Here is a 72,089-nt window from a genome sequence, read left to right on the forward strand (position 1 = left end):
AACAAAACAAAACAAACAGAAAGAGAGGGTTTCTTGTTTACGAGCGTTCTTGGCCTTGCACTTGCTGAACTGAGCAGCACTAAACTCTGTTCAAGAACTGATGGTTTCCAGATGGTATCATTGACTTGCATGAATGTCCTGGCCTTATGTTAGGGCTGAAGAATTTATCTTTTTGGCTATTGAGAAAGTACAGAGCAGAGTATAAGAGAACCCATGTCTGCTTTGAAGGACAGCTGGCCAAGATAACATTGAATTACAGTTGTTGTTAAAACCTTCTTGACTGATCAACTGGCTTTATGAAGAGTGGATTAAAGCCTGACTTAAGGCTGAGGCATCGAGGGGGATGGGCAGACATAATATGAAGATCTTTATTCCACTTTAGCCATCTGTCCGATAGTTTTCAGCTGTAATAGTCAGTGCCTGAGGCTGGGGATGTTGCTCAGTTGAAAGGATGCTCCTCCAATATGGGCAAAGCTCTGGGTTCAGTGGTGGAGCGTGCCTGAAATAGCAGCACTCAATAGAATCAAGGTCGGGGTTGGGGATTTAGCTCAGTGGTAGAGCGCTTGCCTAGAAAGTGCAAGGCCCTGGGTTCGGTCCTCAGCTCCGAGAAAAAAAAAAAAGAGAGAGAGAGAGAGAGAGAGAGAGAGAGAGAGAGAGAGAGAGAGAGAGAAAGAATCAAGGTCACTGTCAGCTCCACAGGGAGTTCCACATCAGTCAGGGATACATGAGACACTGAAAGACAGACAGACAGATGGAAGGAAAGAAAGAAAGAAAGAAAGAAAGAAAGAAAGAAAGAAAGAAAGAAAGAAAGAAAGAAAGAGAAAGAAAGAAAGGAAGGAAGGAAGAGAGAGAAAGAAAAGGAGTCAGTGCTTATTGCAAAAGTACCTCCAAGGTTTGTGCAAAGTACCCTAGGCAGCTGTTATGATAGCGCATCATAGACATGTCTACAGTGTGGGACACTAACTGGCCCTGGTTGCCTCAGGGACGAGAAAATCCTCAAGACCGCCACATGATGCTAAGCAACTTCACTCCACAATTTAAAACTATCGGTTGAATGAAGACGTGGACAGCCTATAACTGGGCAGAAGAGAGGTAAGTGGAGTTTCGGTTCCTGGGCTTGGAGTTTGAGGAGGACCACAAGAGGGGTCGGAACAAAGAGGAGAGGGGAGAAGGTGCCATGAGAGGAGAGGTACCATGAGTATGTGGCCAGGAGAAACAGCAAGTATTTGGGGCACGCCACAGGGGAGGTAACCAGGTTAGCAGACAGAAAAGTAGGTTAGGGGCTACCCCCTAGTAATTGTCAAAACCAAATAAAATAACCATAGTCTGGGTCTCATTTATTTTTTTTAAGCTAGTTGGGGATAAGCTTACATCGGTTTTACGACTTAAATTGGACACACCTGTGAGGAATTACCTTGATCAGATGGAGACGGAGACGGAAGAACCACCCTAAATGTAGGCAACGTCACCTCGCTGGACTGAGTTCTGAACTCAGCGCTTGTGTGAGCTCTCACGGCTGTCTCCATCTTGCCTTTGTGTAGAATGCAACTTAGCTACCTTAAACTCCTGTTGGGAAGGCTTCTCTGCCATGGCAGATGTATTCTGGAACTTTTAGCCAAAAGAAACTTTTTCTCCCTTGAGCTGCTTTTGACTTTTAAAATCGCAGCATTGAGGCAAATAACTAGTGCAGGTCTTATATTAGAAGGAAGGCAGAGGCGGGCAGATATCCGTGCCTCCAAGGCCAGCCCTCTCTACATAGTGAGTTTCAGACCAGCTAGGGATACTTGGGGGACCATGTCCACATGCGTGAAAAATGGGACCAAAAAAGAAAGAGCTAGAACATTCAAATGTCAGTAATTTGTAATGCCTTTAACTTTTTTCTCTTATAACATTCATATAAGTTTCCTTCTCCCACAGTAGTTTCCAATATGAGCTAGTCTGTTTTTATTTTCTTTCGCACTTAGAAGTCATCTGGGTGGTAAGAGGTGTCTGAATAATTGTTCCCAAACTCCAACCCTCGTTAGCACTGCCAATTTAAAACAAGTCTAATTATTATTTACAAAAAAAATCTCAGCTATTGTTGGATCTGAAGATTTCCTACACTCCCTTGTGTGTGTGTGTGTGTGTGTGTGTGTGTGTGTGTGTATTACATATCCCTGAATATGGGTGTATGTGTGTGTACCATGGAGCATGTGTGGGTCAGAGGACAACTTTGGTGTCAGTTCTCACCTCTACCTTGTATGAGACAGTCTATTTTTACTCTGCATTACAGGCTAGCTGGCCCTCAAGCATCCAAATTTACTACGTATTTTTCCCATATCATTTTAAGAGTGCTGGGATTACAGATACTCAAGAGAGAAGGACAACTTCAGCATAGGCTCTGGAGATTTGAACTCAGGTCCCTATGATTGCATGGAAACATTTACCCATTAAGCCATTTTCCTTCTTTTTTTGGAGAGAGAGAGAGAGAGAGAGAGAGAGAGAGAGAGAGAGAGAGAGAGAGAGAATGTATGGGTGCCCATGTGTAGCTGTGCATTGAGTATGAAGGCCAAAATGCTACATCCAGCATGCCAGCATGCCTTGGTCCTAGAAAACAGATTAGGGACATCAAGAGAATGAAGAAAGGATAAACACAAATATAGAAAAGCTGGGGTCAGGTGGCCTTGTGCACTCTGACAGAGTGGCACCCACTTCTATTACACACAATCCAGAACCTCGGTGTGTTTGCACAGGAACCAAAGGTTAGCTAGTCTTTTAGGTTTTTTTTTTTTTTTTTTTTTTTTAGTTTTTTCCGGAGCTGGGGATCGAACCCAGGGCCTTGCGCCTGCTAGGCAAGCGCTCTACCGCTGAGCTAAATCCCCAACCCTAGCTAGTCTTATATCAGGCACAGAGGCTTTGCCAAGTACTTTTGGGTCCAAGGCCTTGGTCCTTGACACGACCATGTCAACGTCACCAAACACACATTTCAGCATTTCATTTGTTCTTTACATGTTTGCTCAAGACTTCCTTGGCTTTCCATACCAAAAGACATTTTTGGGTTTGCTGTCCACCTTGGTTTGGAGAAAAGGTCGCTCATTGGCCCAGAGATCCCCAGATAGGCTAGGCTGGTTGGCAGCGATTCCCAAGGATTCTGTCTCTGTCTTCCCTGCTTTGGGATTATATCCTGGCTTTCATGCGTGCTGGTTCTATGGGATGAAACTCAGATCCTGATACTAATGCAAGCACTTTACAATCTGGGCTGTCACTCCCGTCTATACTCACTCTCTTCTGACCAGATTTTCTATATTATAATATTTAAAAATTCTCTCGGGCATGTACTTGGGAGGCAGAGACAGGTGAATCTCTCTGAGTTGGAGGCCAGCCTGGTTCTAGGACAGTCAGGGCTACAGGGAAAACCAGTCTTGAAATACAAACAATGGTAGCAACAAGGTTCTTACACATTTCAAGACAGGATGGTGAATTTGACTGGTCTATAGACGCTCAGTCTGTAGCAGACATATAGTTGCCAGTTAATAATTCCTTACAGTGCAATAATGGCTTTTTACTCTGAAGAGAGAAGTGCCTTTGGGCTGGGGCAATTCTCGGTGTGTAAAAGTACTTGCCTGACAAAGATAAGGACTTGAGTTCATGTCCCCAGAATGTAGGATGCAGTACCTATGATGCACATACCTATAATCTCATGTTCCTTTGGTGAAATGGGGGGGGCAGAGATAGCTAACCTGATGTATACAGTTAGAATGAGAGGGTGGGGGAGAGAAACAAAGGCATACACACACACACACACACACACACACACACACACACACACACACAGACAGAGAGAGAGAGAGAGAGAGAATATCTCAAAATAAGGTAGAAAACAAGGACTAATACCCACAATTGTCTTCTGACTGCTACATGTAAGCCATGGCTAATGCACGCCTACACACACACACACACACACACACACACACACACACACATATTTCACAAGCACAATGCATATACACATAAAAAGGAAATGCCTTTTTCAGATCTTTCACTAGGTTTCATGCTATTGTGTTATCAGTTCCTATGTACACAGCATGTCAATATCTATTTGTTCTTTACAAACAACTCAGTCTGACGCCCGGGAAGGTATTATTATCTCTGCATAGACAAGGTCAACCACGAAACAGTAGTCGGACTGGACTGGTAGGTCACTGAACATTCCACACAGCTCTACTGTTTTGGTCACACACAGCAGGACAGCATAGGACTTTTATAAAAACCCATTCTGCAGTTTTATCAATCACATTCTCAAATCCCCTTTAGGACAAGGTAACGTATAAATACAAAAAGGGAAACACTTCTATGAAAAAGGAAAATGCTTTTAAAATTATTTTGATATATAGACATAGAATATATATATATATATATATATATATATATATATATATATATATATTTGAGACAAGGTCTCTCTTCAAACTCCCAACTGTCCTGGGACTCACTCTGTAGACCAGGCTGGCCTCAAACTCACACTGCCTTGGCATCTGGATCTGGAATTAAAGGCATGCACCACTATGCCCAGCATGTTTGATAATTCTTATTATCACCTCCTAAGAGAAGATATTTTTGTTTCTGAGATAAACTGCATATCTAGGCACATATCCTGAGGCATTTAGAAAGTATGGGTAAACAGTTCTACAGTGAGGGTCTGTTAGAACTGTAGCCTCAGCTCCTTTCATATTAATGCTAGTCACGCTGTATCAAACAGGTTCATCATACGTCTTACAAGAATCTTAATTGCTTATCTATAGATAAGGACATCTGGAAAATGATAAACCTTGCCATTTTGAACAAATATGTTTTAAAAGATTTTTTCCTTTTCAATTTTTAAAATTATATTACATTTCTTTGTGTATTTGTGTGTGTGTGTGTGTGTGTGTGTGTGTGTGTGTCTGACCTCATAAAGAGGTCAGAGGACAGCTTACAGGAGTGGGTCTCTTCTTCCACTATGTGGGGCCTGGGGATCAAACTCAGGTTGTCTGGCCTGGCAGCAGGTGCCTTCACTTGCTGACCACCTCACTGGTCCTGTTTCCCTCCCTTGTTGATCAGTCATTAGTAGCATTGACTTCATCTTCTTATCTGTACATTATGACTATAATCTTATACGTAAGAGTTTAAGAAGGGTCTCAGTGTTCTCACTGCCTATTCTAATCTTAAAGGGCATTTCTGCATAGCTAACAAATAAATACCAGGCTCGAGTATCTGGAGAATTAGACTCTTCCGGGACTGTAGTAAACTGAGGATGAACTTGGGCAATTTGCTTTGGGCTGACTCCTTTTCCTTTTCCTTGCTTTCCAGCCCTCTCTCTTTTCTTAAAGACAGGTCTTACATAACCCAGCAGGCCTCAAGCTTCAGTGGCCAAGAATTCCTGCTTCCACTTTCCAAGTGCAGGGGCTATGGGTGTGTGCTACTTTGATAAGGTTTGGTCCTAATCCTCTTCCTCCTTTTCCTTTTCCTCCTCTTCTTTCCACAGACTCCCCTCAATCTCAGCTCAGACTGACCTCAAACTGATAAGCGATGTTCCTGCTTCAGACTCCTGGGTACAATGAGTTTAGGCATAATCCACCACTATAGCTATATTTTCTTATCTCTAAACTAGAGAGCATATTAATTCCAGACAATCTCACCAAGTGTGATGGTTAGTTTTAACTGTCACCATGGCACAAAACAAAATACACACATATAAATGTATATATACACACATGCAAATATTACATACATATATATGTATATATGATAGAACACACACATATATAACACAGGCACAAACATATATTAGTGTGAGCATGTCTGCTAGGGATTGTCTTGATTACCTTAATTGATGGGAGAAGACCCACTCTAAATGTGGGCAGCACCTTCTTGTAATGGCTCAGATAAAAGGAAGAAAGAAGGCTTTGCTATTTTGCCTCCTTAACCTTCACTGTCAATGGAGAGTTTATCTCTCTTGTTACTGTGTAAGGGTCCATGATTCACCGAAGATTGACACCCCGGACTCAAATAGTATGTGAATGCAAAGAGTGTTTTATTTTGCAGAAGTCCAGCATGCTGAGGTCTCCCTTTACCAAGATGGAGAGACAGACATCCAAGTGAACTTGCAGGCCTGATTTAAAGCCATTAGGGAATTCCTGGGTAGGTGACCTCTATGTCAATCTGTTGGGTCCATTTCTACGGACATTCCATTACTGGGGTGTGGGGACTGGAAACTTGTTGCTGTGGAAGTCTGGAAACTGCTGCTGACCCATTGCCCTTGCCTCAGGCCAGGTGGCAGGGGGCCGGTTTCTGAGGTCTGGACTAGCCTGGAATTGTCCAGGTCTTGGAAACATAGATTTAGGCCTAGTCTCTTTAACTGCCAATTTGAAGCTGGTCATGAAGTCAGCCTAGCCTTCTTAGGTGCTGCTACTGATTCCTCAGCAGCTCTCCAGAAATTCCTCAGGTCATCAGGGGCAGATTGGGCTGAGGCTCCTACCTCTGAGGACTGAACCACCAGGTTTTTGGCATTTGCTGTGAGACAACCACTGTCTGACCTCTCCAAGTGTACCACATAAGCCAAGGCTGTAAACATCTTTTAACATAAGTTCATTCTATCTGTTCCTTTTTTTCTAGAGAAACCTGATACACCAAAGATCAACTTTAGATATAGCATGCATCATTTTAAAGCGTATTACCAAATGTGTTGACACCAGGGAATTGGGTGTTTAGATACTATTGTGAGGATAAATAGCAAATTATCCTCTGGGTGAAAAAAAAAAAAATCCCAACAGCAACTAAATAACAAGGCCCACGATTAAAAACGGGTACATCCTGTGATGTAGTTCAAGCCACTAGGACCTCAGACAAGTCCAACTAAACCAAGCCACTTCAAGTAGTGTTAGTAACCATTTTTGGTGAGCTAAATGGTTCTATAGAAAACTTAAGAGCAAAAGCAAGTATTTTTTGAAATTTTACTTTTATTAGTTGTGCATGCAAGCGTGTGTTCAGAGCACAATTTTCGGGAGTCTTCCATCTTGGGTCCCTGAGTGCTTTAATATGGCACTATTTATCATTTTGAAAGCACAAAGAGTATATAATGGGTTAGTGGCAGAGCGTTTTATCAGTTGGATACCCAGCTCCAAAACACACATAGCATTCAGAGAAACCCTTTAAAATGGATTATGGTAAAGTAGAAACAAAAAGCTTAAAACTTCGAAATGAAACCTCCACATAAAAACTTGCGTTCGGGCCAAAGGGTGGGAGGAAAAATCGCCTTAAGCTGTCTCAGAATTCACATTAATTTCCAAGCAAGTCCCTAGCGGCCAGGGAGCAGCAGCGGCTCGGGCGCTGAAGCTAGTGAGGGTCTCCACACCAGCCGTGGCTAGGCAACCGCCCCGCGCCTTCTCACGGTGCTTGCCCCGCCTCCTCAGGCACTTCCGACGCCGTGCGCCTGGAACTTCTTCCTCTCATTGGTTCATGCCTCGCCGAGGATGGGCGGGGGAAATGCGTAAGTCATTGTGGTCACTTCCGGCCCGGGAGCGCGCGGGTTGATTTGTCCTTCCTCAGCCGCGGGCGCTCAGAGCTCGGAAATGGCGGGTAAGTTCCCGGGAAAAGTTTAGCAAGGGGAGGAGGCGGGTGGTTCTGGGGAAGAACGTTGAGGCGGCGGTGACAGTGGCCGCCTGGAACTTTCGAGCTCTAGCCGAGGTTCCAGAAGGCCGCTCCTTTCCGCGAAGCACTGAGGGTCGGAGGCTGGCTCCCGGTGGGCCGCGCTCAGCGCCTTCGCCCCCAGTCCACACGCTCGGCGCCTCCCATGGGCCCCCGGGCCTTGAGCTCGAGGCAGAGCGTGCAATTTCGACTTGTGGAGCGAGGTCTGTCTCTGGGCCTTTCCCCACCTCGTTCCCCTTTGCTCACTGTCGCCCTAATGTAGCCTATAAGGTCCAGTTCCCGCCAGCTGATTCTCTCCAGGGCCCTGCCCACCTTCCTCACAGCCAACTTCTGAGCGAGCGCAGTGCTGCCCTGCCCTGGTTCAGGGCACATCTCTGGTTCTCATACCCTTCAGGATTTCTGAGATCATTTTTAGAAGTCCTTTAAAAAACGTTTCTACACTGCCAAACTTCTCATTTAGAATGGAACTTCTGTACTGCATGTAGTAGAATTCTCTTGCTCTGCAATTATTCATTTCTAGCTTTTAATATTTAAAAGCATTTAAATTGCTACTACTCTGGGCCTGTATTGAGGCTGTTTAATGTACTTTCTTTTTTTTACCTGTCCTATGAAGTGTCTTATGAATGACAGTTTTCTGTCATTTCCCCTCAGTTCCTTTACATTAATATTGCTACATCTTAAACACTCTACTTTTATAGATAGACTGGATTAACAAATTATGTAGTTTGAATTTGCTCGTCGTTGTACTAGGTTGGAGCTGTCAAGTAGGATATTGAAGCACGCAGGTACCATAAAAGAGTTACTGTATGATGAGAATTACATCAAACTTCATATCTGAGCCCTACCACTTCCAAGTTTGGTGCCCTTCAATTAACCATCTTCTTCAGCCTGAGTTGTTGAATGAGAACTGGGGTTGATACAGTGTATTCAAGTCATTTTTTTTTAAAGATTTATTTACTTATTATATATAAGTACACTGTAGCTGTCTTCAGACACACCAGAAGAGGGCATCAGATCTCATTACAGATGGCTGGGAGCCACCATGTGTAATGGGAATTGAACTCAGGACCTCTGGAAGAGCAATCAGTGCTCTTAACCACTGAGCCATCTCTCTAGCCCTACAAGTCATTTCTATAACAGGGAGATTAGTCCTATCTCAGCCTCCTGAATGGTGGAATTACAGGCCTGTCTTAAAAGTGGTTTTGTTTTCTGTGTTTTGAGGCATTTGTGTGTAGTTCGTTTATTGAAAGATTCATGGAGAGTGATCTGTACTGTTTTGGCGTATTTCCATCTTATCCTTATCTCACTTCTAATAAAAATCCTGCTTGTAGGTATTTAAATTACTTTGAACCAACCTTTCAAAACCTCTTGTAGGGTTTGGTGCAATGGAGAAATTTCTAGTGGAATATAAGAGTGCGGTGGAGAAGAAACTGGCTGAGTACAAGTGTAACACCAACACAGCAATCGAGCTGAAACTGGGTGCGTACATCATTTCAGAGGGATTTTTATGTGCAGCCCTGTAAACATAGCTTTTAAAATACAAAGCACAGGTTGGTGTTAGGACAGTTATGTAACAGGTACTTTCTGGATTGGTTGAACGTGGAGATTTTAGGCAGTTTTAAGTATATGCTGTGGAAGGGGTAGGTGAAAGATGGCAGTTAACACATGGGAAAGATACTGTGGCAGAAAGTCAAGTATGTGTGATCTCAGCTTAATACTTTTTGTTTCCAAATATCATAGACAATAACAGGTGTTGGTTAGGTTGTGGAAAGAAATTCGTGTATTGCTGGTATGTATCTAAAATTATATAACTTTAGTTTGGGAAATTTTTTTAATGTACTTTTTCATAATGTTCATAAGTGCTCTGTCTTCAGCCACGCCAGAAGAGGGCATCAGATTCCATTACAGATGGTTGTGAGCCACCATGTGGTTGCTGGGAATTGAACTCAAGACCTCTGGAAGAGCAGCCAGAACTCTTAACCTCTCAACCATCTCTCCAGCCCCAGTTATGGTAGATCATTAAAACAAACAAATAAACAAGCATACATTAGCTGCATGAGCCAGTAGTGTTTTTAGGTGTCTGTTAAGAGAAGTGAAGGTGTTGGTCATGTAGAAATTCATGAATGCTCAAAAGCATCATTGCCCAGGCTAAATGTAAGAACAAAGTAGGTATGGATTTTTTAACTTTTATTTATTTATTTTTGTTGTTCTAAACAGGGTTTCTCGGTGTAGTTCTGGCTCCTGACTGTCCTGGAACTTGCTCTGTAGACCAGTCTGGCCTTGAACTCACAGAGATATGCCTACCTCTGCCTCCTGATTAAAGGCTTGTGCCACTACTGCTTGAATTTGAATTTTGTTTTTATGCACAATAGAAATGTTTCAAAATTAGTTTGTGGCAAAGCTAAGTTTACTAAAACTGTGCTTAAGTAGAAAAAGATAAATATGTTTGTAACTTGTTTTCCATACCTTAGTTTTCTCCTCTTTAAAATGTAGTTGAGAGTACTCAACCTTAGTTATGAAGTTCAGTGCAAATACTTGACATGTAGAAAATGCTTAGCAATTGCTAGCTGCTGTTATTGAAAGTAACTTTGCCTTAGTTTTAACTGTCACTTTGATACAGCCTAGAGTCTGCTAAGAAAGGACTCTAAATTCAAGGATTTGCCCAGATCAGATTGGCCTGTGAGCATGTCTGTGGGGGATTGTCTTGAATGTTGTAAGAGGACCCAGCCCATTGTGTACTGTGGGCAGATGATCCTAGGCCATATAAGGAAGCTAGCTAAGGATGAGCTTGTGGTAGCTGTTAAGTAACATCTTACACAGATTCTGTTGTACTTTCTTTTAGAGTCTCTGGTTAGAGAGAAAATGCAGACCTGTCTTTGAGTTACTGCCCTGACTTCTCTTAGTGATGGATCTGAAATCATAAGCCATTTAAATCCTTTCCCCTACAAAGTTGCTTTTAGTCAGTGTTTTATCACAGCACCAGAAATGAAACTAGAACCAATATAACAAATACAATAAAAGTGACAGAGAAGGTAATAGTTTACTGAACCCTCATTACACAGAGACTCCTAAATTGTATTTTTTGTGCATTATTTTTCTAAAATTAGCATTCTGTTGTATAGTGTGCTTTCTCTGAAGCTTGCAAATGTCCATGTATGATGCATACATATATGTTTGTGGGTGTGCAAATTGTGCACACATGCAGAAGCCAGTGAAGAACATCCACTTTCTTCCTATATCACTCTCCACTGTATTTCCTTGACACAGGGTCTCTAACTGAACTACAAGCTGGCAATTTCTGCTAGGATGGTAGGGCAATAAACTCTGGGGATCCATATATTTCTACTTATAGTGGTCTATACTTGTACCTAACACTTGGGACATGGAGGCAGGAGGATCAGGAGTTGAAAGCCAGCCTGAGCTGCGTAGAGAGGTCAAGGCAGATGAAGGGAATGGAATGTACTATTCTTTAGTACACTGACCCTGCCTCCCACAAAAGTACCCATACTGTCACCATTTTTTGTTGTTGTTATAACCTGGTTTTTCTGCTTAACATAATTTGACATTCGTTACTTTCTTTTTTCTTTTTTCTCTTGTAGCTGAGTAGTGCTGCAACTATAAGTGTCCACTAACATAACTGGCTTTTTTAAAAATCATGTTAATATTATCTATGCATTATCTGTTCCCCTACATGTGTGAAAAGCATATTGTATAAATCTACTATCACTACATTTTTTTTTCGAGATAGGATTATGCTATGAAACTGGCTTAGGCTCAAGTGATCCCTCTGCCTCAGCTTCCTAGATAGTTAAGACTATAGTTGTGTGTTAGTGTACAAAAGAATTTGGTCATACCATTTTTATGTGTATTGGTAGGTCTCCAGAACTTTTTTATCTTGTAGAACTCAAACTCTGTGTAGTAGTTTGAATAGGTATGGCCTATGGACTCACCTGTTTGAATGGTTGACCCATAGGGAGTGGCACTGTTAGGAGGTGTGGTCTTGTTAGAGTAGGTGTGGCCTTGGAGAAGTGTGTCACTGTCTCCTGTGCTTAAGCTATGCCCAGTGTGGCTGATCAAGATGTAGAGCTCTCGGGGTTGGGGATTTAGCTCAGTGGTAGAGCGCTTGCCTAGGAAGCGCAAGGCCCTGGGTTCAGTCCCCAGCTCCGAAAAAAAAGAACAAAAAAAAAAAAAAAAAAAAAAGATGTAGAGCTCTCAGTTCCATCTCTGGCACCATGTCTGCCTGAACACTGCCATGTTTCCTGCCATGATGATAATGGATAGTTAGAAGCCTATGGGGGCCAGGCTGTAATTGATCCCCGTAGGTCCATCCTGAGTGGCACTATGAGGAGGTGTGGTTTTGCTAGAGGAAGTGTGTCACTGTGGGGATGAACTTTGACTATGTGCAGTGTGGAATACAATCTATCTCCTTCTGTGTTTCCTGCCATGATTCTAATGAACTAAACTGTAACTATAAGCCAGCCCTAATTAAAGGTTTTCCTTTATAAGAGTTGCTGTGGTCATAGTGTCTTCTTCATAGCAATAAAACCCAAACTAAGATACTGTGCCTATTAGATACCCATTTTCCCCAGACTCTAGCCACTACTATTTTATTTTCTGTTTCTAGAATTTGTCTGGGATATACCATAGAAGTGAAATCATATAGTACTTGCTTTATGTGACTATTTTTTTTTTTTTTTTTGGTTCTTTTTTTCGGAGCTGGGGACCGAACCCAGGGCCTTGCGCTTCCTAGGTAAGCGCTCTACCACTGAGCTAAATCCCCAGCCCCGACTATTTTTTTAATTTAACATGCTACCAAGTTTTGTTCACACTGTAGAGTATGACATAATTTCTTTTAAACATGAATTTATAGCATTCATCTTTATGTGTGTCCATCCATTCTTTGTGTGTCTAGTCATCTGTTGATAGACTTTGGGCTGCTTCCACCTTTTAGCTATTGTGAATGAATACAGCTATGTGGTTATCTCTGCAAAAATCTAGCTTTGGATTTTGGTTATTAACAGAGAGGTTGGATTGTTGGTTCATTGTGGTTTAGGGAATGTGTGAAGGGTTAGTGGTTATTGAACTTTAGGCTTTATGCATCCTCACCAATGTTCTATTGCTGAGCTACCCCAAACTTCTGATCCTTTTGTCTCCATCTTCATTGTGGTGGAATTATAGGTGATCGATTGCCATCCCACCTCAGTTATATGGTGCTGCAGGTCAAACATGCAACTTCTTGCATGCTAGGCAAACGTCCTACCAACTGAGTTACATGTCCAGGCATATTTATTTGTAATTTTTAAAGGAACTGTCAAACTGTTTTCTATAGCTACTACACCCATTTTACATTCCTACAAATAAGGCACAAAATTTCAATTTCTCTATATCCTTGTCAGCATTTTTTCAAATGCTTTTTGCTATTTTTATATTTGTAGTAGTAGGATTGAGGGGATGTTTATGTGTGTGTGGCATATGCATATGTACTGATACACATATCACTTTCTACTTTTTCTTTGAGACTGGGTCTCTCCCTATGGAGCTCTATTTTTCTGCTAGACTGGCTGCCAGTCTAGTGATCTTCCTGTGAAGAGATCTGTTCTCCACAGCTCTGAGGTTATGAGTGCACCACACCTGGTTTGTGTTAAGGGGTCTGGAATCTGAGTGCTAGTCTTCATAGTCTTGGAATTAACATTTTTCCAACAGGCCCTCGATTCTTTTAGTGAATAATATTTTGAGGCCAAGATTTGGGTTCTAGATAAGCTCATTCTATTAGTGTTGCTCTGACATTAGCAACAGTATGTGGTCATAGCCAGCAGAACTTTGTTGCATTCCCTTCAATCCTTAGCCTCTGAAAGCTGATTGCCATTGTAGACTGCTATACTCAAATTAGCTTTTCCTATTTTAGAACTTTAAAAATTTCATCCTTGGGTGGGAATTGAACCTAGGGTCTTCATAAGCTAACCATATGCTTTATCACTAAAATATTGTCCAATCCTATTCCTAGAACTTTATTTGGACAGAAGCGAGGTCAGATATGGTGGTACACTTTGAAGGCAGAGGGCTACATAGTGGGACTCTGACTCAAAAATAAATAAATAGAGGTTGTTATAACTTTCTGTCATTCACTATGATTATAGATTTGTTTGTTTCTTCATTTTCTTTTTTTTTTTAATTTCTGTGTTTTATGGTAAGACTGGTTTACCTACATATATGTGCATTGTATTTGCCTGGTGCCCTTGGAGGTCAGGAGAGAGAGTCAGATTGCCTGAAATAGATGGTTGTGAGCTACCATGTGGGTGCTGGGAACTGAACCTAGGTCCTCTACATGAGCAGCAAATACTCTTAGCTCCTGAGCCATCTCTCCAGCCCCAAGTTAATTTCTTAAAAATTGCATTTATTACTGAGCTAAATGTAGTCTAGTCGTTAGATTAAGACTTGAATCTTTTTTAAAAATCGACTTTTAAAATTTATTTTGTTTTTAAATGGGTTTTGTTCGTCCTAGACTGGCCTCAGACTTGATATGTAATAGCTCAGGATGTCCTTGATCTTTTTCTATCTCTTGAGTGTTGGCATTATAGGCATGTGATGTCATGTCCAGTTTTTGTGGTACTAGGAATCAAACCTAGGGCCTCGTGCATCTTAGGCAAGCAGTCTGCCAACTGAGCTACATCCCCATCCATGAATTTATAACTCTTTGTTCTAAAGTATTTCACCTCTCTTTCTGGTAATAAAAACATCTCATCATCTCTGTCCTCTCATTAACTTCTTATCTTGCTTTATATTTGATATCTGTTTCATTAAATATTAATCTTATTATAAGATAATTTTAAAAGACTTTATTTTTATTTCTGTGTATCTGTGTGTCTGTATCTGTGCACATGGAGGCTAGAAGAGGTTGTGGGATTCCCTGGAGCTGGATTTACAAGCAATTGTAAGCACCCTGATGTGGGTGCTGGGAGGCAGACTGCTCAAGAGCAGCAAGTACTTTTAACTACTGGGCCATCTGGGTGGGCAACATGTTCAGTTTTTGATGCCAAGAATACCAGACAAGGAAAAGTTACTGGGGAGAAAGGGGTATTTATAGATTTGATATCTTTGAGAATATAAGAGGAGAAAGTACTCCATTTGTCAGTTGACTAGCCTTAGGAAGTGTCTTAGTTACTACTCTTATGCCGTGAAGAAATTCTGTGACCAAGGCAATTTATACAAGAAAACATTTAATTGGGGAGTTGCTTACACTTTCATAGGGTAAGTCCACAATAATCATGTTGGGGACCATGGCAGCAGGTGGGCGAGCATGGCACTGGAGCAGAAGCTGAGAGCTTACATTTAGTCTACAAGAGTCAAAAAGACTGGGTCTGGCATGAGCTTTTGAAACCCCAGAGCCCACCCCAGTGACATAACCTACTCCAACAAGGTCATATCACATCCTTCCTAAACAGTCTTTGAACTGGGAATCAAACATTCAAATAAGTGAGCCTATGGGGACCATTCTCATTCAAACCACCACATTCTACTCCCTGACCCCCATAGGCTTGTAGCCATATCATAATGCAAAATGCATTCAGTCTATCATAGTCCTTTACCGGCAACACTTTAAAAAGTGCCAAAGTTCAAAGTATCTGCTGAGATTCAAGGCAATGTCTTAATTATAGCCCCTTTTAAAAAAAATCAAATTACATATCCCAACACACTGTGTGGTTCTATATGCATTACAAAAGGGGGTGGGTACAGTGAGGAGATACTAGACCAAAGCAAAACTGAAACCCAGCAGAGCACACTCCAAACCCCAATAACACATCTGATGTCAAAGGTCACTCTTTCCAGCTTTGTTGACGCAATAAATTTCTGTACTGGCTCCACACCCTGCTTGCAAGTCTCCTCGGTAGATATTCCATGTCTCTGGCATCTCCAATATCAAGAGTTTCCAACACAATCCAAGTTAAACTTTTGTAACTTTACACACTGACCTCTCTGAACCTCCATGAAGGGACTCCCCTCCTATATGCCTGGCTCAAGCAGCTTTATTTGACTTCGGAGAAAACCCCTTTCCACCACAGAAGCCAGAATACCGCACTAAAGTAATCTAGTCTGTTCCCTGCTCAGACTGGATCCTGGCTCCTCCTCTTGAATTACATTTGCATAAACTTTGACTTGTTGATGCTTTCCCTGTTGAATAACAAATTGGAAGTTTAGCTAAGTGAGGTCTCGCCCCAGGACACCACTCCCTTTTTTTTTTTTTTTAATAATACTTAGTATTTTATTATCAGTAACAAACAGATGCTTTAAGTCTATCTACAGCTGTTAATGGGCAAGAAGACACCCTTGACCCTAACAAGGAAAACTCAAACTAAGCTTTTATATACAAGCAAATTTAGAGCTCTTTTAAAGTATCCAAAGCTATTCATTAGTTTAATTGAGTAATTAAACTAATCTTAAGTTAACATATCTGAACAATGAACTAAAATATTCAAAAGTTTTTCTAGTACAAAAAATTAAATGCTTTAGTTATAAAAGAGCTCTATCAATATACACAAACTATATACTTCAGACAGTCACAAAAGTGTGAGCAGAAGACACCACTCCCTTTAATCGTTTTCTCCTAAACTCTCTTTGAGCACAGAATTTGGTTCCAACATTGAATTTCCTGGTACTCTTTTTCTCCTCAAACTGTACTTTTTGTTTTTTGTTTTGGCCCTGTTTTTTCTTTATCATTGTAGATCTACATGATCACTAATCCATGTAACATAGCAAATACTAGGGTCTCTTAATCTCTGCCAACATCATTAATCCAAAACTCTTTATTTTAGCTTCCAGCATATTCTAAGGACAGGGACAAAATGTAGCTACATTTCTTTGTCAATATTATAAGAATGGTCTCTAGCTAAGTTGCTAAGGTTGGTCCTAAGACCTTGTAAGCTAAGTCTTCATAGTCTACATTGCTCTCAGTACTACTGTTTTCCACACTTCTACCAGGATGGTCCATTTTGCCCTGCTTACCACATTGAACAGCTTTCCCGGTTCAGAGTCTGAATCTACGTTCTTCCAACAAGCAGCATGGTTAGGACTGTCACAGCAATATCCCAGTCTCGGTTACCAATTTCTGTCTTTGTTTCTTTTCTATTGCTGTGAAGAGATACCACGACCACTGTTAGATTATTAGAGACAGTAGAAAGATGCTAAGTCTGGGACTATTTTACTCATAATGAAGCGATGCTTTGTTACCCTAGTGTGTGGATGGCCAAGATGTCTAAAGAGGAAGACACTCCTTATAGGAGTGGAAATGACTTCTCTAACCTGTAAGGGAAGCTGGGAAATATAGTCTTCCAGCAAGAAATTATCATTCCTAATTCTTGAGAGGACATTAAGTTTTTTTTCTGCTGAGGAGTGTTTTGTCAGGAAGGGATAGTTCTAGATCTATTAAAGAAGAGATACTCTGGTCATGTACCAGGGGTCTTACAAGGTGAGTGCCTTCCAGTGTTCATGAAGAGACTTGGAAAGTAATTATTAGAGGGCTGTAAGCAGATGATTTAGTTACAGAGCTGAACTGAGAGGTTTCCTTAGAAAGTTGAGGGGTACGAAGGAACAGAGGTGGGATAAAGTGGGCAGAGTTGATCTAGGGTGACAGTGACTTGTCCCATTGGCTAGGACTGTTGCACCAAAATGAGGTAGCTGAAGTAGCAGGGAGCTATAGAGCATCAAAGGAAGGGAACAGGAGAAAGCAGAGGAATAATATAAAAAATTGTAGCTAGCCTGGGGTAAAAGGGATGAAGGTCCCTTTTAACAAAGTCTCTCCACAACATTTAAAAGATCTTTTTGCAGATGTATCAGGAGCAAATGGAGCTGTTGTGTACAAGCTATTGAGAGAGCATGTGTAGAACATTTTGTTTGGGTATAGAGTGAAGTTCAGTAAGTAAAATATTTAAAAAACAGGGTAAAGCATAAGCATGGAATAAGGAGGAAGGAATGATCACAGGAATGAGCCAGATTGGGAGGGAACCAAAAGCCCATGCATAGGATATGCTGGCTAGTTCTATGTCAGCGTGATGCACTAACTAGAGTCAGAATAGTCTCCAGAATGTTTGGCTGTAAGACATTTTCTTCCTCAGTGATTGATGGGGGAGCCCAACGTGGGTGGTTTCATTCCTGGGCTGGTAGTCATGGGTGCTATAAGAAAGCAGGCAGAACAAGTTGGGGGGAGCAAGCCATTAAGCAGCACTCCTCCATGGCTTTTGCATCAGCTCTTGCTTCTAGGATCCTGCCCTATTTGAGTTCTGCCTTGACTTCCTTCAATGGTGGACAGTGCTGTAGAAGTATAAGCTGGATAAACCCTTTTCTCCCCATTAGAATTTGTTAGCTTGGAAGTGATATATCCACAGAAGAAAGCACAAATCCCATTCCAGTAGTCAGATATAGTCCTTTTCAATTTTGGAGTACTGCAGCAATCAAGGAATTGAGCTGATCCTTAAAGATGTTAAGCTAATGAATGGTTTTTGTTCTAAGTCCCAAAACAGTGTCCAGAGAAAAGGCAAGAAAAGGGATGTGTTGGATGGCCCATGACTCATTGGTCCCCTTAGAGGTCCCCTGAACCGCTTAGGGGGTTGGGACATCTCTCTCAGTAACTGCCTCAAGGCTGACAGGGTGGTGAGGGAGGGGAGCAACAACTAGCAGCAGAAGAGGATCCATCCAAGGGGCCATGATAAAAGTTAACAGTTGGTAAATATCCAGAACAGAAGTCAGGAGGAATGAGTATAATTTTGTGGGGAATATTAGGAGGCACAAAGTTACATAAGGAAAACTTTTACATCAAGATTAAAATGAGTTAAATGCAATAGTAGAACTGACTGAACCACAAACTAGAGTTCGGTGGAAGGATAAGATAACTGGAATTAGCTCGTTGTTTACATCAGACTCCTGCATAAGGAGCAGGCACCTGGAAGCTTGTAAAAGAAATCAGTTAAAGTCAATATCCAAGGAGTGACTCTAAACAGAAAATGTCCAGGTGATATTGCTTGCTTTTACATAAACAACTGCTCTTTGTATGTTTCAAATATTAACAATACCAGCTATTAATGAACAAAAATATTATCTTGAGTAAAACAAAATTTTTGGTTAGAAACAATTTGATATGGTAATTTTTTAAATTAAGATTATTAACTTAAATGACCATATCTACTGTTTGAAAACATGACAATACTTATTTTTGTTAACATCAAATTGTTGTGTCTATATTCCAAGAGACAGTGTAACTGTTTTATTTTCAAAAAATTTTTTAATTTTAAATTTAAAAAGTGTATTTCCAGGGGCAATGTCTGCTTTGTTGAAAATAAATGATTAACTTTATAGAGTATTCTAAAATTAACCCTTTTAACAGAACCTTTAAAAAAAGAACTCTACATTTTCATTCTATACCTTCAACCAACAGATGAAAGAGGAAAGCTGTCATATCAAATCTGTAGTAAATCATAAACTGAATTAATGAAGGCTAAGACAACTCTTGCTCCTTCTGCCGATTGTTAGATCTCTAGGTCACCCATGTACTGACAGCAGTAAGGGTATTTCTTAATGTTCTGTTTTAAAATAGATTGGTTGTTTAGAGACATAATTTATAAAGTGAGATAACCAAATTCAATTAAGCTTTAACAAATGCTGGCTCTTGGAATTTCTTAGAAAATGTCTGCAAGCATCACTGCTAAAACGTGGATACTTCTTGTAGGCTTTAAGGTGATAGATAGTTCAGGCCCTCACTCGCCCTGGCGCTCTCTATCTGCATAGAGGCTAGATTATAGTCTTAGAACATCACAAGTGAGCCCAGGTTGGAGAGTCTCCTTCTTTCTTACCATCCTACAGAATGTAAAGGCCTGGGATGTCACTTAACGGAATTGTTGGTGAGTCTACAAATACAAAACCAACTGATAAAGATACTGCTTGGATATTCTAAATAACTTTTCAAAGCTATGAGTTTGACAGGATATCTAGCATCCTCCACTACTGAGGGAACATGGGTGGTTAGGGCATGGATCTTGGAATTAGCTTTTGCTAAGAGGAAGGATTCAATGCCAAGGTAGAGGGCATGACCAACTAAACTAGCATGCAGGTCCCATCCCAGTCAGGTGGTAGGCTTACATGTACAAGGTTTTTCTGGTCACAGCATCTTCCTATGTCAGTTCCAGAGACATTGAGGTCAGAGTGATTTGCCTCTTTGTTTGAGACATTTAGGATGTGGGTGTCCACTCTAAGATCCTCCATTAGGCAGTAATCCATTCCCTATCATTTTTACATAAAGAGGAGGGTTTTGGTTTTGATTTTTTTGTTTGTTTGTTTGTTTGGCCTATATAACTGTAGTTGGTCAGGCCTACATAGCTGGAGACAGAAGCAGCGGATTTCTTGTAGGTCTTATTTCCTATTTGTCCTTGTCCTGTAAGGAGTCTAGCCCACAACTTAACTCTGGTGGGATAGTGCTTTATCCAGGGGAACCACTTGAGCTTTGGGGTGTCTTGCTATGCAAGTATATTGTAAATGTAACCCATTTTACTCAGTCATTTAATCTTTTATAGTATACCTGATGCTGAATATTATTTTATTAAATAAACTTTTAAATTAAAACTTGTTTTGACTTACCTGTTTCAGGCTTAACTTTGACAACATATACAGAATACTGTGTGATGATAGATAACAGAAGACTTTTAAGATGGGACAAAAGTTGGTCTCTCTTTCCAAGCTTGTCTTTGTAAATAAATTACATTTGTATGTACCATGTAAAGATCCTTTGGTATCAAAATAAACTTTAAACTATAAGTACAGTCCACAGAGAGACTGAGAACCTCATTTTCCTAATCCTTTTATAAGTACTTTTATGAAATGCCAGTTTTTTTATGACTGATTTTTAAAACAAACCATCTTGGATGCCTGGTGATAATAAAAGGGAGGGAGCTGCAAGGCTTCGCAGAGAGCTTAGTGGGTCTGGTTGGTACTGCCTGGTTGATTTATACCACAAGGCCATTTTAACGAAGATGGTGGTGAAGTCATGTTTTTTTTTAACCTTCGAGAAGGTAGTAGCTGAGTCATGTGGATGCCAAGGTGGCAGCAAGGCACGTAGTTGTTATTTACTCCAATGTGGTTATCGGCCACATGGTGTACAAAGGTGAGGGTGTCCGTGCCGTACCCTTTTCCCAAGGAATCCAAGTTGCATACATGATATGTTACAGCAAATGAAGATTATAAAATCCCACTCAGTGAACTTATACATTTTAAAATACTAAAAATGTTTTTACAAAAGCTTTAAAGAAAATGAATAAAACCATCAAAAGGTGCTGGAGAATAAAGAGAGTTAAACACCTTGCCAATTGTAACCTCTATAGGAAATAGTTTACTTTTTAGTTGTTCTCAAGCACAATGTATTTTCTTGGTCTGTTTTGTTTTCTCCTTTTCCTTATCACAGAGTGAGGTACCTTTCTGACTCCAGAAAACTTTTAAACATGCTTGGGTCTGGGACAGATGGGCCCAAATCCAAATCTAGAACCCATTTTCTGAGAATAGTACAGTGTGAAACAACTTTTTAATGTTATACATACCCAAAAGACATTTAAAGCACTGTAGGCTGAACCCAGTGATGTGCATATCCATAATGAGTGTATGTGTACCTGCAGGTGGGAGCAGACAACCTGAAACGCTCTTACCTCTTAGCTGTCAAAGATACAAGCAGGGGCTTCTAGGTTTGGAGAGGCAGAAACTTAGTAGATCGATCAAAAGCATAAAGTAAAAGAGGTCTAAGGAAATGCAGGTTTTGGGGGCAGATACAGTGTCAGGCATTCTGACTCTGGGAGTGGTTGTAAACTAGTCTTGAGGAATAAAGTAAACTGTGAGTTCTATGGGGGAGGGGCCTTGGACCAAGCTACCGTTCCAATCTTATGTAGTTACCCAAATCAGCCATTTGTCAAGTGTATATTGAAGCCAGATTTGAATTGAAAGGGTTAAATTCTAATTGGAGCCCCTTTAAATTAGCCCTCAAATAGGCAAATAAGTTTCTTTGGGCACAGAAAATTTGGAACCCGTGGATGGACTCAGGACCAAGGTGTAGGCTGGATTCATAGTTGTTCACAACATCCTTCAAGTCTGGAAATGAGCAAATGTGCCTGGAAAGTAAGGTGATGTTCCCAGCCTATACATTTCAAGGATTAAGCCACTGCAGGGCCAGTGCGGGGTTGTTGGCTCTTGGCTGATTGAGCTGATTGAATGGTAGGCCAGTGGAGAATTCAGAATTCTTAAAGCCAAACTTTCTTCATGTGGTGAAGCCTTTGACCAAAAGTGCTAGTGAATTAAGCTTCAGTGACGCCCTAGTACCTAACTAGGGTGCCTCCATGTTAGGTTCATAATTGCCTTGACCTAGCATTTTACCATGTTGTGTGTTGTATATGTTGGTTGAATGTAGTGTTGAACCCTCACGTAGGTCAGAATGTCTAGGTGAGAGAGTGAAGATAAAAGGCTGCTCGGGAGAAAAGGGTGGTCCTACCTGGCCTGCTATTAGCCTGGGAGTGTATGAGAACCAGGGAGGTTTGTCTGGAGGCTTGAGACACTAGTAGGCTCAGTTTTACTATCCTGGGTCTTTTGCAACATAGGTTAGATTATTAAAGGGCAGCTGTAAAGAGGTTTGGTTTGATCTTAGGCAGTTCTATATTTATTCATTGTAGGGGTTACTTTGTCAGTGTGTTTGTTTGTCCAAAGCGCCTACAAAGTAAAGCCATTATAGTGGCAGAAATGACTACTGTAGTCCACAAGGGAAGCTGAGAAATGTAGTCTTTCAGCAGGAAGCTATCAAATAAGGGAACTTATAAAAGAATGCATGTAATTGAGGCTTGCTTATAGTTTCAGACCATTAGTCCATGATCATCATGGTGGTAGCAGGCAGGCAGGGATGGTACTAGAGCAGTAACTGAGAGCTTTATATCTTACATAAAAGGTGGAGGCAGAGAGGGAAATTGCCTGATATAGGTTTCTTCAACTTCAAAGCTTACCCTCAGTGATATACTTCCTTTAACAAGGCTTCCTAATTCTTCCTAAAACAGTCCACCAAATAGGGAACCAAGAATTCAAATACATGATCCCATGTGGCCATTTTCATTCAAACCACCATAGTCATTAAGCTTTAAAAGTTGATTAAATTCACATTTTTTAAGGATTTTTTTTTATTTTATGTATATGAGTGCTCTATCTGCATGTACACCTGTATGCCAGAAGAGAGCCTCAGATCCCATTATAGATGGTTTTGAGACACCATGTGGTGGTTGGGAATTGAACTCAGGACCTCTGGAAGAGCAGCCAGTGCTCTTAACCGCTGACCTCTCTCCAGGTCCCTAAATTAACATTTTGTTAATTCCTTAATTTTAGTCTTTTGAGATAAGGACACACGGTAGACTGTCCTGGACCTCAGTATATACCCAAGTCTATCCTTGAACACCTAATCTTCTGCCACCATTCCCAGCTTAATTATATCTTCTATGTATTTTCTCTAAAAGTTACAGAAATATTACTTAAAAGGAAGATTTGTTGTTAAGACCTATGGTATTATAGCACTCAGGTACCATTAAAATAATTGAGTTATACAGGTTTCATGAAAAGAAAAGTTTTAGTGATTTTAATTAGCTTTGTTTTGTTTTGTTTTTTTGTTTGTTTTTTGTGTGGGTTTTTTTTTTTTTTTTTTTTTTTGGTTGAGAGTGGGTAAGAGAAGGTGTTGGGTTTCTTTCCTGCTCCTTTAAACTTTGAGATTGGCCATGCAGTGTAGCCCGGCTGACCTATAGCTCACCCTTGCTCAGCCTGTCCATGAATTTGCACTACTTCTGCCTTAGTCTCTTCTGTGCTGGGATTGTGGATGTACTTGCCACACTAGATTTATTTCACCATCTTTTGACTCTGTCTATTGGAGTAATATATTCTGCAGAATTTTTACAAAGGGCAGAACAAAGAGTGAAAGTAAAAGTTACCCATAGTTCATCACTAAATAACTCCTTTTGTATAATAATTTAGGCATTTTGCATCTACTTTTTCCTCTTGTATAATTGAGTCCATAGTGTCATAGGGAGCTCATTTGGATTTGCTTGTCATGCTGCCACAACTGCATTTAAAGATTTAAAAATATTAATGTTCCTGTTGTCCAGGAGAGTTTGCACATATGTATGCATTATTGTGACACTCAACCTCAAACTTCATACTGTCTAAGCTGTATCACCAGCCCATTTCAGATTAACAGTGGGCAGTATTTGCCTAGGCTTCTTTTTATTTTTTTCTTTCAATTTTTAGAGTAAAAAAATGTCAAACATCTAAAAACTGAAAATATAAAATACAGCACAACTTTAATAATTAACATTTGCTGTATTTGCTTTAGTATTTTTGGTGAACTATTTGAAAGTAGCTTTCTGTACATAGATATCTTCTCATAAACTTGTCTTCATATGTACACATGAACATAATGCCATTATCATAGCTAATATGTGATTTTTTGGTTCTATCCTTAAGTTTCTTTACTAATAAAAGTGGTGGGAGGGGGATGAAGAGATGCTTAGCTGTTAAAAGCTGGGCTCATAACCAAAACGTCAAAAATGTTTCTTAAAGTGGGATCTAGTCAAGGTTGCTTTATTTATTTGTATTTATTTTTCTTTGTGTGATGCTGAGGACCTAATTAAGACCTTGCTCTTGGTAGGGAACACTCCAGCCCTGAACTAGTCCCATGTTTTCCATTGGGTTGTAATTTCTTAATGTCCTTTAATTTAAAACTGTCAATCTTTCCTATATCAGTTTCTTTAGATCATTAATTTGAGAGAATAATGTTAGTATATAAAATTATGCAGATCTATGTTCTGAACTTGTCTTTACCTGTGTTTTCTTGAATTTTCTCTATTCTTTGTGTTTCCTATAAGTTGTAAAATTTTAAAAGTTGATTAGGTTTAGGAAAAGGTAAGAAGGCTTCATGAATCATCAATGATTTTATACTGCATTGAATCACTCAGTGAACACAGACTATTAGTTTTCACCACAGTGTGTGATGATAAGTTTTTTCCCTTGAAAAGGTGACTGCCACCATAGAGAAAGTTACCTCTTCTGTAAAGTGGTATTCTGGGTGATATTTTGCATGCATTAAATGACTTCATTGACCATGACAGCTATGGAAAATTTTCATCTGTATTTATGCTTTCATTCTTTAGTGGTGTAAGGACTTTTTCAAAAACTACATTTTGCTGGGCAGTAGTGGCACGTGCCTTTAATCCCAGCACTCCGGAGGCAGAGTCAGGTAGATCTCTAAGTTCAAGGCCAACCTGGTCTACAGAGTGGGTTTCAGGATGGTCATGTCATGGTTATACAGAGAAATCCTGTGGTTTCTCCCCTGTGAAGTCCCCTCCCCCCCAAAAAATTATTACATTCTTTTTTCAGTTAATTCTTTTTGGAAGCAGTAGAAAATGGCACTTGTGGAAAAGAGGACATCTTGTGGGAGTTGGCTTTCTTTTTCCACCAAGTGGTTTTCTAGGATTGAACTCAGGCTATCTGGGTGAATCAAGTGCCTTTACCCATTGAGGCATGTCATCAGTCTAAGCTCTAGGACTTTTCATAATTTTTTATAACAAATTATATCAGGAAAGTATCCAGTAAATCAGTATCTATACTATACAAATCTATACGGTATCTATACAAGTGAAGCAACACAAACAATCATTTCCATCTTAAATTGGTTGAGATAGGAGTTGGGGGCATTCTCAAGATTGTAGGAAATGGGAGCTTAATGTAGATGCTGGTGTTGCAAGACATCTAAGCAGTGTTCATTAGAAACAATTTTGTTAGGCCGTGGTGGTGACACCTTTAATCCTAGCACTCAGGAGACAGAGGCAGGCATATCTCTGGGAGTTTGAGGCCAGCATGGTCAATGGAGACAGTTCCAGGACAGCCAGGGCTACACACAGAAACTTTGTCTTGAAAAACGAAAAAGAAAGTAAGATTAGTGCTGGTACTTTACTAACAAATAGTTCCACTCTTATATATTTATCATAAAAGTAGAGTAAGACATTAGTGAGTATCATTCCAACATTTTATTTGCTTGCTTGTTTTGCAGTGTAGGGATTAAGCTCAGGGTCTCTTTCGTGCTGGCACTGAGCTGTATCCCCAGGCCTAGGAAGCATTGTTTTTTTTTTTTTTTTTTGTTTTTGTTTTTGTTTTTGTTTTTTGTTTTTTTTTTTTTTTTTTTTTTTTTAGGAGCTGGGACCAAACCCAGGGCCTTGCGCTTGCTAGGCAAGCGCTCTACCACTGAGCTAAATCCCCAGCCCCCGGAAGCATTGTTTTTTATTTTATTTTTTGAAGCAGATTTTCTTTGTGTAAAGCTCTGCCCATCTTGGAACTTGCTTAATGTAGACAAAGCTGGCCTCGAACTCAAAGAAATCCACCTGCCTCTGTGTCATGAGTGCTGAGATGAAAGGTGTGTGGCACTACACCTGGCTACTTTTAATTTTTAAAAATTTATTTTGTTTTATGTATATGAATAGTTTGCCCGTGCATATGTATGTGTATCACACGAGTGCCTGGTTCCTGAAGAAGGCATAGGATCCGCTGGAGCTGGAGTTAACAGACTGAGATGCTTTGTTGTGGGTGGGAACTGAACCCAGGCTCTCTAGAACAGCCAATATCCTTAAAATGTAGAGCCATCTCTACAGCCCCCAAGCAGCATTATTTTTAAGAGAGGGAAAACAACAGTAAAAAATTAAATGTCATCTCAAAGTCAAAGGCTGTCAAGATGGCTTAAGTAAGCCTAGTCTGAGTTCAGTCATCACAAGTCAGATAAAGAGCAGGAGAGAACCAGCTGCATAGTTGTCCTCTGACCACCACTACCAACACACGCATAAGCAAGCGTGCGTGGGGACCCATCCCCCCCCACCCAAATGGCATGTTAGGGACATTGTCAAACTTATTAGAATGTTTTGTACAGTATTGGTTTTGTTTTCTAGATGCTGTAGGTTTTCTTATCTCAAACTATCCTTTTTTGGGGATTGTTTTCCTCTTTCATTGTGCATGAAATATAGAAAAGTAAAAACTAAATCACATGCCTTTGTCATACTGAGTTTCTCAAATTTAGAATAAGTAGGCTTTTGATACTGAGCTTTAGTGTAAGGAAGAGAAACCTTTTAAGTAAGGGAAATAAGTGTTGGCAGTGTCCTACAATAGTGAAATTCTTGAAGTAGAAATGCCTGTCACCTTTAATGTCTATCTATTTTATTCTTTTGAACAGTTCGTTTTCCTGAAGATCTTGAGAATGACATTAGAACTTTCTTTCCTGAATATACCCATCAACTCTTTGGGGATGAGTAAGTAACACATTTGCTAAATTAATATGGCAAAAAAAAAAAGGAAGAAGAGAAGAAACTTTTTTTCTCTTAGGATTTAGAATCAGATTTTATTTTCTTTAACTTATTTTTTATGTTTATCTTAAAATGTATATTAGGATAATAATTTATACATTGAGCACCTCTCTGTATAGACCTACATTTTACTACTACAAACATGTATATTTTAATTTTGACTGCAGTATTAACCATTCTATTTCTACTTTGTGCATTGGTAGACTTGAACAATTGCCTAAGGATATATGTGTCTAGAATTCAGATTCACACAATCTAGACTTAATAGTCATAATTATTTTTAGTTTTGCCTACCTCTTGTCATACTACTTGCAATATAACATAACCCCTGAAAGGTAGAACATTCCAGTCAATGATTTAAAAAGCAATCAAGAAACTGCGTGTGCACACATACGTGTGCAGGTAAGTGTATAGAAAGCAGAGGAGGATGTTGGTGTCCTGCTCCGACACCTAGGCCAGCGGCAGTAAGCTTCAGCTACGCTCCTTTCTCCATTCCCCACAGCACTGGCGTTATATGCGTAGATAACTGGCTTTTTATGTGGGTGCTGCAATTTAAACTCAACTCATTAAGCTTGTGCAGCAAGTACTCTGACCTATTAAGCCATCTTCCCAGACTCTAGAAACAACCTTAAATATGTCCTGGAATATAGTTTAACTTCACAGGTAATTGTATGATTTTAAGTTTGCTTTTATTTAAATAGTTAATACTTTTTGATGACTTGGCAAACATTTATTTTGGCTGTTTTTTGTTTTTGCTTTTTCATCTCAGTGAAACTGCTTTTGGTTACAAGGGCCTGAAGATCTTGTTGTACTATATTGCTGGTAGCCTGTCAACTATGTTCCGTGTTGAATATGCATCTAAAGTTGATGAGAACTTTGATTGTGTGGAGGTAAGAACAAAAAGTACATATATTTTAACTTTTCTACTTGAGTGTAAGAGAGGGTTTACTTGTTAAGGTTCTAAAAAGGAGACTGAAATGTAGCTTCAGGATGAGTCTTTCGGGTATAGGAAGTGTTTTGCCTGTCTTTTCTCTAATCCTGTGATCATGATCCTGAGTCTGTTTATCTCCTGAGGGAATCTTCTCTATAAAAACCTTCACTTTGATGATCAGAACTTTACATACTGACTTGCTTTTATTGTAGACATAGAAGTTAACAATTTTCTGTAGGCTTTATTTTAACTTGTGGTTTTTATCCTATTGATTGTATTATATGTTTTTCTCTTTCCCTTAACTGTCAGTTAAGTATCATCATGAGGAACTTCTTTTAAAAACAACCTATAAAACAATTAGAAGCATAGTATATTGATATGTTTAATTAAATTATGTGCAATGTATATACAGGATGAGAGAAGCCTGCAATAGTTTTAGTTTTAGAAATTTTTTGATTGGCATATAATAGTTTTATATATTTATGGAGTTCATTCAGTACATGCATATTATGGTAATGGTCAATGCAGAATAACATGGTATATCTTTCACTTCAAATATTTATCAAGAAATAGTCTCAGGTTGGCCGTGTGGATTAGCAGGTAGAGCACTAGTTGCTCTTCCAGAACACCAGGGTTGCATTCTTAGCGATTATCTTACTGTCTGTAACTCTGTAGGAGATGACTCCCTTTTCTAATCTCTGAGCACCAGGCACACACATGGTATACAAACATAAATGCAGACAGAACAACCATACACAGAAAATAGTAAAACAATTTTAACAGAAGAAAGTATCATATTTAGTATTAGAAATATTGGGGTTGGGGATTTAGCTCAGTGGTAGAGCGCTTGCCTAGGAAGCGCAAGGTCCTGGGTTCGGTCCCCAGCTCCGGAAAAAAAAAAAAAAAAAAAGAACCAGAAATATTTTGAGTACTACTTGTTCTTTGTTTTTGTTTTTGTTTTTTTTTGTACTTCTGTCACATTTAAAATTGCCAAGCTTGATAGAGTAGTGATATGCAATTATACTTAACATTTGCTTTATCTCATAGTTTATATCTCTTAATTTCCTTTTAATTTTGCTGATAGAAAGCTAATTGTAAATAATGCTATAGTTGTATAAGTGAATATTTGCAACTAAATTCCATCTAAACCAGCATTGACTAAATTATTAAAATAGAGGTTTTCAGTAGATTTTTCTATTTAGATATGGTTAAATTTCCCCAGATTTCCAAATATTTAATACTAAGTATTCTGATATCAGATATGGCCGTTTTCCTTTGTACAGTACAAAATTCGCTGTCATTTGAGGTGTCTGTGCTTGTGAATCTGTGTGAATGATTTAATGTTGTAGCTGATAGTGCTAAATTGATTTCTTCCAAAGGAACTATTGACTTAGTTATTGATAAATCTCTCAAATACTGTGTGTAGTGAAAATAGCTATTTGCACTAACTTTTAACTGTTCCATTTCTGAAAACCAGGGTTTTCCATTAAAAGGACTATGTTAAGTTTAAGAATAATCAATCAATCTTGTACAGTGTTTTTGTGAGGTTACTACTTGCTTCACGGTGAAAGGTCATTTGCTTAGTGTTAAGGAAGGATCTCCTTCTCCCTTGTACCTTTTTTGTTTGTTTTATTTTATTTTTGGCTTGTTTGCTTTTGCTTTTTAAGAATAGTGATTCATGTGGGCACAGGATGCTGGTCTCTTCTGTTCTAGTTTACAGTGATAAATTGATAAATGCTCATTCCCAAGGACTTCCTGTGCACACATGTCCCTACCTCCGCTGCTGCCGCCTATGAATTATGTGTATATGGCATGTGAAGGTGGGTATTCAGAGAGGCCAGAGGAGTCTTTGGATCTCCTGGAGCTGGAGTTACAGGTAGCTGCGAACTACCCAATGTGGGTGCTGGGAACTGAACTCAGGTCCTCTGCTTTTAACATTGGAGCTGTTTCTTAAGCCTTGCCTCCTATGCTCTTGATGCTAAAAATACAGTAAATAAAACATTCTTTGTTCTCATAGAATTTACCATAAACAATTTATAAATCCAGAGGGTATTAGAAATATTTTGCTGGGATAGTTGAAGAGAATGGCAAGTCTACATTTTACAGAACCTTGGGATTTCTGTGCCAGGGTAAGATATTGGTAAAAGGCAAGAAGAGTTAGTAGCCTTTGTAGATTTTAAGCAGGTAGTGAATTAATACAATATAATTCTTATTTTAAAAAGCTAATTCTGGGCTGGCATGTGAGCATGTTTGTAATCCCAGCATCCTGGAAGTGAGAAGTGGTAGGAAGATCAGGATTTTAAGTTTTCTTCCCCAAAGAGAAAACAAAAAATAAAAACAATAACAAAACAAGCACACACACACACACACACACACACACACACACACACACACACACCAATCTTGCTGTAGAAGCCATAGTATGTCACAGTGTGTCACATAAAATTCCCTTTTGCCCAAATACCTTTACTTGCAAATGTTCATTGCAGTGAATCATTGGTCTGGTTTGAGGCCTCTGGCTTTTGCTACACTATCAATACTGGAACCTCACTGGGACTCGTTGGATATCCTGTTGTTGCCCTGTGACATGAGATCCTTGTAGCTTTGGATCTGCAGGACCTGTCCCTTCATGTGCTCCAGCAGTTCACAAATGGGGTAGATACTGGGGTGGGCCAACTCAAAGCCCAGAATCTGGATCTTAGGTGGTGGCTGAGTTAGCCAGCCTGCCAGCTCTCCTGAGCCAGCACCATCAGGATTTGCTCTCTTGCTTTGCCCAGGCAAAGGGCAGGACTAGCTTTCCTGGCAAGGGGCTAGCACTGTCTGTCTCTCTAGGTTGAAGTAGATTTGATGGTTGAGAGAGAGAAGCTAGGGGGAAAAATAATACATTGCCTAAAAAATAGTGATACTGCCAGGTATAACTGCATCTCAAGGCCTTCTGGGTCTGTATACGTCCAGGCTAGCCAGAGTTACATGGAATGTGACCCTGTCTCCAAAAAAACCTAAAAACAAAAAACACCCAAAACACCAAGTGTGTGTGTGTGTGTGTGTGTGTGTGTGTGTGTGTGTGTGTGTGTGTGTGTGTGTTGCCAAAGCCCATGTGTGAAAGCCAGAGAAAAACTTGGTAAGGGTTGGTTCTTTCCATCTATGGTATGGGTCCTGGGATTTGAACTCCACTTGTCCTGCTTGGTGTCTGGCACCCTTACCTACTGAGCCATCTCACTGCTCCCGTTACATTAATATATTTTTTTAATACCTCTGCCTTCTCTTGGGGTAATTTCATTACTTTTTCATGAAGAAGTATATAAATTAAGTTTGTTCATTTCCCTAGTTATATTTCTGGGAGAGATTTGATTGAGATGCATAGACAAGTTGTGTTATCTATGAAATTTCAATTAGTTTATTCTTGTTTCCTAATTTCCTAATGAAGATTAAATTTCACAGATGAAACCTTAATTTTTTTCCTGGAATCTTTAACTTCTTTATAGGAAAATAACCTGTACTCTGGCACTGATTATTGAGTCTAGGGCCATACATACACTGGACAAGCCCTCTTCCACTGAGCTATAGCCCTACTTGTTTATTTTTATTTTTGTAACTGTGTCTTATTAAGTGGCTCAGGAGTACCTTGAACTCATTATATAACCCGGGCTGGTCTTGATGGTGGGATTCTTACCTGCCATCTGAGTAACTAGGGTTATAGGCCTCTACTACTAGGCCTAGCTATTGGAAAGTCTTTTGTACTTTATAGACTAATTATTGTATACCTTTGTGTATATAAATACACACATGCATGTGTGTGCATGTAGGTCATGATGTGAGGTCAGGGGATAATCGGGTGTTATTCCTCAGGCTTTGGCAACCTTTGTTGTTTTCTTTTAATTTTTGAGGCAGTGTCTTAACTGGCTTGGAACTTACCAAGTAGGCTAGGTTGGCTGGCCAGCAAGCCCTGGAGATCTGTATGTCTGCCTTTACAACACTGTGCTTTTAAATACATGCCACTAAGCCTGACTTTTATATGAGTGTGAAGGATTGAACTTGAGTCCAAGTCCTTGCAAGGCAAAGCACTTCACCACCAGATCTACCTACCTAGTCTAATGCACCAATGTTCTTTAAACCCATCATCATCCAAGCTGTAAAACTGTAGCTTCATCTTGCTCATTTGAGTAGTAAAACACTAAGGCAGTGTCAGAAACATAAATGAGCATAAATAGACCAGTGAAAGGGTCACATGCTAAGACTTCACACTTAAAGCTGGATTTCACAATATGAGAGTGAGTAAATCAAAAAGAAACAAAACTCCTTTTACTTTTTATAGCTTATCCTAGTTATTCTTAGAATTATAATAATGTTAAATCTTGTGACATTTAAGCCAAGTAAAAAAATTGCACATTCCACTTACTTAACATTCCTTTAATTGCAATCTCAAAAATAACTTACCAGTGGCAAACTCAGACACTGCTGCTTAAGATAAGGTACTAGAAAGGTTATTGTAAATAATGTATACATTAAAAGCAAATTAAATATTTGTAACATTAGTTTTTCTCAGGCATTTTGCTTTGTACAGTGATGAAGGAAAACAAAAAAAGCTCTATAGGAACATTTTCTTATGTAACAGACAAAGCACAAAACATTGGAAGTAAATGGACATAATGAGAAAGCATATCCTTATTGGTCAGGAGGGCTGACTGCTCCTGTACAGGAACCAAGTTCCATTTCCAGGCAGACATAGCAGTTCACTATCACCAGCAACTCCATTTCCAAGGCATCTGACTCCTTCTTCTGGCCTTCTTGGGCTCCAGGTATGCAAATGGTACCCAGACATTCACACAAGCCAAAATTGCTTACATGAGAGCAGCTAGCACTATTGACCACCACTAAGTCATTTATCCAGCCCCATGAAATATCTTTAGGACTTTCTCACCATGGCTTAAATTTCTAAATGAAATCTAATATTCTATCCTTTGAATAGAATTTACATAAAATAAAATTTTAAAAAGTAAGTAATTAAAATAATAAAAAACTCAAATGGGTGTCACTTGTAATTCCATTACTTGGTGGAAACAGGAAGATTGGAATGGGAGTTGAGGGCCAGCCTCAGTTATATAGTAAACTTGAAGCCAGCCTTGGCTACATGAAACAGAAGAAACATTTTAAACCCAGTAATCTTATCTCTGTGTGCACAAGACATGCACTTAGACAAAACATTCATACACATAAAATAATAAGTATTTAAGAAGATTGAATCCAGTATATATTTTAGAAGCTCTCCAAGACTGAGTTGTAAAATATTTTGGCTTTTGTTTTGCTTGGGGGCACTAATAGAAAAATGAAATAATTTTTTTTTCTTTAAGGAACAGAATTTCAAGTTATAGGTTTAAAAGGCTTTTTTTGTTGTTTTGGTTTTTTGTTTGTTTTTCAAGACAGGGTTTCTCTGCATAGTTTTGGCTTTCCTGGAGCTAATTCTGTAGACCAGATTGGCTTCAAACTCACAGAGATTTGCTTGCCTCTGCTTCCCAAATGATGGACATGTGCCACCACAGCATGGCTTAAGTTCATATTTTTATATAGGTGAATGTTTTGCCTATATGTTTATATGTACATGTGTAGCATATATGCCCATTTAGGTTAGAAGGCTGCCTTCTTTCAGATTCTCTGAACTGGAGTTACAAATGGTTGTGAGCTACCATGTGGTTACTGGGAATTGAATGCAGGTCCTCTGGAAGAGCAGCCAGTGTTCTTAACCACTCAGCCATTTTTCCAGCCCATTAAAGAGCTTTAAAAATTGTTTTTAGTTTAATATGAATAAAAATGTATACAAATTCTCTGCTTTTAAATTTAGCTCCTTTCCATCATAAGAGTTCTTAAAATAATTCATAGATTTGCTCAAAGCAAAAGATTTTATTTGAAGGTGTTTATTACAGTAATTATCTTTGAAGATTGAAAGTTTGTTTAAGCTCAGATTTGAGAATAGTTTGCCTTTCAACAGAATTATGATTTGAAACATAGCAGTTCCAGAGACCTTTGAAGTCGATTTCTAGTTGCAAGATGGGTAAAGTGACTCATCACACTTCTTTATGCCTTGCTTAGGAGATGTAACAGAAGGAAAGTTAAAGGTTAAAATAATGATGTTGATATTGCCCTGGAGTTTATTTTTTTTAATTGTAGGGTTTGGTCTGGTTTAAAAAAACCAGAATTAGAATTGCCATTTTACCTATCATGCTTTTTTTTTTAAATTACTACATAACAAGTTTATTGCAATTATCTACTTCCTCATGCAGCTGTTGAAAATTGGATGGTCTCTTCATATTTACAGTTTTAGGGGAAAATATTTATCAAATACTATGTATTTTTTTGGGGGGGGGTTCTTTTTTTCGGAGCTGGGGACTGAACCCAGGGCCTTGCGCTTCCTAGGTAAGCGCTCTACCACTGAGCTAAATCCCCAGCCCCAATACTATGTATTTTTAAAATAAAGTAGATTTATTAAATTTAGTTTATTTGCAATTTGCACATTAGAAAAAAAACTGTTAGGCTGGATGTTGAAAAGCATTATTTTAAGTAATAGGTTATTTTTATGACCATAAACGATTCATATATGAATGTTGGTATCAAAGCATTGGAAATAAAACTCATTGGTGATAGGCTCCATCCTTATCTCCATCCTAAATGTAACTGAATGATAATAAAGTACTATTCATCTGCAGGTGCATTGCTCCTACTTAGTTAAAAGACGGTTGAAAGGACAGGAATTAGTAGCATGTTGTATTAGCCTTTTGTAGTGTATTTTGTCCTAAGCATCTTAATTTCCCTGTTTTGAATGCTAAGTAGCAAGGGTCTTGGTTTAGAACTAATACCCATCATGCATGTAAACGGTATGAAAGAGCTGCTTAGTAAGTTAACACAAAGTGTTCTTGTGTCAGTCCTTGTGGAAATAGATACAATACAAACATTACAGCTGAACTCACGGCAAACTCCATTAAGTAAAAACCTGGCCTCATTGTTCAGAAAAAAGTTTGAATAGAATGCAAGCTCATTTTGTTGAATGTAATGTCAGGCTTTTAGGGGCTGTATTGAAGGATACGGTTTTGTTAAGTTGAGACCAATTCATTAAGTTTTATTGCCTGGTGAGAAGGAGTAATACTTTATTGTAAGACCTCATCAAATATTCATGGTTAAAGAGAAGTAGTAAATGTATTCAATCAAGTGGTCTTTGGGGTTTTGAAAAGGATTATGAAGTCTGCTCAGCTGATAGTTTTCATTCATTGAGGTTGTTTAACAAGGGTGATTTTAATCTGTGAGTTTAATTTGTTGTCCAGTCTTTTCTCTTTTATACAATCACAAATCCAAGTCTATGAAAGTTGTTACATTGTGGAGATGAGTGGATAATATAACCATTCTTATGATTTCTGTATTTCCTAGTGAAGATAAAAAATTCCCACCTAAGTGTAGCGTATGAGGGTGTTATCTGTCTGCTTTGCTATTCATTTGGTCAGACTATCTAGCCTCACCACTTACTTACTGCTGGTTACCTTCTCATGTCTTGAATAAAAAGGTTTCTTTGACACATATGAAATAACAAGCAGCCTTTTGTTTTTGGCATGTTAAGATTGTCATGAAGGACAGTAGGTAATAATCATTTTCTATATGCTAGAAATCTCAGTGGAACAGCTATTACTGTACCTGCCTCCTGTAATTTGTTTTTATGTTGATGCTCATCTCAAATTGTGCAAGAGTAGTTTGTTTCTGTAAAAGATACCCTTTCCCATTTCACTGCATTGTTTACTTATATAGTTTAATTGTAAAGTTTTGTGTTATACCAGTTTTGTCTATTAAAAATTCTTGTTTTGTTTTGAAACATGGGATCTCTGCCTATCTGGCCTGGAACTTGTTATGTAGATCAGGCTACCTCAAATTCACAGAGATCCACTAGCCTCTGCTTTCTGAGTGCTAGGATTAATCACTACATCTAACCAATTTTATCCACTTTAAAGAATAATTTAAAGAAATAAATTATTTTCAGCTAAAAACTAAATTTGTTGATTTTTGTTCTTTGTTTTCTATTCTTCAGGCAGATGACGTTGAAGGCAAAATCAGACAAATCATTCCACCTGGGTTTTGCACAAACACAAATGATTTTCTTTCCTTGCTGGAAAAGGAAGCTGATTTCAAGCCATTTGGAACCCTCCTCCATACATACTCAGTTCCTAGTCCAACAGGAGGAGAAAACTTTACTTTTCAGATATACAAGGTAAAAAGAAATATTTCCTTTTTCCTGGAACCTATATGGGATTATATAGTCAGTAAATGTAGTGTGAGATAAAAAAGGTTTTATTGACACTAAAACCAGATCTGTTTTGACTGTTTGTATACATATTTAATCTGAGGCTTCTAACCATTTTCCCACAGGATAGTTTTGTGTTCTGCAGACTTTCACTTACCTCTGTGATGAGTTTCACCTGACTTTTCCTGGCTTTTTCCCTAGGCTGACATGACATGTAGAGGCTTTCGAGAATATCATGAAAGGCTTCAGACCTTTTTGATGTGGTTTATTGAAACTGCTAGCTTTATTGACGTGGATGATGAAAGATGGCACTACTTTCTAGTGTAAGTACAGTTCTAAAGCAACAGTGGACCTTATTACCTCCACAAAGCCAGCATTTTAATTGTGGCAGCCCAATTATTGGGGCAGTATAATGATATTTTTCCCAGGAAAGAAAAACTATTGTTTATGGGGCTTGAGTTTGCCTTCATTATGCTTTGGGGGACTTGAGAATAGAACCGAATTAAATGCTGTTGTCCGTTAAGGCCCTGAATGTAGGCTTAAACAGTAAAATGAGCTTTGCCTGTGTTTTCTTTTACTTGCCACCTATTCATCTTTATAATAGGCAAGTGCACTGAAGTGATGTAAAGAGGTCTGATTTATCCAAGTTGCTGCACACCAATTAAGTGAATTGTACATTCAGAACATAGCAGGTGTACCCATTGGGCCCTCACAGAGTAGCTTGCTGACACTGAAAATTCAGTCAGAGAATGGAAAAGAAAATGGACACTGCATGGGAGCGCGACTGTAATTGACCTGCTTGGCTTTCTGTTTTATCTGCAGATTTGAGAAGTATAATAAGGATGGAGCTACGCTCTTTGCGACCGTAGGCTACATGACAGTCTATAATTACTATGTGTACCCAGACAAAACCCGGCCACGTGTAAGGTAATTGGCAGTATAACACGTGCCTTGTCTTTTATTTCAGAAGGAACTGCTGAAGTTTCCAATACTTGTTATAGTAATGTTGATTTGCTTTTTTTTTTTTAAGAAATCATTCATTGGCTATGTACTGACTTATTGTTCTCTTTGAAACTGTGAGGCAGAAAAAACTTAACTTTCTATATATTAGTAATTTTTTTGGTTATTTTCAAGTTTGATTTTTAAAGAGCATCAACATTCATACTACAATAATTTGACAATTTCCAACTGGACATGATAAGATGTTTTAACTTAGAATAATTTTTTTTTTTTTAAACTACAGTCAGATGCTGATACTGACTCCATTTCAAGGTCAGGGCCATGGTGCTCAACTTCTTGAAACAGTTCATAGATACTACATTGCATCTTCTTCAGTTCTTGATATTACAGGTAAGTAAAATTTTATGTTACTAGAAGAGCCTTTCTCAAATATCTTAGTTTTATTTCTGTCTTGAGTGTCAGCATTCTTCTGGGGGGCTTTAGAGGTCTGTTTAGATTACATTTTAGATCTGAGCTTTTATGGAGATCAAGCTGCATCCCTAACTAGTGTGAGCAACTTAAAAATAATGAACTAAATATATTTGGGATATCCTGATCAGTTATAGATGCATTTGCAGGTGTACTACAACTTACTAGTTTAGCTTCTTTGTCAGACATCTGCATAATTTAGAAGATACCTGTGACATTAATTTTAAACCATAGTTGGAGGGGAATAATTCCTTAATAGAAGATACTTTTCAAAGATTTATTATTGTTCTAATTACATGATAATACTTACGTCTCTATATGGGTATACATATGAGTTTAGTCACCCACAGAAGCCAGAAGAAGGACTCTGGTTGCCTGAGTTGGAGTCAGTGGGATGCCTGACTTGGGTCCTGGGAACTGAACTCAGACCCTCTGCAAGAACAGTGTGCATACTTAACCTGCTGACTCATCTCTCCAGCCCAGAAGACGTATTCTCTAAAGTATGTTTTATATTTTTATAGGCAGGCCATCTCAGTAGTAGATGAGATGAAATGTAGTCTGTGGAACCATCCTCCCAGTATGAATTAGCTGTAGAAGTAGTAGTATGCTTAAAAGAAGGAAAATTAATCTAGAAGTAGAGGATATTGGAGTGTGGTCATTCATGCCTAGCTGAGGCAGGAGGATTTCTGTGATTTTTTTTTTTTCAGGCCAGTATGGTATTACATGGTCAATTCTGGAGAAGCCTGGGCTGTAGAGTGAGACTATCTTTAAAACCAAAATAAGTATCCTGCAGAGAGGTGTTGGTGAATACCCTTAATCCTAGTACTCAGGAGGTAGAAGCAAGTGAGTCTCTGAATTTCAGGCAAGCCTGTACTACAGAGTGAGTTCAAGGACAGCCAGGGCTACATAGAGAAACCCTGTCTGGAAAAACTAAATAAATAACAAAAAGGGGGGGAAAACCTCATTAGATGATATTGTAGGTGTTTTCTTAGTATGTGACTAAACTGCCATAAATAAATAAATAAAATAAATAACAGTACCTGAAGGACATTAATATCATTTTCTTACCCCAAGTAACGTTAAATTTGTGGTTAATAAAGTTGCTAAACCTGAAAGTCACTGCCAGGTGTATTGGCACACATCCTCCAGAGCCCGAGGCAGGAGAATTGAGAGTTTCAGGTCAACCTGGACTGCATAGAGAGACTGTCTCAAGACAAAAACAAAGGGAACAAAACCTGAAAGTCACGTTTTCTTCATGATTACTGTATAGGGTAGAACATCCTCAATCTGAAAATCTAAATCTAAAATTCAGGACTGTTTTTGTTTGTGACCAGAAAGGCTAGAATAGAAAAGGGCATTGGATTGCCTGAGCTGGAGTTAGAGGTAGTTGTAAGCACTTGATGTGAGTGCTGGGACTGAACTCCTTGTTTAGAAGAGTAGCAAGCTCCCTTAACCAATTAGCCATTTCTCAGTGCCCTCCTCCCCCAAGCTTTTTATTTGGTTTTTAATTTCAAAATTCAGGATTTTTCGAGTGCCAACATGATACTCAAAATTTCAGATTTCTCAAGCATTTTAGATTTAAATTAAGGATTCCAAGTGATAAGTATATAAAAATACTCCAAAACAACATTAATGAAATAAGCCTTGGAACTTTGAAACACTGTTGGTCCTATCCATTTCAGCTACAGCTGCTCACCCTGTCCAAGATATTCACATCTAAGTTAGAAATTAACATTTATTTTACAAAGGCTTGAATGTGGAGCTGGGGATGTGTAGAGCTCAGTGGTATAATACACTTGCCTAGGATGCATGAGGCCTGGGTGATTTGGTCCCTGATGCCTCAAAATAAGTAAATAAGTAAAAGATTTTGAATATATATTAGGATTATTTGAGCTGATTGGTATGCTACCCTGATTGGCCTCCAGCTTATCATGTAAATATGTGAGCCTTGAGCTTGAGAACCTCCTACGTCAGCCTCAAGTGCTGAAATTAAAAACACCTGTACCGTCACAACTGGTTTAGACATAGTTTTCTTTCTAAAATTAATATTTAACATGCACTAAAATGTTAACCTGTTTTAAAAAATGATTTTTCAGAATTTTATCAAAATTGTTTAAAGAATCGACCACAAAACATTACTGACAATGGGACCGACAAACATAAAATACACTGAGCAGATTTTCTTTTTCATATAGTATGTTGATTTTGCTTGCTCAAGAAGAAAAAAAAGCTGTCAGAATAGTGTGAATGGTCTTCTGTAGCGGGGAGGTAGCAGCACACACCTTTAATCCCAACACTCTGGAGTCAGAGCCAGGGGGATCTCTGTGTTCGAGGCCAGCCTGGTCTATAGAGTGAGCTCCAGGACAGCCAGGCCACACAGAGAAATCCTGTCTTGAAAAGGACCCCCGTTCTCACCCCCGCCCAAAAAAGGGAAGGAATGCATTTTCCCCCACTGTGGTCTAGAGATTTTTGCTTTACATGAAAAATAAATGCTTTAATAAACTAGGGGGAAAGCATGTTGGGGGTTTGGGCTTTGTGTTGGGCTGAGAATGAAACCCAGGGCCTTGGGCATGCTAGGCAAACATTCTACCACTGAGCTGTTTTAGAGAGGGGAATTCTACATTTATAGTATTGAATTATCTTTTTCTTTGACTCACTGATGTAAAAAGAGGTTGAAACGTCAGAGGTGAGGAGTTGCTCACTCATGTTCTATTAGCAGTTATGAGTAGACAGAAGCTTTCACTACTTTCTGTGACCTGTCCTCTTACCAAGACAGCACAGTAAGCTGTATCACTGCTTTGAGCTGAGCCAAAGTTGCCAGCCTCTGTTCACTGACGGCTTGGGCTTGGTGCTACACGAGGGGACACGTAAGTAGTCTTTGTCTGCTCTAGTGGGTAATGTGCCAGCAGGGTTGTTTCTCTGAAGGCTCTTAACTACTTCTTTCTGTCTATTCTAGCCAATAAAGTCCTTGATACTTAGCACCAATTAGCAGATAAAGAATTTTCTTTCTTAAATCTCAGTGAAGAGTCATTAATAATAGTACCCTTTATTCATTGCTATGATTCATTAGAAACTGAAGTCTTGAAAGAGAAAAGCTAAACATGCTAAAAGGACGTCTGAATTTGACAACTGAGGATCGACTTTTATTTTCAGCATTTACGTTTCTTGGCATTGCAAAATGCTAAAAATGCTTCGTTAGCTGCTCTCATTAATATATTTCTCTTAGCTTTCATACCCAGTCTTTAAAAGCATTTTAAAAAAGAAAAATCTTACTGAATTTTGTACTCTAGTCATTTGGTTGTCTGTTTCTCTATTATTTTATATGTATTAACCTAATGGCTTTTCTGCAGGCTTTGGGTCTTCCTTTGAAATCCTGGCTGTTAAAATTGAGGTGGCCTGTGCTTCCTTGACATACAGGCAGAAATAATTATAATTAATACTTAATCATTGGTAGCTTAGGCTCTGTCTTCAGTGGGTGCGTGTTTGGTATTAAACTTCCATCCACTTTTTTTTTTTTTTAGCTTAAGATCCATTGGCAGACAGTGCCTTATTATATGTACTTTTCCTTTTGAGCCTGTCAGATTCTAGACATATAATATTTGGATACGTCTCAGAACATAGGTAGAATCAAAAATTTATTTTATTGAACAATAGAAATTGATTCTGGCTAGAGTATATGTATCAGCACTACTAATTAATCTACCAATAGTATATTAACAGCTAATATGTTTGTTTTGAGATATGTTATATAAATTTTTTAAGTGTTAACGTGGATTTTTATATACTTAGGTGGTTTAAATTGTCTCATTTTCTTTCTTAAAATATTTTTAGTAAGGTATCTCATTATACAGAGACTTTTAAACGTTATAGAACACTTAGTGCTATAAACTGATCCTACATATATCTATAGATTTATATTCAAGCAAATTTTATCTTCAAATATGTTTTGTGTGACTGTGGTCTGTGTATGTATGGTGTATGCACATGTATGTACAGAGGCATGTGCTTTCAGAGGCCAGAGGAGGGTGCTGAATGTCCTGTTTTCATCATTCCCCATCTCATTCTTTTGAGACAATCTCTTACCAAACCTCAGAAGCTAAACTGACCGTTAGCAAGCCCCACTGATCATTTTGCCTTTGCCTTCCAAAGCACTGGAGTTATAGGATCATGTGGCCATCACCCAGGATTTTATGTGAACAATATGACCTGAGCTCAGATTTTCATTCAGCAAGTTCTTTCCCTCCAATCCCCAAACCCCTGTTTTCAAGACAAGGCTTCAAACTTGTAGCCCAGGATAACCTTAGATTCCTGATGCCCTTGCTTCTTCCTCACAAATGGTATGATCGTGGGCATGTACTACCAACTGAGCTACAACCCCAGCCTATTGTATTGCTTTTTTGTATAATTAATAACAAATTATTGGATATCATCATTTTAGGAACATTTTCAAGTTGATATTTGTAGCTATAGAGCTTAAAGGTTGTGACCCCTATTATTAAGCTGCAAACAAATCATCAATTTGTACTCATTTATTTGAAACTAATTGGAAAAATTTTGGCATTTTAATTGATTTTTGCCCTGATATTTTTCCTAAACTTTCCTGAATAATATACATAATTTAAATTTTTATTCACACTAAATATATTTTAGACTGAATAGTTGGAATGCACAGTTTTAGGATTTTTTTTTTTTAAACCAGTTTAGGATTGACTTGGAAAGCTGACATTGGCTAAACTTGTTTAATAGGGTGTCTTTTAATTTTTTGGAATCAGGATCTACCTCTGCCGTAGATGGCCTGGAACTTACTATATAGCCCAGGTAGGATTTAAACTTATGATCTTCCCAACTCTGCCTTTTCCGCTCAGATTATGGGCTTTTATTACCATACCCAGTTTTGCTTTAGTTTTTTGTTTGTTTGTTTCTACTTTTTTTTTTTTTTTTTTGGTTCTTTTTTTCGGAGCTGGGGACCAAACCCAGGGCCTTGCGCTTCCTAGGCAAGCGCTCTACCACTGAGCTAAATCCCCAACCCCTGTTTGTTTGTTTCTAAAGTGTTTTAGAAGAGCTAGAGAGATCACTTGGTGGTTAAGAGCAATGGGTGCTTTTTCAGAGGATCCAGGTTCAATTTTTAGCACTCATGTGGCAGCTCACAACTGTAACTCCAGTTTCAGCAGATCCTGAATGTCCTGTTCTGGCCTCTGAGGGCACCAGGCATGAACATGGTACACAGGCATGTGTCCAGGCTAAAAAGTACCCATACACATAAATTAAAGACAATTTTTTAAAGAACTGGGACAGCCAGCATGGTGGTGTATACCTTTAATTCTAACATTCAGGAAGCAGAGGCAGGCTGATCTCTGAGTTTGAGGCCTGCCTGGTTTAGAAAGTGAATTTCAGGACAGTCAGGACTACACAGAGACACTCTCTTGAAAACCTTTAAAAAAAAAAAAAAAAAAAAAGGAAGAAATCTTGGGCTATAGCCCAATAATGGATCTCTTGCCTTGGATGCTTGAGTTTCTCAACACTCTGTATGTATAGTAATATACTTGAGATGCTTGCTATTTAGTTTATAATTAAAACAACTTTATTGAGATATAATTTCCCTAAGTCCACTAGCATAAGTATACATTTCAAAGATGTCTAGTAAGTCTGAAGCCATTGTCATAGTCTTGTGTTAAAATATTGCCAGCATTTCTAGACTGCATGTTTCTTGTGGTCAGTCTCTATACTCAGTCTCCATTGAAGTCTTAGATATGTTTATGATTTTATTGTTTTGCTTTTTTGTTTGAATAGTTTAAAAATACTCTCTCAGCTGAAGGCAAAGGCTAGTTTTGTTTTCTTATTTTGGTCTGTTTTCCTTTTCTTTTTGAGATAGACTCTCATTGAAGAAGCCCTAGCTGACCTAGAAATTATGTAGAGCAAGATTGCCTCAACTTTGAGGTGATCCTCTGCCTCTGCTTCCTGAAAGCTGGTGTATGCTGCACACTCTGGTTAAGTTCATCTTTTTACATTTGATACACAGTTGTTACTTACTGTTTGGTGACAAGTGTCTTCCCTGTTGAGTTGCTGTGGTTTCTTTGTTGTTATCTGGTTGATCATAAATATGATAGCTTATTAAATACTGTGTAGATCTCTGTGTCTGTCCTTAATGGTAGTACCATATCATCTTGGTTGTTATATCTGAGTGAGTTGTCGACACGGACAGGAGCTTATCCCAGCACAGTCACACTCTTACATGGAGCATACTGTCAAACTCTGCTATGTGCTCACCTAGACATGCGTTATATACCAAAGGTCCATAATTCTACCACAAAAATTGAAACTTAAATATTTCTATCTCTACCTCCTCTTCCTAGCTTCTTCTATCCCCCTAAATGATTTTCCTGCCAGCAAGAAGTGCAGCAGTGGTACCCACTTCAGAGTTGTTCTGTCCTGGCTGAGCCAGATGTGTACCTTTCCTGTTGTACCAAGTAGTTCCCATTGCTGATGAACCTTTCACACCTTTACAGTTTTGCTTGCAGTTGTCCATATTCTTACTCTTGTCTGAAGCTAGAATTCTTCAGGAGAAGGCAAGGTCTCCTGCAGCCCAATTCAACCATCTTTATTCCTCCCCTTAGCCTGTTTATCAAACTGGATCTGTACATTGCTTTCCTTGGAGCTTGTGTACCACCTGACATTGTGGTCTCTTTCTTTTCTCATTTTTCTTCTTTTTCTTTATTTAGGTGTAGAGTTCTAGTGACATTGGCACCTTGATCTTTATATTGAGTTTAGAAATAAGAAGTAAAAGTCCTCCAACTTTGTTGTTTCTCAAAATTGTTTGCTTTACATAATGAACACCACAGTTTCTTCATTCTTATCATCAGACTAATACATGGATGGGATTTCAGTTATTGCTTTTTAAAGCCAGAGTCAAATAATATTTACCTATTACCTACATGAGTGTGATGTTAATAACTAAGAGGCACAGGCATGAGTAGGGTGTTCTGTACCTGTGGATGAATGAATGTATATTTCATTTACCCCACCTTAGACTTTTATAAACTACTGGCCTAAGTGCTGTTAATTTCCTGAGATGTTTTGACAGCATGACTATCAGTACTTAATTTCTTTTTATTGCCAAGTAATAGTCTGTTATTCAAATATATTTTATCAGTTGGGGAAGGGATGTTGGGTTGTTTCCAATTTTTGTCTCTTAGGAATGATAGGAGTATTTGTGTCTTTTTTATTGCCATTTGTAGACAGTGTCACTATGTAATCCTAGCTGACTTGGAACATATTGTGTGAACAAGGCTGGTCTCACTTAAAAAGACCCACCTGCCTCTCACCCCATAGTACTGGGATTAAAGGTGTGCCACCATGCCTGGCACATGTACATGCCTTTATATGGACTTCTGTTTTACATCTCTAAGGATGGAAGATTTGAAAAACATTATATCTTCGTCAAACCTTTTAAAAAAATCACTGACTTGTGTTCCAAAGTGACTGCAGTGTTTTACAGTACCATCAATAGTGTACCAGAGTCTGTTTCTGTATTTTATCAGATTTGGTATTATCCTTAATTCCGTTCATCCTGGTAGATTTGAAATGGTAGCTCATTGTTGTGATTTGCATTCCTTTGGCTAATGATGTGTGTCTTTCATGTGTTTATTGCCTGTTTATGGATCTTCTTGAAAAGTAACTAGTTTGGTCCTGTGCCCATTTTTATAGAAGAGTTGTGTCGCTGTTATGTTTCACTAAAACGCAGCTTACCTATTTTCACCTGCGCTTTTGTTCCTGTGTCTGAGAAATCATTACCTAAGCAAAAGTCATGAAAGTTTATGCACATCTTGCTTCTAAGCAGTTTTATTGGTCTGAGGGAATGAGATCCAGTTTTACTTTTCTTGCTTATAGAGATCCCATTTTCCAGCTCTTATTTGATGAAGACTTCCTTCCTGTATTGAATTGTCTTGACAGATATGTCAGAAAATGACCATAATATATAGGTTTATTTTGGATTCTCCATTTTGTCAAGCTGTTTATCTGCCCTTATGCTAGTGCTATACTGTTGAATTGTTGTAGCTTTGAGGTAATGACATCAGAAAGTCTAAGGAGGGGCTGGAGAGATGGCTCAGCAGTAGAGAGCATTGAGATTGTCTCTTCTTTCAGAGGACCCAGGTTCGATTCCCATCACCCACGAGGTGGCTCACAATTGTCTGTAACTCTGGTTCCAGGGCGCCTAATGCCCTCTTCTGGCCTATTTGGGCACAGGTGCACATGGTACATAGACATGCATGGAGGCAAATACACAGTTTTTTTTTTTTTTTTTTTTTTATCATTTGTGAGTGTATACATGGACATGTGCTGAGGTCACAGGATAACTGTGGGGCTGGTTGTCACCACCTTTAAGAGGAATCTGGGAATTGAACTCAGGTTGCCAGGCTTGTGTAATAAGTGACATTATCTGCAGTCCCACCTCTTCAGCTGGAATTGATTATCTTACCTTTTCAACTCATTAGGAAGTGGGGACACAGAAGAGGGAGGATAACTTCTCCATGATCATAGATCTATGAGTGACACAACTCTGTTCAGTATTATTTTTGACCCATCTTGCTCCAATGTTAACTGGATTGCTACTTAGCCTAATGTAGTTATATCATAGGGAAACACAAAAGAAGATCTGTGGTATTCAGAAATGATCAAGGAAGGATCCACATTATGTCCTTACCATATTCCCCAAGAGGTGTTTAAAGGACCATAAGTTGTTAGATTAAAATTGTTACTACATCACTTCTCGGCCTTTTGGCTAAGATCAAGTGTAGTTTCTTTTCTTATCAGTTTAATATCTGATAACATCCTCTATCTGAGGACAATATATTAAATGGATTTTTGGAGTAGGAGTTGGATTAGGAGCTTGCTCTGTCTACTCCATGCATCGACCTGGTATTGCACCTCCAGGAATTGTGCACCCCCTCAGGGGAATAAAAATGATCTGAAAATCAGAAAAAAATAAAAGTTGTTACTATATTTGGAGAATATGGGATGAATTAGAGGGGAGAATAAAGAGGGAGAGGTTGATTGAAACATATTATGTGCATGTATGAAATTATCAAGCAATAAATTTAAAAGTCTCTTTTAAAAAATTACAATTGGCCTTGGAATTCTTAGCTACCAAAAAGTGAATGCATTGGAAATTGTTGTCCAAACATGAATATTTCATTTATATGGCCAATTTGACTGCAGTTAAAATGAAGATGCTTGGGCTGGAGAGATGGCTCAGTGGTTAAGAGCACCGACTGCTCTTCCAGAGGTCCTGAGTTCAATTTCCAGCAACCACATGGTGGCTCACAACCATCTGTAATGGGATCTGATGCCCTCTTCTGGTGTATCTGAAAACAGCTACAGTGTACTTGTATATGATAAATAAATAAATAAATCTTTAAAAAAAAAATGAAGATGCTTGTGGTTAACATTTCAGTAAAAAAAAAAAAAAAAAAAGGTTAATACAGTTGGGTTGTAATGGCACATGACTTTAATCCTAGCACTCAGGAGGCAGAGGCAGGTGGATCTCTGTGAGACCAGCCTGGTCTATAACGAGAGTTCCAGGAAAGCCATGACTGTTGCACAGAGAAACCCAAACAAATAAAAGATGATAAGCAAAATGAACAGCTTTCATGTCATCAATAGTGTGAATGTGAGTTTTATTTGGTATAATAGTTATCAGGAATGTTACTTTTTACCATGTTACTGGGACTACAAGTGATAGAGAAATTGTGTTGGGTAAGACAATACTGTCTTTTCATTTTTTAGCGGAAGATCCATCCAAAAGCTATGTGAAACTAAGAGACTTTGTACTTGTGAAACTTTGTCAAGATTTGCCCTGTTTCTCCCGGGAAAGATTACTGCAAGGATTCAATGAAGATATGGCGATACAGGCACAGCAGAAGTTCAAAATAAATAAGGTATTTTTATTATTTTTATTTTGTAGGACAAAAAGATTTAAAAATTTTTGAAGTACTTAGCTGTATTGTAAGGATATGAGGGTGTGTGGGAAACAACAGTAGTTGGGAGTGTAGACTCTGAAGTCAAGACTGCCCTTCAAGCCTAAGTTTAAAACTTGTCTCTGTCATCCACAGCACTTTAGTTATGGCTTTGTTCCCTATTTTCCTTGTTGACAGGATGATGAGGGAATACTGTTACACTGTATGCGTTCACTTTCCTTAGTGATAAAATGAGAGGAGAATACCTCTTTTGTTGTACTAACTATAATAAGCAGATCAAAGATGAGTTAAAAATCAACCGTCTTGGTGAATGGCTTAGTGGGTAGTTTGTGCTGAGCCCGGTGACCTGAGTTCAGTCCCTATGATCCACATAGGCAGAGGAGAAAGCCAACTTCAGAACGGTGTCCTCTGACTACCACCCATTTTAAGGCAATGCAGTAAAATCTTTTAAAAATAAAGATGGGGGCAGAGAGGGGTAGATTTATTTTATGTGTATGGGTATATTGGCTGCATGTATTTCTGTGCACTGTGAGTGTCTGGAGATCAGACGAAATCATTTGATCCCCTGGAATTGACAGCTGAGAGCCACCACATAGGTGCTGGGAATGGAACCCAGGTCTTCCAGAAGAACATCCAGTGCTCTTCACTTCTGAGCTGTCTCTCCAGCCCTACTACACTAAGCTGTGAAGTGGTTCTGTCCACTTGGTAGAAAGGTGCTAAGAAAATACATAACTTTCATTTTCTTTGTTTTTTCAAAACAGGGTTTCTTTGTGTAGTCCGGCTGTCCTGAAACTTGCTTTGTAGACCAGGCTGTCCTTGAATTCACAGAATCCACCTGCCTCTGCTTCCCGAGTTCTGGGATTCAAGGTGTGAGCCACCACCACCCAGCTTCATTTCCTACACTTGGTTTTTAACATGTGGGGCTGGAGGAGCTCATACATGTCTCTGAGCATGTGTGAAGGTCAGGACCATCCCCTACAGTTGGTCTTCTCCTTCTACCACATGGCCTTCAGGGACTAAATTGTTGGGTCCAAAAATCCAAAACAATACATGCAGTCTCAAAAAGCAAGATCTCCGTTTGCATTAGGTAGTAAAACTGACTAGTCAGCACACACTTGGGAGCTAGCTGACTCTGTCTTTGAACATTCACAAACAGATGACAGAAGTTTATTGCCCTCAGGCCACTACTGATAGATCAGGGCGCCGGAACAGATTTGGGAGCTGAACTGAGACCACAAGCCAGAATGTCATAGAGTTTATAAGCCCAGAATCCATCAACATCTGTGCCAAGTTCCCGTTACATTTTCCCATCAATCAGCATTTAGAGACATGTTACTTAACATGTTTTTGTGGTACACTTATCCTATACCCATTGGTTGGGAAGTTGCCAACCAGGATGCCAGTTCAGGAAAGTCTTGGGAACTTAAACTTTATTTAACTCTTATTCAAAATGGAAGTTTTATTCAAAATGGTTTCTGTTTGGTTCCTTCTTACAAAATTCAGGTAATCATGTTTGACTGCACATATCATCCACTAAGCGACCTCACCAGCCCTCATATTTTTTGTTTTGTATATTTGTTTAAATTTTAAAATAATAGGTATCTTAAGATAACGATAGGAAAAAGCTTGGCATTTGAAGAAGTTGGATATATTAGTACACATTCATGAATGAGGGCACTTCATGGGAAGGATAGTGCTTTTTTTCTCCCTACATTCAAATGAATTTTAATGTGAATTTTCAATTTCATGGGAAGGATAGTGCTTTTTTTCCCCCTACATTCAAATGAATTTTAATGTGAATTTTCAATTGTAACTAATAAAGCTAATGAAATTTCCTTTTTTTTTGGTCACACACATACATTCATTTTCATTCTCTCTCTCTCTCTCTCTCTCTCTCTCTCTCTCTCTCTCTCTCTCTCTCTCTCACTGCTGACCTTGACTCAGAGATCCACCTGCCTTTGTCTTCTGTGAGTCTTGGGATTAAAGGCGTGCACCACCACTGCCTAGGGATTGCACTTCTTTTCTTTCTTTTTTTTTTTTTTTTTTTTTTTTTTTTTTTGGTAAGCGCTCTACCACTGAGCTAAATCCCCAGCCCCTTGCACTTCTTTTCTAATTGGCCTTTAATAAAACTAATTTGCCCAGATAGCCTTTAGTAAAACCTGAAGAGTGAGTAGGAATTGGACTATGAAAATGCATGGCTACCTGATAGGACACGCCATTTGACATTGGTGGCCTCCTTGGCTTTGAGAGCTGCACAGTTCTTGGATTTCCATGTACCATTTTTACCCTGATTGCAGCATTTCCATTAGCTTCTATTCCTTCTATTTCCTTCCTTAAAGGAACTCTTCTTTAGACTTCTTTATATTCATTTTTTTCCTCATTCTTTTTGGGAAATTTCATCTAAGCCTTCAAATCTAGATTTTTTCCCCCCTTGTGCTTCATTAAAAACCATAGCCCAAAATCTGCTGATTACTTTTAACAATACAATGAAAATTGGAACTTCCTATCTTCTGCCCTTTTATGGCTTCCTATCTAAAATAGAGAATGTATATTTAGAAATAATTTATATATATTTACTATATTAAACCTATATTTATTGAGTAATTAATAACTTAGCTTCCAAAGTATATATGAACATATTTTTAACAAATGATGGTTTAACCAAGAGAAGAAACTGCTAAGTAGGGCACGCTGAGCCCACTGTGTCTGTGTCTGCCACTTTGCTGCTTTCAGCTTCCTCCCAACCTGCTGCTTACGCTTGGCTCATGTATGCCAAGTCTTACTACTTATGAATCCCTCTATAAATATTCTTCCTTTTATCAGGCACACTTCCTCTGTTTCCCTGGCCAGATAAGATTTGGTTTTCTAGACTCCACTCAAAGACACTTCTGGGAAGTTAAAATAGCCATCCCACAGCCTAGTTCCATCAAAATAAATTCACAATCTAAATAGCAAACAGAAAAAAAGAGCGCTAGCTACTCCTTTGGCTTCAGTATACCAAAACTTGCCACTCAATCTCTCTGCCTCTTTCCTTCCCTTTCTTCCTCCCTCTCTTTCAAACCATTTCCCCCACCATCTGGGAATTAAACCCAAATGCTGGGTTAGTATGTTACCACTTAACTTCACCCTTATCCCTTCAGTCTGTCCTTGTAACTGTCCCTAGGCACAGTAGGACCTCATACATGTGTGCAGAAATCTGTTTAAATCGTCAGCCTTTAGTCCTGAGTTAATGTCCACCTGCCTCTGCTCTCTGCTCTATAAAGACCCAATCATTTCATAGTTTCCCCAGTTATTCCTTATGCGTCTCTAGAGAGTCTTTATTCCCTTAAGGTTCTTTATGCTGTATATGTTTGTGTCTTCATTGTGTTTACTGCTTTGTTTTTGAAGGGAAAAGAGGTTACTTTATTTAATAGCAAAGCTTTTTAAAAATATTTTGTTTTTCTGTGCATGTGTATGTGCCTGATCATATGTGTACTACATGTGCATAGGAGCCTGCAGAGATCAGAAGAGGCCATCAGATTCTCTGAAATGGGAATTATAGGTAGTTTTTAGCCTCCATGTGGGTGCTAGGAATTATCATAGGTCTTCTGCAAGAGCCATTTCCCCAGTCTCAGAGATTAGCTTTTTAATTGAATGTTTGTGTGAATACTTGCTCGATCTCTCTCTCTCCCTCCCTCTTCCTCCTTTCCCCCTCTCTCCCCTGTCTCTGCCTCCACCCCTCTGTACTTTGCCCTAGGACTGCTGGACTAGTGGTCCACCACTGAGCAGCTCCTAGTAGCTTAATTGATCTCTTTCCTCATTTTTGCACCATTTGTATGTAGCTAAAACATTTATTTACTTAAAACACAAATTTGTGCACATCACTTTTGCTTCTATTGAAAAATTTGATAGCAACTAGGTAGTGTCTTCCTTCTGTTGCTTTTCTTTTTAAATGCTCCAGCAGTAACAAGCTGCTCTGTTCTGTGTGCATGTGTAGAAATTTATAGGTAGTGCCCGCCCATCTGTAGGGTAATGTTCTTCTCAGATTCAGCCTAGGCTGGGATATGGCTTGTTGATAGAACACTTGTCTCGGCTGTGTTAGTGCTTGGGTTAGATCTCAAGCTACACACAAGCTCAAATGCATGCACAAGAGGGAAGGGGACTGAATGAGAGCGTCAGATTTTCAGATTTTACTTTTCATTCTCATGAGGATCCTCTTCAACCATTTCCCACAGCACAAGCTGTCTAACCTGGTGTCACTTATTATTACCTTCAAGGCTACTAGTTTCTTGAGAGCAGAGACTGTCTTTTATTTTTCCTCTGCTAGTTGTCATACTTCTTTGTCTATTACAGATATAACTAAATTATGTGTTCTTTGTAATATGGAAGTATTCACATTTTTCTTACTTCATTTGTTTAGCAACATGCTAGACGGGTTTATGAAATTCTCCGACTGCTGGTGACTGACATGAGTGACGCGGAGCAGTGCAGAAGCTACAGACTGGATATTAAAAGGAGACTAATCAGCCCTTACAAGGTCAGACTTCCAAACGCCTTGGCATCTCCTAGTGTGTGTGTGACTTCTGAGATCGTTAATCAGTGTGTATGTGTGAGTCACTGCAGCTATGTATGTGTACTGCATGTACGGTGCCCGCAGAGACAAGAATAGGGGCATCTTCTGGAGTTTCTGGAGAATTGGGTTACAAGCAGTTGAGAGCTGCCATGTGACTGCTAAGAACTGAATCTGAGTCCTCTGGGAGAGCAGCAAGTGCTTTTAACCACTGAGCAGTCTCTCCACACCAATATCAATATGTATTTATAATGTATATGTATTGGAGGAATAAGAACATCTGGATTGTAGGTGCCCACAGGGGCTAGGGATGGGTGTTCGGTCCCCTGAACTGTAGTTAATAGAAGATTGTAAGCTGCTCACCTGGGGCCTGGTCCTCAATAGCATCCAGTGCTCTTAACTACTGAGCCATCCCTCCAGATTTTTAACCATTATGTTCTTTAACCGTATTATATTCACTGTTTAAGAAAGCAGAGATGGCTTAGTAGTTAAGAGCACTAACTGTTCTAGAAGTCTTGAGTTCAATTCCCAGCAACCACACAGTGGCTCACAACCATCTGTTGTGGGATCCGATGTCCTCTTCTGGTGTATCTGAAGACAGCTATGGTGAACTCATATACATAAAATAAATAATTCTTTTTTTTTTTTTTTTTTTAAAAAGGAAGGAAGGAAAGCTAGACAGTGATTGATAAAGAAGAGTCCAAATCATTTTGCTGGATTAAAGAAGAAAATAGTCTTCCTGTTATAGAACTTTTATTCTTTAATTTTCCAACATGAGCCATAAATGTTTTTTCACTACTTAAAAACTGATGTTAGAGAGTTGTTTTTTTTCTCTCTCTGTGTGTGTGTGTGTGTGTGTGTGTGTATGTGTAAAACTATATAAACAATATATAGTAACATAAATATAAAATATGTAAATATATATAATTTTATATATATCCTTTAAAAATCTAAATGCCCAGATTCATCCTTAGTTTATCTTATTCTTTTTACATTGCTTGTTCAATTTGTCAGATATTTTTGCATGCTTTTTCTTAAAAATCTATTAGAATTTTTCTTTTTACACATTTTTTTAAAACCTTAATTTGTACAGGACAGGAATTGGTTCTTTCAGTAAAGCCTTGCAAGCATATTAATTTCAGGACCCACAAAAAATTGCTAGTGTCAGGCTGTGTGCTTAATAATAGAAGATCGTAGGGATCTGTAGACAAGGTCCCTGTGGCCTGGTGGCTGGCCATTGTAGCTTAATTAGTAAGCTCTAAACCAGTGAGAGACCCTTGTCTCAAAGGAAGTGAACAGCATTTCTAAGGAGGATAGCCCATGTTATCCTTGGGCATCCTTGAATACAAATACTAACCTAGGTACACACTTTTTAAAAGGAGAGAGAGAACAAAAGCAAAGCTGGGTGGTGGTGGTGGTGCACACCTTTAATGCCAGCAGTGGGAGTCATCGGAGGCAGACAGATCTCTGAGTTGGGGGCCAGCCTAGTCTACAGAGCAAGTTCCAGGACAGCCAAGGCTATAAAGAGGTGGCACATACATATGATTTAAGAAGTGGAGGCAGGATGAGTCAAGAGTCAGAGTCTGGTTGGGGATGTAGCTCAGTTAATAAGAGTGCATGCATAGCATGCAGCCCTAGGTTTGATTACCAGCACTACATAAGCTGTGAGTAGTGGAGCACACTTAGAATCTAAGCACTCAGGTAGAAACAGGAGGATCAATTTCTGATCTTTGTCTCAAAACCCTAATTTGTAAAACATTCCCATATATACAATGTAGAGTAGTTTAGGGAACACTAAAATGCTGTTTTTAATAATTTTAGTATATTTTACAATATTAAAATGCAGTTTGATTTGTTTGTGTGGGGGTGTTGTGGAGGGGTAAGATAAAGGCTTATTTATTTCTGAGCTGAGCATGGTGATGCATGCCTTTAATCCCAGCCATGGGAGGAGGCAGAGGCAGATGGTAGATCGCAGTTCCAGCCAACAGAGAGAGGTATTACATACCTCCAACTTCAGCCAAACAGAGCCTGTCTCAGTTAGGTGGGTAGGTGGTTTGTTCATACTTATCTCTGGTACTTTATTCTACTTTGTCTTAGAATGTATGATTATAGATTTAAAGTAATGAGCATGGCACATTTGCCTGGTAGTCAGAAATTATAAATGGGTTCCCTTTAAGGGACACTTATTAGTTCTGGAATGGGCTTAATGTGGTTTGAGTTGTTTTAGTGCCTTTTGAAAGACTAAACAGACTAACAATTCAGAATTTCAACCAGACCGTTAATCCAATATTGAATCTTAGCTTCTTAGCTCATCGTCTCTTGAACGTCTCCAAGTCCCAGAACTCACTCTGTAGCCCAGGTTGACCTGAACTCAGATCCACCTGCTTCTGCATCCTGAGATTAAAGGCATGCACTACCACTGCCTGGCATCACTTTGATTCTTAATTTGTTTTATGTGCATGTGTCTGGGTTACAGGTGAGCTGTCATGGGTGCTTTGGAACCCAGGCCCTTGCTAAGCACAGTGCATGCTCTTAACTGCTGAGCCATTTCCAGCCCTGCTACTATTGTTCTCTAACATTAAAGACTTCAGTTGTAGCTGTATAAGCAAATGGGTTTTTGTCTAAAAATAATTTCTTCCTACTTAGAAAAAGCAGACAGATCTTGCCAAGATGAGGAAATGCCTGAGACCAGAAGAGCTGACGAATCAGATGAACCAGATAGAGATAAGTGTGCAGCACGAGCAGCTGGAGGAGCAGTTTCAGGAGCTGGTGGAGGACTACCGGCGTGTCATTGAGCGCCTTGCTCAAGAGTGAAGCCCTTGTTCCCTGGATACCTGCGATTTCTGTGCATTGTGCTGTGAAACCTCTGATGACCCTAAAGTTATCTATGTTCTCCTTAGTGGAATATTTCCTTTTGAGAGATTGTATATTTTAAAATACTGTCTAGAGTTTATGAACATATATTGCATTAATAAAAGATGGCTTGTGAAATACCACTGCCCACTGCTTTCTTCTTTTTTTTTTTTTTTTCTTTTTTCTTTTTTTCGGAGCTGGGTGCTGAACTCAGGGCCTTGTGCTTGCTAGGCAAGCACTCTACCACTGAGCTAAATCCCCAACCCTCCACTGCTTTCTTCTTAAACAGTATAATAAATGATTGGTTGTGATTTATTAAATTATGATATGGTTCTTAAGGATTTAGGATAAATATTTGAGTTATACTTTATTTATATGTGAGTACACTGTAGCTGTCTTCAGACACTTGAGAAGAGAACATCCCATTGCAGATGGTTGTGAGCCACCGTGTGGTTGCTGAGAATCGAACTCAGGACATCTGGAAGAGCAGTCAGTGCTCTTAACCACTGAGCCATCTCTCCAACCCATATTTGAGTTATACTAAAACCTTGCATTTTAGTTGTATATGGTGATACACACGTGTAATCAAGCACTGAGTCTGAAGCAGAAGGATTTCCTTGATCAAGGCCAGCATAGGTTCCCATGTGACACCTCGTCTCAAAACCCAAAAATAAGCTGGAGGGACAGCTCAGAGATTGAGTGCTTACCCTGCAGGCTAGACTGCAACACCCAGGCAATAACACCCAGGTTATCCAGCATACTCCTATAAACCCGGCTTTGAGGGGAGCAGAAGCAGGATTGTTGGGGGTTGCTGACTTCCAGCCTAACCAGTAAATCATGAGCCCCTATCTCAAAGTATTCTGAGAGTGACAGAGGCCACTTGGCATCTTGGCCTGGACCTCTGTGTACATAACTATAGATGAATATCTAAAGCCCAAAATACATTACATTTTTAAAGTCTTAACTGTTCCCTATGTTTAAAACCTGTTTCTTTGGGGGCATCTTAGTAGTCTTGATGTTTTTGTCTAGCAGTTAAGTTTTTAAAAACAGCTTATAAAGAAATGGGTTTGTTCATAGTATTTCCATGCATGGTTCATTTTTGTTGGTGCTCTTTCCACTTCTGGTTCCCTTGCATGGTTTTTCTAAATTAAGTGGCTATGCTTTAAATAAACTCCTGCCTGTCTTACCTGCTTGTTTTGGGTATGTGAGTAAGAGAAGCCAGAGACCAGATGGAGCCTAAAACCGAAATGTTTAGCATCAAATAGTAACTGAAGATAGACATTAGCATAACATACAAGTAATATAGCATATAACATTATACAAACACAGTTTGAACCCAGGACATGGTACCTACCTCAGGAGCACTCAGGCAGAGTAGAAAGGTCTTAAGGCCTGGGCTACAAAGCAAACACTGTCACAAAGTAAGGAACTACACCATGTGTAATGTAAATGTGTATTTTAAGTGTTTTCTATAAAGTTACCATGGTGCTGAGATACATCAAGACATCAAAGTAATGACAAATTGTTATTTAATAGTCATTTCTAATAAAGTAGGGTAAAATTAACTGCTTTATACAGAGCCGTGACAAGGGGAAACCGGATGTTTAGAATATGTGTCAGTAAACCAGGTATTAGCATCAAAAAACAGGTGTAAGGGTCTGGAGCGCTGGCTCAGCAGTGAAGAGCACTTACTGGTTAGAGAGGACTCCAGTTCCAGGGCATCTGACGCCCTCTTCTGACCTTAATGGGCACAAGGCAGGCATGTAGTTCACAGACATACATGCAGGCAGAAACACCCATATACATAAAACACATTTTTTAAAAGTTGGCTCTGTAGCATGGAGTACAAAATGAAGTATCCTCAATTTCTATTGGTAAAAAACACAAGTTACATGGGACTGACAGAAGGTAATACTAGCCTTATCAACCATGCTGCATGTTAAAAAGACAGCAGGACAGAATTTTCAAAGTTAAGATGCAAAATTACTTCAAGTCTAAACCTGAATCTAAATTATCAGTAAAGTCGGGGGAGGGGGGGTTCATAGAAATCTGGGAGACCAGAAAAACTTATCTTGTGTTGATGTTATTCAGAGATTTGTTATAGCAACATGAAGGTAGGATCAAAGAACATGAAGGACGAGAAGCTCAGGAATAACAGGGTGGCATGGGGTGTCGCTCACAGGCAGAATACTTACATAGTACAAAGCTCTCGCCTCAATCCTCAGTGCTGAAAATAGCTTTAAAACTTAAGTGTGAAAAATAAAAAGCAAAACATCCGATTCCAATAAAATGAAACATCTGAGAATGAAATCTAAACTGGAATAGGAAATTGGAACTTGTTGGGTAAGAGTGCCAGAAAGCCGAAGTGACAGTGGCCTGGATCTGAGCAGTGACTAGACAGACAGATGTGGTTCCAAGTGACTGAGTCGAGATTGGGAAAGCTGTAGGACAGAAACCATTGCTCTTCTCTGTAAGCCTTGGGAGACTATGGGTCCATTTAAAAGTAATTGTTTTTGAGACAGGTCTCACCAGGTATCCCTGGCTGTCCCTGAACTCGCAATATAGAGCAAATTTCCTGGAACTCAGAGCTCAGCCTGTGTCTGCTTCCTGAGTATTTATTAAAGGTATATCCCATCACACGTAAAGATTAGTTTAAGAATTAACATAGTCTTCACTAGCTGATCTCACACAAAAATATATGCCACAGAAAAATTCAAAAGCTTTTCTGAATTAAAGAAGCAGAGCCTTTAAGTGAGGTGTAGGACAATAAGTATTTCCCCAGAGTTCCAAAAACAAAAGCAGAACTCACCAAGAGAGTGAAGAAACTCATTAACAACAGCTTGGCCTGATAACACATGACTTTCTTTAATCCTAGCATTTGTGAGACAGAGACCTCCATGAGCTCACAGCAGCTTGGTCGACACAGTTGCAGGCAGGCCAGGGGTACATAGTAAGACCCTGTCTTTAAAAAAAAAAAAAAAACGGTAACACCAAAAACAAATATAACGCTAACAATAATGATAATGTTCTTTGCTTCTCAAAAGAATCAGTTTATTGTGTACTTTATTGGCAAACATTTTGGTGAGGATTTTTTTTTTTTTTAATAAAGGAAAATGGTAGACTGGTGAGATTGTGGATAAAGCTGCTTGACTGAAGCCTGACAAACAGAATTCAATAACAGTGACCCACAGGGTGAAAGGAAAACACTGATTCCTACAACTTGTCTGTCCTTTGACCGCCCCCCCCCCCCCACACACACACACAGGAAGGATTTGAGAGATGGCTTAATAGTTAAGAGTACTAGCTGCTCTTCCAGAGGACCCAGGTTCAATTCTCAATCACAGGGTGGCTCACAACCATCTTTAACTCTAGTTCCAGGGGATCTGGCCTCCTCGGGCACCAGGCATACATGTGATGCACAGACATATAACCAAAACATCCATACACATAAAAATTTAAAAATAAAAATTTAATTAAAAGTTGTTTCCATCCTTGACACCCGGTACTATCAGCAGTAGACACTGGTGCAGCTAAGTCTCTGAAAGTTAATACATTTCATGAACACTGAAGAACTAGAAAGCAACAGAGATGAAATGGAATCACTTATGTCTGATGAACTACTACTGTAAGGTAGAAGGCAAGAAGTACCTTCTAGATACAGTCTAACCATCTTCAATTCCCAGTTTTATTTACTGATACACCATTCACTACAGCCAAGATATAGACTCAGCCTACATGCCCAGCTGTAGATGGATGAATGACACATGGTAGATACAATGGAGTTTTATTCAATCGTAAAGAGAAATAAAACTGGTTTATTTCTGAAAAAAGTGGATGGAACTGAAAATCATCATGTTAGATGAAGTAAGACAGGCTCAGAAAGGCAAATATTGCATGTTTTCCCCCATCCTCCGAGTGTAGATTTTATATAGGTAGTATATATTGTATAATATATAAATTTATATATTTACATGTGAATAGAATGGTCTAAAGGAAAGAACAAGAGAGGTTAAGGGGGGAGAAAGAAATATATATTCTCATATATGGAAGCTAGATCCAACAGTATACACACATGGCATAAAAATATAGGGAAAAACGACTGAGAAAAGGAGAGCCAGTGGGGACCAAAGGAGAGAGGGTAATGGGAACAGTGTGTGTAAAGTACAACCACACATGTGTATGGAAAAGTCACAATGAAACCGTTACTTCATAGACTAACAAAAGAAAGAATCAATACTGTTAAAAGGGAAACCACCCTCCAGTTTCATCACAGTGTACACGGCTGCGTCTTTCCTCCGGCGGTCTTCCCGGTCCCTGGGAGTCTCCTTGGAATTAGGTGGGGCTATAGATCTGTGGTCGGTGACCTTTGCAGCTATCTCCCGTTCTTCATCTGTACTCTTGTCCGTCTTAAAGAAAGGCCAGTTGGAAATGCGCTCTGGTTAAACCCTCAGGTCACCTGGACAGTCCTTTAAATGTGCAATTAACATTGGGGCAGGTGACTGTGCCGAAGTCCTCAGCTGCTCGGTTTGTCGGCCGCGCGTCTCTGAATCAGCCTTTGTGAAGACCGGGGTGTGTGGCGAGGCTTGTTTTCAGTCTGCTCCTGTGGCAGCTGCCACTTGTCTTCCTTTATTCTTTATCAAGCAAAAGAGAGTGGGAGTGCTTGTACATCAGATGCAGAGAACGCACCCTAGACAGGGGACTCCCCAGGCTGAAGCTGTTGGGCGCGCAGAGGTTCTTGAAACGCATGTTTTCTAGTTTGCATCCACAGTCTCAGTCTTGAATACAGAATCAGCCTAGGGAGGGAGCAGGTCTTAAGTGCACCATACTGCTTACTTTTGCGGCAGTGTGTGCAAGGCGGGGGAGGGTGAGAGCAGGGGTGTAGGGGGGAGAGAGGGGGAGTGATTTAGTTTTCTATTATCAAAACCTTATTTCATAATCTCCTCGTTGCAGCTCCCAGGCCCTTTCCTTTTCTAAAACAGGGGCTGCAGATTAGCCCAGGCCAGCTTTGAACTGCTAATCCTCCTGCCTCAGGAGCTCAAGTGCTGCTTACTAAAGTTTTTTTGTTAATGAATCAAGAACTACAGTGTTTCACGCTTTTAAGTAGGAAATACTGAAAACCAACACGCAAAAATATTCAACCTTGGATATTAACAGCCAGATGAACTGCCTCACACTGTCCTACAGGACCACTATGTTTCAAATCAAGCACACTTAAACATTTAGCAGCGAATGGCCATAAATCAACAAAAGAGAATAAGCCATGACAGAAAGATACATGTGCAATATGCCTGGAAAAAGGTCTCCATGGATAGACGACAACTCGTTAACTGTCGCTGCCTGGAAAACACACTGGGAGATTTTTATTAATAATTCTATGGGGCATTCTTATACTTTTGCAATTTTGTTTTTGTTTTTCAAGCCAGAGTTTGTCTGTGTAGCCCAGGCTGTCCTGGAACTAGCTTTGTAGATTGGGCTAGTCTCAAACTCAGAAACTCGCCATCGCCTCTGCCTCTTGAGTGTGTCTGCCACCACCACCATTCACAGTGTTTTCTAAGAAAGCATATACTTACTATACATGTGAACACAGAGGGGAAAAAAACCCACAAAATAAAACTCAAGCAACTTTCTACAAAATTCCAACAAGGAAATCAAGAGAACGTTTTCCACTCTCTTCTTTTACAAGTATGTCTTAAGAGACACCTAAGGAATCGATCTTGTCTATGTTGGTGTCTTTTTCTCTTCTTTATGTTTATGTGGTGAAGGAGTTCCAACAGGCACAATTACTGCTACCTGTGCCCTTTAAATTCTGAATTTTCCTCAGCTCTTATCAGCCAGGAATGACTCCAATTTTTAACATCCTTACATTTGACATTGCTCAATGGAACTTACGACTTAAGTCTTTTGTGAGGGATGATCCAGTGACCAGGGGTCTCAACTCTCCAGTGACGGTAAGACAAACAACATTACACTTCTTTGGAGTCTAGAGTGGGCACTTGTGTGTTTAGTGATCAATAACTAAAATTTCCTGGAAACTCTCCCCTACTATAAGTGGAAATTTTTTTCTTTCTCCAGAAATATATGAGTAGGTGTTCTTTTCCCAGGAGTTATCAACTGGTGGATATGGCAGACTCTCATTGTTCCTACTTTTATTTAGAGTTCGTTGGACAAATGCATAGTTTTTGTTGGTTTGTTTGAGATGGGATCTCAGGTAGCCCAGGCTGGCCTTAAGTTGGCTATGCAGCAAAGGATGGCCTTGAATTTTGGAACCTTCTGCTGTGTTGGGATTAGAGACCTGAACCAACACGGTGGGTTTTATGAATCCAGGTTTTCTTGCAAGCCAGACAAGTGCGCCATGGTCTCAGGGACACACCTTGCTCTAGCAAACACACAGCTCTGCTTAAACCTGAGCAGCCTGAAGAGATGGGGTTAGGAAAGCCTTGTCTCTCCCGTGTCCCTGTCGTTCCACAGGCAACGCTGACCAAGGCGGGCAGTATTGTTAGCGCTGACACACAGCCACCACTTGCAGTTTCCCACGTTTGCAAGCTGAAGTTTGGAAGCAGTGTGAACGGAACACTGTTCTTGGTGTGCCTGGCACCAACTCCTTTGGGACAATGTTTTGGTTAAATTACCCGTGTGGTAGTTTTCATAGGAACGGCCCCCACAGACTCATGTGTGTGTGTGAATGCTTGGCCCATAGGGAGTGGCACTATCAGGAGGCCTTGTTGGAGGAAGTGTGTCACTGGGGGTAGGCTTTCAATTTTTATAAGTTCAAGTCTGGCCAGTGTGTCACAGTCTCTCCTTGCTGCCTGTGGATCAAGATGTACTCTCGGGGGGGGGGGGGGGGGGTTGGGGATTTAGCTCAGTGGTAGAGCGCTTGCCTAGCAAGCACAAGGCCCTGGGTTCGGTCCCCAGCTCTGAAAAAAAAAAAAAAAAAAAAAAAAAAAAGATGTACTCTCGGCTCCATCTTCAGCACCATGTCTGCACGCTGCCATGTTTCCTACCAGGACAACACAGTAAACCTCTGAACCTGTAAACCAGTCCCAACTATTTTCCTTTATAGGAGTTGCCTTGGTCATGATGTCTCTTCACAGCAATAGAACCCTAACTAAAACACCCTGTCTGGTTCCGTTCTGGTCCTCTTCCCTTGACGAATGCTCAAGAGAAGCCAGCAAGCTCTTTGCTGATCTCCTGTCTATAACGGTCTGGATTCTGAAACTCTATGGACTTCACTGTGAGGGAGTGGTGCTCAAGTACAAGCAGTTCCAGGGACTTCGTTTGCATACGAATTCTAAGCCTGAGACAATGTGACGAAAACTAAGGAGAGTAGGAGGGTCACTACAGCTCCTCTCTTGTCCTGGCCTCCCGTCTTGGTACTGGAGTGCAAGCACAAATAACAAAGAGAAACCCACATCACTGCTGCCTCACACATGACATTGCTTTTTTTATGAAACATGGAGAATGTACCGATTTTCTCTAGAAGGCCTCCTAGATGACTCAGTAACATGGACACGATTATCTCAAGTAGCTGGCAGGGGACACGTGACATTCTGCTTGACCTCTGTTTGTTAAAAGAGCGCCCCAGAGACCACCCACCCAAACATATAATTGTTCACTGCTGAACCTTAACTTTCGAGGGGTTCAGCCAGTACTAAGGCAGGCCTCCGTAACCCACAAAGATTATGTTTACGCAGCACTCCTAGTTCATGGAAAGAACTGCTTATTGGGCTTAAAACATGTAAACAAACAAAGCATTTCCTCATCCTAAAATTGGACAAATTAAAGGGGTAGGATTGGAAATATTCTTCTCAAGCCACAGAGTAAAAGGTTAAGAAATTAACCTGAAATCAAATCAGAAAGCTAAGTTTTCAGGGGGAAATTCAGAGGGCAGAGCTGAGCAGCAGGTCAGGAAGAGAAAGTGACCCTAGGTTAGACAGTGTGAGCTGTAGGAAGCTGAGAAGGTCCCTAGCCACCAACTTCCCCTAATTGGCCAGGGAACCAAGTTGGTACCCAGGATTATTTCACGCTGCCTTAGCTCACTCAGATTTACAACGTTCATATGTGACACACTTTTCTATAAATCTTGTCCTCTTTTGCTTTCCATTGCTATGGTAAATACCATAGCCAAAAGCAGTGTGGGGAGGGAAGGGTCTATTTCAGCTTTCAGTTGTAGTCCATCATGAAGGAAAGTCAGGCAGGAACTCGGGATAGAGACCTGGAGGCAGGAATTGAAGCAAAGACCATGGAGGGGGCGCTGCTTACTGGCTTGCTCCCTATGGCTTGCTCAGTCTACTTCCTTGCAGCACCTAGGACCACCAGTCCACAGTATCATCCACCTACAGTGAGCGGATCTGAAGGAGAAATGTGCCCAGAGGCCTGTGCGGTTGGACACTTGATTCCCTGTTGGTGGCAATGTTGAGGTTTAGGTGGTGGCCTTGCTGGTGGATGTCCTGTGGGTGAGCTTTGAAATTAAGTTTACTCTCTCCACTACGCCCTAGTGGTTGAAGATGGGAGCCCCATCTTTCTGCTCTAACCACTCTGCTTGCCTACTTTTAGGCAAACGTTCCCACCAGGGGGGACTCTAAAACCTGGAACTAAAACCCAAAGGAACTCTTTTATAAGTTGTCTTGGTCCATTTTATAACAGCAACAGAAATATAACTAATACAGGCCCTTTTGCAGTCTAGGTTTATATATAAGTATGTGTGTGTATTTATATATAAATATATATATATATATATCTTGCATTAATCACAGAAACTATGTAAAACTTTAAACTGTGTTCAAAGACTATTTATATCTCACAATCCCTAGTGAATTTGAAACATAATAGTACAGAAATCTGGATAACTAAAGTTTGCTACAAATTATGTGTGACTGTGATGGTTTGTAGACAGTGGCCCTGTTGGGAGGTGTGGCCTTGTTGGAGCAGGTGTGTCATTGTAGTTGTGGGCTTAAGACCCTCACCTAACTGCCTGGAAGTGAGTATTCTGCTAGCAGCTTTCAGAAAAAGATGTTGAACTCTCAGCCCCTCCTGCACCATGCCTGCCTGGATGCTGCCATGTTCCCACCTTGATGATAATGGACTGAACCTCTGAACCTGTAAGCCAGCCCCGATGAAATGCTGTCCTTTATAAGAGATGCCTTGGTCATGGTGTCTGTTCACAGCAGTAAAACCCTAACAAAGACAGTGGCATAAATCTTTATGGTCTATCTATCTATCTATCTATCTATCTATCTATCTATCTATCTATCATCTATCTATCTATCTGTAATTTTTCCTTTTGGTTTAAAGTTTTTTCATACGATGTTTTGAGCATGTTCTTCCCCCCCATGAACTACAAAAATAGAATGCTCCATGAGTTTTTATGTCATGTGCACAAAGGCTACTCTCCTTTATGTCGTTCTAATTTTGGTATATGTGGTGTCAAAGCAAGCGTGCATCAATTTTTAATGTTAAGTAAAGAGAAAGTGTGAAATGTTAAGTTTTTCAAGAACATGCAAGGAGGAATTTATTTCTGTTTCAGTTTTTAGACAAGTAATCACAAACAAGTCAAATATGTTTTGTTTTCTTTTAGACAGGGCCTTACTATGTACCCCTGGATGGCCTAATGAATTATTGTAGATCAGGTATCCTTGAACTCACAGGAATCTGCCTGCCTCTGCCTCCTGAGTAAGATTAAAGGTGTACACCACCATGCCCAGCAAGTCTTTCTCATGAACAGTGTATATATGCACATATGCACATGCCTGTGTGTGCATGCCAGAGGTTGATGTCATGTGCTTTTTATGTCACTTTCCAGGGTCTCTTACCTTCTCTGGAGCTCAGCACTTTTCTAGTCTAGTTTCCCAGCAACTCCCAGGAAACTGCAGCCACCACCCTTTAAAGATGCTAACGAGAAAGAACCTTTTCCAGATCATGGTAGAACGGAACTGTAGAGAGCTTGGCAGTTAAGATTGCTTTGCTGGGGGCTGGAGAGTTGGCTCAGAGGTTAAGAGCATTGACTGCTCTTCCAGAGGTCCTGAGTTCAATTCCCAGCAACATGGTGGCTCACAACCATCCGTATTGAGATCTGATGCCCTCTTCTGGCCTGCAGGCATACATGCAGGCAGAAAGCTGTATGTTGTATACATAATAAGTAAATATTAAAAAAAAAAAGACCACTTTGCTGCTCTTACAGAACCTAAGCTGAGCTCTGAGTACACACATCAGGCAGTACACAAAGTGCTTGCAGACCTAGCTCCAGGGAATGTGCCCTCTTCTGGTGTCTTTAGGACACACACACACACACACACACACACACACACACACACACACACACAAGCAAACCAGTAATTTTTTAGGATCAAGGTTAAAAAAAAACCTCACAAAACAAGTTAATATAAATAATCATTTTGATACTAAAGAATGAAAATGGAGGTATTAACAAGGAATCTCTGGAGATGGCTCAGTAGGCAAGGAGCTTGCTGCATATGTACAAGGAAGACCTGAGTTTGGTGAGACTTAAATGCTCAGTGTGGAGGCAGCTGGGAGCAAGGGGTGCAGTCAGGTCGATCCAGGGGCTTGCTGACCAGCTACTATAACCAAAACAGTAAGCCCTGGGTTCATCGATAGAGCTCGTCTCAAGGAAAAAAAAAAGATTGAGCATCACAAAGGAAGACACTGGAGTCAGCCTCTGGCTCATGCACACATGCACTGACATGAACATACACCATAAAAGGGGTTATCTTTTGTTTCCTGAAATACAGCTGTGAAACCATCTTCAACTTTGTATCTAAGAATCCCAAGCACAGTGGCACAAGTCTCTGATCCCAGCGCTCCAATAGGCTGAGGGAAAAGGATCTCCTGTATGAAGTCACCTGAGTTACATTATGAGATCTGTCTGAGATCTCGAACGCTGGGGTTACAGCGCAGTGATAAGAGTGCTCACCTTGCACTCTTAAGGCCATAAGTTTGATCCCGGGCACCATCAAAATAATGGGGGTGGGACCTAGCAGTTAAGAGCACCAGTTGCTCCCTCAGAGGACCTGGTTTCTATTCCCAACACCAACGTGGTGGTTCACAACCTCCATGGGTACCAGGAACACAATTGGTACCCAGACATACCCTCAGGCAAAAGATTCATACGCATAAGATAAAAATATATAATGATTGAAATTAAAATCAGGGCCTGGAGAGATGTATCAGCTCGCAAATGGCCTAGTTAAAGTGCCTTCATCGTAAGACCTGAGTTTGGATCTAAAGCACTCATGGTGCTATCATGACCCATTTATTATGATCCCCATCTATAACCTCCCACTGGTGGGGGCAGCGGAGCCTGGCAGTCAGTCTAGCTGAATAATGAGCACCAGGTTTGGGAAGAAACCTTGTCTCAAAATAATAATAATAATAATAATAATAATAATAATAATAATAATAATAATAATAATAATAATGTGGAGAGTGAAAGAGAAAGGCATGTAGCATTGACTTGTGGTCTCCACACACATGTGCATGTGTATGCACACATAGACACCATACACACACACACACACACACACACACACACACACACAGAGTATTTTTAGACTTTTATGGTTTGGGGGTTGGGGCACATGCTGGGTGTTAGGAAAATGTGAGATTAGAGAAGCCATATCAAAGCTTAGTGAATGAACAAGTTACAGAGACAAGCTCCTCTTTATTTCATTTCTAGATATCCGTTGCCCCCGACATGCTGTTCCTGAGACAAGATCGCATGTATCTGGCCTTGGGCTTGCCAGGTAGCTAAAGATGACCTTGAACTTTAAAGGTTATTCTTTGACAATTTCCTCCATTCATACACATAAACAATGTATCTTGATTATTATCTACCCCTAAGTCCTTGACCTGGGACTTCTGACTTCCCTGTTTCCACCTCTGGAGTGTTGAGATTGAGGCATGTACCACTATACCAGTTTTTATGTGGTGTGCTGGGGATTGAACCCATGACCAGGGGATCGCTGTGTAGATTGAGATATACCTCTATCCCCTCCATCCTGAACTTCCTGTGGATGCGATCTATAGGATCACACCACAAATCACGCATTTGTTTTCCAAGGGCTGGCTGCATGAATACATCTTCAGTTTCAGATGGCTGAAATTGGGCTTTATACCTTCTGATGCTTCACGAGTGACTCTAAGTTCCTTCTGCACACGTCCTTGCTCAGTGAACAACTGTCAGGTTCCTTTGTTACCTACAGGTGGGGTTTCACTTGCACGGAGGACAGAGATGTGACACTCAGAAATCCTCTCCCTAGCAATGATCAGAGTTCGTAAGTAAAGAAGCTTGAGGGAACCTAGAAGAATATATTTCCTTCATCGTGGTGGAAGGTGTAACACATGCTACTGGGGAAGAAAAGTCATCTCCCTCAGCTGGGAACTATGTAAGGTAGGATGATGACTGGCTTGGGTGACAAGATCTACCTACCTGTGCAATAGTATTGTGAATGTTCTGGGAGCAACCAGTCTCTTTCTAATTGGATTTAAGGCACAACTCCACAAGACAGAGCTTATGTCTGGTATGGCTAACTAGGCCAAGCATGGCTGTGCATAGGTCACAGACTCTAGGGGAGAACATACTATTACTCTGCTAAATGGGCATGGTATTAAGCTGCACCCTAAGTCCTTATCTTTATACCTATACATTCGTGCATTTCTTAATCTTCATGAGAGAAACTTCTTTCTCTCTTTTTTTTTTTTCTTTTTTTTTCAGAGCTGGGGACCGAACCCAGGGCCTTGCGCTTGCTAGGCAAGCGCTCTACCACTGAGCTAAATCCCCAACCTCTGAGAGAAACTTCTTTTTGCAGAAGATAGAGATTAATATAAAGGCTTAACACCTGGCTGATGTGCAAGATTAATAGACTGTGCCCATCCCTAAATGTGGTATATATATATATATATATATATATATATATATATATTATATATATATATATGTTATGCGCAAGCACACACACACACAAGCACACACACAGTGGCTATCACTACATGCGTGAGGCCTAGCTAGCCAAGATCTCAACGTGGATTGGGACAAGGTCACAAAGTCCCATCCATAGCTGAGGGCTGGCAATAGATAGCTACTGGGGGAGGGAGGGGGTTAGTTTTCTTCAGGTTTTCTCCCCCTGGAGGACACCTGTGCTCCAGTAGATGGCCCTACATTCATGTGCATCATACTGGCAGGATTAAAGGACTCTGCATTAAAAAAAAAAAAAAAAAAAAGCTCATGAAGTTGAGAAGGAATTGTGGTGGAAGAGATGAGGAATAGGAGAGGGGCGGGGACAGAGCACGTGGTGGTGGTGGTGGTGGTGGTGGTGGTGGTGGTGGTGGTGGTGGTGGATTTGATAAAAACACATTGTATATGTGTATGAAGTTCTTAAAAAGAACTTGGATTAAGTGTTCTCTGACTTATGATAAGTTGAACTCCAGGCAGAGTTAGGGAAAAGGTGTCTACTTGAGGTTAAAGGTGTGCCCAGTTGGACATTTGGATTCTTTTATTTTTTATTTTATGTATGTGAGTACACTGTGGCTGTCCCCAGACACACCAGAGGAGGGCATCAGATCCCATTACAGATGGTTGTGAGGCACCATGTGGTTGCTGGGAATTGAACTCAGGACCTCTGGAAGAGCAGTTGGGCTCTTAACTGTTGAGCCATCTCTCCAGCCCGCATGTGGATTCTTAAAGATCATCCACAACACTGACTGCTCTTCCAGAGGTCCTGAGTTCAATTCCCAGCACCCACATGGTGGCTCACAACCATCTGTAATGGTATCTGATGCCGTCTTCTGGTGTGTCTGACAGCTGCAGTGTATTCATATAAATAAAATAAATCTTAAAAAAAAAAAAAGCCCAGAAACTGCTATACTACAGTTTGGGCTCCTTCACCATACATACCTTGGGGTATCACAGGAGGCTACCAAGATAAATAACGCCTGGCCCATGACGGCTGGACCTCACGGCAGAACAAGGGCAAGAGGCACAGAACCTGGTAAACAAAAGTGGCAACAGTATCATCGAAGATATGGCAGCTGCCTCACCTGCCTTTCCACAGAGCTGTGCAAGCTGACAGGCGTCATCCTTTAAATATCTAATTTAGGGATAACAGCAGATAATACTGCCAAGCAGGAAGTGTCATCAGGGAGAGAGAAATCCTGTGAAGATACCCACAGTGCCACATAGGTGTCCTAAATATCCCATTCTGGAGTCTCTGCTGAGTAATTTATATTCTAATATTGCAAAGGGATCAGTTTGATCCAAATTCTACCTTTCAACTAGTTGCCTAGAAACGATTTGTAACAGAATGGAAGGCGATGAAAGTGCTATGTTGCACACTAAATTGTGTTCTTTTTTCCCGCCCAACTTCACGTTTCCATGCACCAAAATGTTGATGCTATAAATACCGGAGGCTACACTTACATGACGGTTTTCTTCCATCCCTGATAGGTTTGGAAGCTCAGAGAGAAAACTGCGTCCGGAGCGAGCTGGCCGTAGGTGGAGCTGCTGGCCTCGGCACCGGAGCCACTCGCTAGCCCCAGAGCCCCTAGTCAGTCTCACTCGCGCACGCGCACTGGCCTCTGACTGCTTCTCTGCTTCTGGGCCGGGAGAGCGCTGCTACTCCAGTGGGCGGGGCTACGAGGCACTCTCCCGGCCACGTGACCGGAGCCAACATGGCGGCGCCCATCGGCGTCCACCTGCTCGTCCGTGGAGGTAAGCGATCGGAATACGACCGCTCCAGGGCTTCGCGCCCAGAGATACGTCGGCGCGTGGACTTGGTACGCACGGGCGTACTGTCAATCAGACCCACGTACACCATACACATTGGCACGCTGCAGAAACACAGACACACATTTGTACTCTACCTATCTGGACCATGCTTCTGAGTGCTTAATTCTTGAAATCTGTGGGTCATTACCTGAAGTTTTCTTCCCTCACTTAATGTGGTTAGTGTTGCAGACATCTATACCAGCGCCTGAACACTCGGTTTAGAACTATTTTATTGGCATGCCTTTTTGAGAAAGTTGTAAAAGGTGATTACTGTCATGATGACTTAGGAGAACTAATGTTGTCTGGGTCATTCCAAACAGATGCGTTTCTGGTGAATCTTTGTTGAATTAGTACTAGGTTCTGACTCCTTGCTGGAAAGAACTCAGAAATTGGTTCAAGGAGGAGGAAAAATGGAACACCAACGACTTAAGACTCAAGTGTGTCCACAAAATATATTATTTGGAATATTTGGAAAAAAGCAAGTTGTAGGACAATTAATTTATTTTTAAAATTACATGCATTTGTTTGTCTATTACTCATGTAAGTGTTTGCACAAGCAGGTGCCAAGGTGTGCATACAAAGGTTGTAGGAAAACGGAAGTTCTTCCATTATCTGTTTTTCAGAGATCAAATCAGGCTTGGTGCCAAGCACCTTTACCCACTGAACCATCTTACCAGCCCAGTTTAGCTAAATACAGCCCCCTTTTGTGAAATCAGATACTCATATATTTGTGTATTTATATTTGTGTATATATGTGTATCTAAGTCTATAATACAGAGAATTTTCATGGGTTTGTGAAATATTCAGTTTTTATTAAATGCCAATATTTTCCAAAGCACTCAAAATATAGTGTTACATATCTTAGAGATTTTGGCAAAGGTAGATCTAGTCATTCTCTGTACCCAGAGCATCTCATCACTTGAATGACCTTTTTCAATTTACAACTTGTTCATGTGAAGATTAGAATTTCTTTTTTTAGCCTTGGAAATGTTCTTCATACAAGAAATTTCAAACACACAAAGAGCAGACTCTGAATGTATATGTCTGCTCACAAACCATGTGTGTAGAGACACTCACTTCTCCACCTCCAGCCACAGTGCCTTCTCCCAGTGGTATTATTTTAAAGTATGGCCTAGGTATATTATTTTGTTTGTAGATTTTTTTACCTATATATCTCTGAAAGCTGTGCCTAGACAGTATAGCTCAGTGGTTAAGCTCTTGGTTAGCACCAGTGAGACTTCGGTTTAGGGTTCCATCCCCAGCACCACAAGAGGAAAGAAAGAAAGAAAAAAGATCGAGAATCCCACTCAGCACCTTGTATATTGTGCTTATTTTTAGAATTTTCATTTAGCTATTTATTTTAAGACAGTCTCTTGTAGCCCAAGAACTTTGGACCCAAGTTTTAGAACTCTTGGTCCTTCTGCCTCTACCTCTTGTGCTGAGGTTAGAGGTGTGAACCTCCATACTGGGCCTTTCCCCATCTGCTTCTCTGTTCAGATTTCCCAGCCATTTACCTATGAACTCCATCTTTTAAGTACTTAACCATGCTTTTGTAACAACTGTTACATTTTATTTTATGAGACAGTGTCTTGTGTAGGGTGGGCTTGAATTCCTGGTTCTTCTGATTTTTCCAAAGTGTGGAGGTTACAAGCATGTGCTGCCATACCCAGTAAGTATAATAAATTTTAAAAAATATTTATTTTATATTTATGTGCACATGTGTACTGCTGCATGAGTTTATGTGCACCACATATGTGCAGGTACCTGAGGAGGCCAGGGGGAATCATATCCCCTGCAATTGGAATTATAGGCACTTGTGAGCCACAAGATTAGGGTTATGGGAGGTTGGAGAGATGGCTCAGTGGTTAAGAGCACTGACTTCTCTTCCAGAGGTCCTGAGTTCAAATCCTAGCAACCACATGGTGGCTCACAATCATCTGAGTGGGAACCTATGCCCTCTTCTGGTGTGTCTGAAGACAGCTACAGTGCACTTATATATAAAAAGTAAATATTTTTTTTTAAAAAAAAGGGTTATGGGAATCCAACTGACCAGATCCTCTGGAAGAGCAGTAAGTGCTTTTAACCATTGGACCATCTCTCCAGCCCCATAGCAGTTATTTTAAACACTTGAAGTCTGGGTTTCCCCCACAGTCTGTTTTATTAGCTTATTATTGTTATCATTTATTGTCTATACTTTCCTAGTTCACATCTCACATAATATTTAATTGTGTATGTCACACA

The 72,089-nt window shown here is 39.8% G+C and overlaps 2 protein-coding genes, 1 long non-coding RNA gene and 1 other non-coding gene across 10 annotated transcripts in view; 3 read left to right on the top strand and 1 right to left on the bottom strand.

Moving 5' to 3' along the window:
- The first annotated feature begins 7,544 nt into the window (after positions 1-7,544).
- Hat1 (histone acetyltransferase 1) lies at positions 7,545-55,212 on the top strand. Of its 2 annotated transcripts, none has more exons than XM_087651237.1 (11): positions 7,545-7,868; positions 9,040-9,144; positions 26,930-27,005; positions 27,829-27,949; positions 36,056-36,235; positions 36,470-36,591; positions 37,091-37,195; positions 37,512-37,618; positions 47,480-47,631; positions 52,070-52,186; positions 54,866-55,212. In XM_087651237.1, the coding sequence occupies exons 1-11, from the start codon at positions 7,811-7,813 to the stop codon at positions 55,031-55,033; spliced, it is 1,311 nt and encodes a 436-aa protein (XP_087507363.1). In that variant the 5' UTR covers positions 7,545-7,810; the 3' UTR covers positions 55,034-55,212. The 2 variants fall into 2 exon arrangements, with proteins under 2 accessions (XP_087507363.1, NP_001009657.1); NM_001009657.1 differs by having other exon boundaries at positions 7,552-7,596.
- LOC120102107 (U2 spliceosomal RNA) lies at positions 46,456-46,643 on the top strand. The gene has a single exon (XR_015685063.1). It is a non-coding gene; the product is annotated as a U2 spliceosomal RNA (small nuclear RNA).
- Positions 55,213-58,839: 3,627 nt separating the features above from the next.
- LOC102549016 (uncharacterized) lies at positions 58,840-69,626 on the bottom strand. The gene is made up of 3 exons (XR_015684367.1): positions 69,501-69,626; positions 68,979-69,069; positions 58,840-59,865 (listed from the first exon to the last, which is right to left on the bottom strand). It is a non-coding gene; the product is annotated as an uncharacterized LOC102549016 (long non-coding RNA).
- A 59-nt stretch (positions 69,627-69,685) lies between these two features.
- The window catches only part of Metap1d (methionyl aminopeptidase type 1D (mitochondrial)), a 72,297-nt gene continuing 69,893 nt past the window's right edge, over positions 69,686-72,089 (top strand). For 5 of the 6 annotated variants that reach the window (XR_015683042.1, XR_015683043.1, XM_087652492.1 and 2 more), the window contains exon 1: positions 69,731-69,791. Coding sequence is in view for 4 of the 6 variants with exons in the window: in XM_087652492.1 (XP_087508618.1) it covers positions 69,752-69,791 (40 nt within the window). In the remaining 2 variants the exon portion in view is untranslated. 6 annotated transcript variants of the gene reach the window in all.

Source organism: Rattus norvegicus, chromosome 3, assembly GCF_021556685.1.
Source record: "Rattus norvegicus strain SHRSP/BbbUtx chromosome 3, alternate assembly SHRSP_T2T, whole genome shotgun sequence".
NCBI classification, from domain to species: Eukaryota; Metazoa; Chordata; class Mammalia; order Rodentia; family Muridae; genus Rattus; species Rattus norvegicus.

Excerpts from the sequence above, each read along its gene's own strand:
- Hat1 (XM_087651237.1), top strand. The coding sequence starts at position 7,811 with ATGGGCCCCCGGGCCTTGAGCTCGAGGCAGAGCGTGCAATTTCGACTT. Across the intron at positions 37,619-47,479 it reads TTCAGTTCTTGATATTACAG|CGGAAGATCCATCCAAAAGC; the intron begins GTAAGTAAAATT and ends TTCATTTTTTAG. Across the intron at positions 47,632-52,069 it reads AGAAGTTCAAAATAAATAAG|CAACATGCTAGACGGGTTTA; the intron begins GTATTTTTATTA and ends TCATTTGTTTAG.